We start from the raw sequence: 72,089 nt of genomic DNA on the forward strand, positions 1-72,089 counted from the left end.
TAAGGAGATAAGATTTCAATACAGTGGTATCTGGGGGGAGGCAGTATGTATTTGCATGAGAAATCAGTCAAATATTAAGTACTTATATCTTACCTGAAATGATTCCTTGAAAAACAATTTATGCTTTTGAAGGCCAATACCATTATGTATTATTTTAATCTTAATGCTAAAGGAAAACAGAAAGAGCATATTTACAATGTCAACAGTTAAGAGAATTTTGTATTGCTATCCAGTTATGCTGTCTGCACAGCATTTAGACCTATATAAAAAAAGCCCAATATGAATCACATACACCTGTCAGCTAAGTTAGTGTAAGAAGAGTTACAGGGACAGAGCTTAACACATCAGACTGTGAACACAGTACATACCACACAGCAGTATCATGATGTGTTCATGCTTGCAGTGAATAACCTTAAGGCACTTGGCAAATGTTCTTACCGCCTACACTATGAGTAAGAGTTGCTCCAAACTTGAAGGGCTCAGCAGGCACGGTTGTCAACCACTCTACACTGAGAGGTAGGGTATCTTGTGTTCTCCTCCTCTGGGACATACAACAAGGTGGACGTGCAAGAGGGCAGGCCCTAAGGGCCACCTCTGAGGTCACAGGCCAGAAGACAGACAGCACCTTTCCCTCCCCAGTAAATTTCAGTCCCATGTGTCTGGGCCATCTGGCATTGGCTTGAATTTGAGAGGAGAACATGTCTAGACCCCACATCACTACAGTTCACTTGTGGAGAGCTTTCCGTACCTGCAACCCTCAAATTATTCAGTACTACAACAACGTCTAATCAAACCATTTAATATCTAATTTATCAAAGTAAGAAAGTAACTTGTTTTCTTTTTCACTGAACCATGGTGAAAAAAGGTCATTGTTTTATTCAGCATCATAGTTACATAACAGTTGTCTGTTTCTATTACTAGAAAGAATTTATTAAAATAGTCCTGAAAGACATCTTTTCTTTTTCCAATGATTTCAAAACTAAGCCTTTTAATGCCAATTCCACACAGTCACGGGTTTGATCGGTAGTAGCCAGTTATAGCAATTGTCAAGGCACAAGCTCAGCTCTGCACACCCGCTGCAGCTTGTATTGGAAAAGAGATATGCCAGTTCCATCTGCACTTACAAATGCAGAATTCCTTCATCATATATTGCAACAGGAGAAATTAACATTAAACACAGACTAAGAAAGGTAAAGGATTTATTTCTGATATGATTTGTAGAGTTAAATTAAAAACCTACTGAATACTTTATGTAGTAGATGAACATAACCTTAGTACTTACTTTCTAACAGTTTATTTAATGGTTGGAAGTGTACAACATGAAGTAGGCCTCACGTTTAATATTGTTCAATTTTGCTTATTGTTAGACGAGATTAAAATACAGTAGCCATCCCTTTAGACTATGGTGCAACACTGATCATGTGCCTTGATAGGTAGGAAAAATGATTCATTAAATAAATGATGACATAACATGTAGGGAAGACTTTGGATTGTCTATTTTAAATGTCAACATAATAGGCAATTAAGAATAGAACTTCATTTTAAGTGCACTTCCACATGCTTTGTTTATAATATAGCAAAAACTTCCTATCTTTTTTTCCAGACACTTCACTCCCTACTCTAAAGCTGTTCAGTTGAAAATGCACTTTCCCCAGTAAACTTCTTTTTTAAAAAAGTAACTAAAATTTCTACCCTTTCATATGCTAAGAAATGTTTCCTAATTAAAAACACAGTTTATTACAAGACATGTGAAGACAACATATAGTGAAATGAATTTTAATTGTTGTGCTGTGACTAAAGTAAAGTTCTCAAGGCTGCAATTTAACATTCCAAGTTCTCCCTTCCATCTTTATTGATTCTTAAGATTTTGCACAGAAACTCTTTGGGGGCTAGAACAGCAGTAATTGCATCACACTGTTTTTCAAGACTTCAAGTTTCAAAAGCAAACTCTTCAAAAAGTACAGTTCTTGATTTGATTAGATACAGGGACAAAAATATAGCACATACTTGAAGGTTACATGGTCTACAAATGATGGCAATATTTTCCTTGGGAGAGTACAGTTTGTTTTCTTGTAAATACTCAAAAAGGCTCAACTTCAAGCAGTAATAAACACAAGCAAAAGTGATTTAACCCTTAAAATAAATATTCAGGAAAACCTCTCTGTACATACAAGTGAAAGAATATGTAACACTTTCACGCTAAAAGAAAAAATAAAGATTTTGTTCATATAAGCAGCTGAAATCTGCTGTTCCAGCCCAATGTCCCCAGTAAAGAAGGGAGGCACAAACACAGGTGACTACTGTAGCTCACTATCTTATGGCCTTTTTGGACAGGGACATCATCACCATCATTTTTAAATCCCTTTTGTTATACTTATTACAGCATGCCAAATCCTTTGGCATATGTGATGGCCTTCAGTAATCTTTCTTTAAGCTTCTCTTTGCTTGAGTACTCCGGAAGCAAAAGTACATTAAAGCATGTGTGAGATGTAGGTAACCTGTGGGACAAAAAATACAAGAATTCAGATCTTGGAACATGCAAAAGAAATACATCTCTATTTTACAAGTCAAAAAATAATGAATTTGAAGAAAATAAACTTTTCTTATAGATTCAACTTTCAGATTTAACTAGGTTAATAATTTAAAAACACATAATTCACTTCAATTTATAAAAAAAAACAAGCAAAAATGAAGATTTTTTTTTTTTTACCTCTCTGTATCTGGGCCATTTTTGGCTATGATCATCTTTAACTTTCCAAGTCCTCCCACAGGGGCTCTGTCTGTGCCTGTTGTAAACTGTAAGAATAGTCTTTTCTGTTCATCTGTAAATGAATGGACTATTTCCCAGAATTCCCTATCAAAGAAGAAATGAAAAAGTAAATAAACGGTAAACTTTCTTTGGTATAAATAAGAATTTCAAAAGTAATTGAGCTTTGAAGGTGTAATAATTCTAATCAGTCTTAACATCAAGTTTACAAGTTGCATTCATAAACCAAAACTCTCAGAATGTATTTACCAATAAATGAGATTCAGAAATAGAAATCAAGAAATATTACTAAACACTGCAGTTTAACTGTCTTTAAACATTAATTTGGCTGTGTCCTGCAGCCATTTTATTATTCCTATTTCCTAAGGAATTATACTGATTCAACAATGCTTGTACCATCTCCTCTTCTGCAATGTCAATGCTTGAGAAAAGTGAAATTACACATAAAACTTTTGCATCTCCTGTGCTACAAAAATACTAAATCTTACAGTACTAAAATCATTATGAAGAAACAAGCAGATGAAGTGCTTTTTATCTTTACAAAATTAGAAAAAATTACCTAATAATAAGAGAGTCTCTTGTATAGCCACCATCATATTCTGTAGTTTCTTCTAGTGCTTGAAAATCTAAATTCTGTAAGAAGATGATATTTTTAACGATGACTACTAATTATATACTCAGTATCAAGAAAAGCTGCACTCTTCTAGTGTATATTCAAAATTCTTACCCTACTTCCACAAATAAGTAATTCAATTTCCTCTGGTCTAAATAAATATTTCAAAGGAGATTCATTGGTCACCATGTGGAATCCTCTCCGAAAGGCCTTGAACTGCTTTTCTACTGATTTATTGAGTATATAGTCAGCATACAGATTGACAAATTCCTGCAAGGAAATAAACCCCAAAAACCCTTAGTGTTTCAACACATGCCACTTGAAAATACAAGACCCCCAAATACATATAATTCTGTAATTCTATGCAAATTATCTGAGCTCAGTTTTTCTTGAGCAACACAGAACAAGTCTCAAATACTGCTCAAACAGGTCAAACATCCCACCCAGAAGCTATTTATCCATGTATCAATGCTTTCTTTGATAGAAGCCTTTTCTGTTCACAACCACACTGTGCTATGGCAATTTTAAAAGCCTTTTAAACTTGAAAACTATACATGAAACCAAACCTTTGTAGGGTTCTACACAGTTCTACATACAGTATATCAAAGAAATCCAGATTCTGTTTAAAAAGCTGAATGTACCTTTCTGTTTTCATTTGTAATAGGAATTTTATCACCATTTTCCTTTAAATCATGCATCATTGGATTGCCAAAGAGATCCGTGTGAGATATTTGAAACGTTATCATCATATCATCTTCCACACTTCCTTCATACTCCAGTAAGTCTCTCAAACTCTGATACAGAACCTAACAGAATAAGACATACATGTCTGTCAAAAATAAGCTTTGATAGATTCCACTGAGAAATACAAGAAGACATGAAACCACCCGCCTCAAAAAAGGGTTGTTATATTTTATGACACAAGTCACCTAAAAATCTCCCATAGCAGTCCAAACAATTATTTATTAAGCTCAGTATCTGTAAAGAGAAACAATAGATGATATTAAGGTAAAAAAGAAACATGATAATCAGTGATGACTCCCTTAAAAGAGCCTTTTGGTACCTACCAATCTTCCAAAATGGAATGGTCAAACCTGAAGTTCAAGAGCCTTTAATACTCTCTCAAGTCTTTTGAATCTGTTTTTACTTTAGGCATCCAGAATATGTTACACAAGTAAGGAGAACATTTATGAGTGAAAAATCAAAGAAACCCCATAATTTTATATCAGATAAAATTCAGACAGCAGGCTTTCATCTTCCACTTTTTATTTAATACTGAAACCAACTAGGAAGTAATCCCAAAACAACACAGATGGGACAGTTTTAACATAAGACGACATTTATGAACCAAAAATAAAAAATCACAAGTTTGATCAGAATTTACCAAGTGGAATCTGAAATTACCTGTTAGACTTTGCTCTATGCAAAGGAGCAACCAGCTTTCCATCCTGCTATACCTTAGAAAAAGCCCAAGACTCTCTTGGAAACCAAAGCCTATGCAGCAAAGGAATAATTATTTGGCTGCAATAGAGGCATAGAGGCTAAAGAATACAAAGCGAAGGTGGATGTGACAACTGTGTGAAACTGTATTTTTAAAGTGATGTAGAAAAAATTAATTTCCCCTCAATGTTTTAACTGAAACATGAAAGCTAATATGTAAGCCTCAACCTCTCACTGTGTGTTTTTGATTCTTTCACAGGACCTTCAAAAAGGACCTTCCACTGAAAAATCACTGGACTTGGAACCATTGGTGGTGAGGGTTGGTGAACATCCTATTCTCCATGCTCTACAGCATTAGAAAAAGCATTGGAAGGCTTGACTACTGTGAACTTCATTTTGGGTTTCAGAAGCTCTAAAATTTAAGTCATATGAGAATACAAAGAGTTAAAAAAGGATTATTTTAAAAGAAATCACCATAGGTGTTAGAGGAGAAACCTAAGAGCAGGGGAGGAAAATTAGGAAATGCCCTGACTGTCCTGTTCCATAGACATACATTCACCTTTTTTTGGTCACAAAAAGTTCTGAGTATGTAATAAAAGTTAGAGGAAACTCAGGGCACTATTTCTCAACATTATACAGAGAAACTGGTCAAAACTGGCATGCTGTTGTATGCAGCCATCCAAAGCAGACCAGGTAACATATTTTTTTGATTAAACATGCTTATTTTCAAACATGAAAGTCAAGTTCTTTTTAGATAGTATCATTTTACTAATCTTTTTTGAAAAGATGAAGATTTTCTATAACTGCTTATAAAAGGGAAATGTCCCATTGTTTGAAACCAAATGAAGCTCGCTAACAACTCCTACCAGCAACTTAAGGGGAAGCCACTGGTGATCTCTGATTGCAGGTGGAGCAGGGCCAAGACATCCTGCACCCACACTTGTGTGCTCTATCTAATAAAGCACATGTACAGCTCAGTGCTTGTGTACAGCCACTGGCTGGGAATGGGTCTGTGAAGATGGACATTGATCACTGCTCTGATATGATATTCATTAACTGTAGGGATATTCATAAACTGTCTCATCTGTCTCTTTAGACAAAAAACAGTAAGATCATCACACCTTTGCATATTTATTCTTACTTGCACTTTTTTTGGTAGAAATTTACTATGTACACAAATAGCTATAAACAGCCCAATTTTACAAGTCTCTTTGGGAAGAGACATGCTTGTTTATGCTTAACAATTTTTAGTAACATTTAGGAGTTTATGTAGCAAAAAAATAAAGCTTTATTGATACTGAGCCCTATTCATTGATGTTACAATTTTGCCTCCTCCAAACCAAACATAGCAAGTTTTCTTACTAATGAATTTATTTTAACAAATACAGACTTGTAACACAAGTCACTGGTTATTTCACTTTCACTTCTGCAGTGATCTTGGGTTTAACTGAAATATAGATTAAAATATTGCATGGAAAATGCACTATTTAACTCAATGAACATAAGAAACTTACAGGATGAGAGTCTGCCAGATCACGGAAAGTTCCTTTTTTGCCCATTAGCTTCCTGTAGACAACCATGGGGAAATGTACATCCAGTATACAGTTGTTGTAAATAGCCAGGCCCAGTACTATGCCAATCAGGGTAAACTGACCCTCAGTTTCAAAAGAGGACGGATTAAACCAAAACAGTTTTGTAGACTCATCATATGTGAACATCCCTGTTAAAAAAAAACAAAACCAACAATTATGGTTACAATTTATTAAAAACGGCACACAAAACATAGCATTATAAACCCATTTGCGCTAGGCTTTAAGCAATCTTTAACGTAACGCTATAGTGAATTGAATGGCAAAGATAAACTACTTGTGGTAATTGGAGCTGCTCAAAACACTGTTACATCACCACTAAAAGCGTGTAAGAGACCTGTGATAAAATATCCTGCAACACTCACTGAAGCTGCATGTACACAAGCTTTCCTTCCCTCCTCTACTGAGGAACCAGCAGCACACTGATAACAGAGATTCTGACTTTGATAAATACAGCAGTACAAGAAAAGAACACAGTCAAAAACATGTGGATGAAACAATCCCGAAGGACTCTTAATTATTAAGAAGTGACAGCCTTTCCTCAAAGGCCAGTTCCAGCAAAGGAACAGGACTAGATGCAGCCCTACTACTTAATTAGAAGCTATGATGATGGAGCAGGGATTGACCATCGCCCATGATTTTAGAGTTAGATGCCCGACAGATTTGTTTGCTTGTTTCAAGGACCATTGTTACTGCAGCTATTAAACACATCTTGAGGGGAAAATGAACCATGATCTCACAGAAAGGGTTGCAATTTTAACAGCTTGTCACTGTCTAAAGAGAGTGGTTTTGTGTCTCTCATTCAGTTCAGTATTTCAGGAGACCAATTTCCTGCCCAGCTCATGAGCTGAGCACTGAAGCCTTCAACAAACAGTTGAACTGGCACATGCCAGAAGCTGCAGGGAGAAAATGTGAGGACAAGACAGCCAGAGTTCCTTACACTTTTGGCTGTAGCAAGACATGAGATAGCTCTTTGGAGTGCACAGGCTATAAATTATTTATATAAATATTATTTATATATAAATAACATCCACAATAAAATCCATTGCTTACCTGACTAGATACTGAAACAAAATAAATGCAAACCCTATAGACTTAAGGTGAGAGAGAGACCACCCTGGACAGGCACAGTCCAAATCACCTGTTGCTTGTACAGCTGTCACGATTTTCCAGCAGAGCCTAAGAAAAACTGCCCCAGGGTCCTTATTCTCAACACAGCCTGTCAGATCCACGTGAAGAATATCAACTACATTTGCCACAAGGATTTATCCTGTCAGCTCTCAAAAGATACTCTTGTTTACAACCTATGCAGATGTACAAATTGATTACAAAGCCACACGAACACAAAATTACTCTGAAAACTGAAAATATTATCTTCAGCCAAGAGATAAAGACTCTTTCCTCATTCCATGTAAGGCAATAAACTGCAAGCTCATTCAAAGACTCTGGCTATTCCACAGAATGGATTACATATCTCAGTAAGTGATACGGGCTGGGTCAGTCATTAGGGGAGCACACAAATAACAGACTAACCCATGAGATAAGGCAACTGGAAATCAGAAACAGATGACCAACTCAGGCACATATAGGCCAAACATTATCTAGAATCCTCTATGCCATTTTCTGAACTGACTGAAGTAACTTCTGGATTACTGGTACGTAAAGCAATGACTTGAACTTTTTGGAATATGATGGAAAAGTTAAACTGTTAAAACCAACAACTCCAGCAAATGTCTAATAATGAAGCATCCAACAGTTAACTCAGATCCACATCTGGAAACACTTTAAGGTGTAATACAGTATTTTACTCCATTACCAAAATTAAGACTACAGTACATTAAAATCATAATAAAACACCAGAAGAAACTGGAATCTGCAAGAAGGCAAAAACAATTGTCCTTTAAGTTATATGAAGTTATCACTTATTCCTTTACCATGGAATATCTTTACCAGTACTTTTCTGAGTTATTGCCTCCTTTGAGTAAAATTTAAGGTAGTTTAATACCAAAATACTCAAAAAGTCAAAGAAACTATAATAACAATACACATCTCTCCAAATACACCTATTGAAGACAGACATTTTAAATTCCACTTAAAGGATCTCCTCTGTTTTCTCAGGTAAAGAAGGCATTTATAAATCAACAAAAGTCACACATGGTATATCTGGTGCATGCATGAACTGCTATGCTGCAATGCATATATATACATATATATATATACACACACACAGTGAATGCAAGCTACATTTTCTGCTTTTACACTTTTATGCCAAAAGCCACTAAAAAGCTTTTCCCCCCCAGAATTACTATGAATACAAAATATGTGCATACTTTTTTACATTTTTAATACAGAAGTCACACTTAACACATGCATACATTTTTAATATATTACCTACCTTTAAATGCCCACTGCTCGGATCTTAGCTTAAGCACACTTTAGCACTACTAAATAAAGAGTATTTCAATACACCCACACAACTTCTGTTTAGATAAACTCAGGTTGAAAATGTATTTATTCTGCGTTGAAAATAAAATTTTATCAAAGTACTAAAAGTTCTTTATTTTGCCATACTTCAAAGTAAGCTAATTCAGATTACAAATCTCTTTAAATTAATAGCGTTTTTCAGAGTAAGTAAGATTTGTCTATGATTCTGTACCACTTGCTATAAGAGCTGGCTTGCATATGGTGAAGAGCAAGTGCCAGGGTTCAGATTTCTGCTACTGATTCAGTACTTGATACTGATACCTCCTTTCTGACCCAGGCAAAATAGATTTCTGTGTATTTTAATCAATTCTCTAAACTACAAAACCAAGAACAGCAGCTTTATCTTTTAAAATAGTCCAGTGAAACCAAATTACCAGCCATGAGCTGTTAGGCTTCTTTAATGGAACCCATTACAAGAAGTACAATGTAACATCATGTTTTACATAAAATGCAAAATTAGTATAGGAACCTGATAGGTCTCATTTCTATTTTAACATGAAGTATTATAATTTTATAACATTTTCATCTTTTCAGTGTAGCAGACAAGTTGCACACTAAAAGAAGCATGTCCTTGCATAAATAATTGGTGCAGGGAGCAAGGGAAAAAAGAATATGATGGAAGTTTGACTACCAAAACACAAACGTAAAATTTTGGCTCTAGTATATCAAATTACTCTTGCTTCTTTAACTACAATCAAATTTGACACTGCTGTGACACTTTGGATCTGCAAAACTGAGACTATCAGATCTATTAAGCTGGAGGAAGTGGAAGAAGTAACTCAAAAACTCCCATAGTCCAACTCTTGCTTTATTGCAGAAGCTCTTCCTCTTTGGTTTGATGACTAATTCTAGAAGCTAATTACAAAGCAAAGTGAAAGAACAAACAAAAGAACCCAGCAAAGAAACCCTGTACTACTGATTTGTATTCAAACAAGTGATGATGGTTCTCATTAACTATACACAGTTACTCCTTCCATAATTTCTCCTTTAGGAGAATGACTGCTGACATCACAGTGAGCCTCAATGTCTGGCATATACTCTACTGACCATCAATGAACCTGGAGAGCTTCAGAGAGAAGCAGCAGTGGATATAAAAAGCATAAACACAGAACAATCCAGTCTGGAAGATCATCCAGGCCAACTTTTTGTGAGAAAAATCTGTTAAATCAGAAAATTATTAGAACACATACCGATATCTGGATTGAAGATTTCTTCCACAACAAGTTGAAAAAATTCTTTGGAAACACCTCCTTCATCTACCCCTTGCTCTCCTTCAAATTCAACATACAATTGCTTCTTCAAGTCTGCAGGATTTTCCATGGCAATCATCTCTAGCTATTGAGTGAAGAGATAGAAATGTTTCATTAGCAAATCTGTTTAATGGAATAGTTTAGTAACAAATAATGAAACCTAAAGTACTCTCCAAATTTAAGAAGAAAGCGAGCACAAATCACAACAGTAAAATAAGAGAAATCAATAGTAACCCTAATAAGAGAAATCAATAGTAACCCTACTCCAAACATGTTTTACAATCTGGGCATAAACAGCAAGAAACTTGCCACAGAACTGATCTGTCAGCCCATTAAAGCTCACTGGCTGTTAGCATTCTCTACTTCTATTCTTTTAAGCACTTATTTAAAACAAGCTAACATTGTGCTGCTCACAATTCACAGAAGAAGGAAGAAAACAAGATGTATTACTGGGATAATTAAATTCAACTGACAATGAAGGTTCTGCAATATGATCTACATGTTTGACAATAAACAGTTTTGTGAAGGGATTACACAGATATGTTTTCAGAGGGGGATACAGAAAACAAGGCTTTGATGAGTACTTGCATCTCTCAAACAAAGAGCTGGGGAAAAACCCTAAGAACAAAAAAGACACTAGTATTACAGTCAAATCAACTCCCTCTTCTTGATCCTAATGAAGTCTCACAACTCTCTTGCTCTTATTTCTTCAGTGCCTTTAAACAGATCGACTGCACTGCTGCTGTGAAAGTGAAAATTCAGTTAAGACCAAATAGAAAGTCTGACATTTTTCAAGGGTTTCAAGTCTATTTAAAGGCCATTAGAGGCCACAGAATCACAAAATAGTTTGGGTTGGAAGGGACCTGGAAAGATCATCTAGTTCCAACCCTTCTGCCATGGGCTGGGAAACATTCCAGTAAACCAGCTTGCTCAAAGCCCCATCTAGCATGGCCTTAAATAGTTCCAGGGATGGGATATTGCCAACTTTCCTGGGCAACCTGCTGCGGTGCCTCACCACCTTCACAGCAAATAATTTCTTCTGAATATCTAATCTAAACCTCTCCTCTATCATATGAGGTTATTTGCCATTGTCCCATCACTACATGCCTTTGTAAAAAAACTTCCTTTCCAGTTCTCAGCAGCCCCCTTTAGGTGCTGAAAGTTTCTATATGCTCTCCCAGAGGAGCCTTCTCTTCAGCTGAGCAACCCCAACTCTCCCAGCTCGTCTTAATAGGAGAGGTGCTCTAGCCATCTGATCATTTTTGCATCCCTCCTCTGGACTCAACCCAACAGGTCCACATCCTTCTTATGCTGGGAACCCAGAGCTGGATGCAGCACTCCAGGCGGGAGTCTCACAAGGGTAGAGTAGAAGGGAACAGTCACCTCTCTTGACCTGCTGGCCATGCTGCTTTTGATGCAGCCCAGGGTATGATTGATTTCTGGGCTGTGAGTGTGCATTGCCAGGTCCTTCACTTGCTTACACCAAAAATGTATCCTTTCAGTAAATCAGAAGTTAAGCAGGAATATTTTGCAGCTGATAAGAAATATGCTACTTAAAAGCATAACCACACTGGTTACACGTATGAAGCACAATTAGCCTAAACATACCTATGTGGCAAAGAAAACTCAACAGCAGTAAATTAAGGCACAGATGGACCTGTATACTCCTCTACCAAGACCGTATTACTTGTGAGATTTGCCTCTGATGCGGGCTACTACAAATTGTACCTACTAGAAGGTGTCCTTAACATGCTAAACCTTACTTTTTATTTCACTCCCCTACCTTATCCACATATGTCAAAGCTCTTTCCAGCCCAGAATTTTACTACAGAAGTGTAAAGTAAAAAAGGAACAGAACAGAGAAGGTAAAGGTAGCAGCAATGACACAAAAATCACACCAGCAGCAAGACCCATTTTCTCCTCCTAACTGCCAGGTCGGCCAGACATGATCCAAGCAGCGCAGCAGGGCAGGATGCTACAGAGTTAGGGGGGTTATCATAATGGGCTTGAAGACTTTGAAGCACCCCATGCAAAAGGAGTATGTGGAGAAAAAATTCCATTACCTTGTACTGACAACTAAATTTGGAAAGAGAGGGAGTGTAACTTCATAGCATATAAGTCTCAGTTAAAAAAACCACAAAGGCAAACTATGAAGACCCCAATAATGACAGCAAGTGAGATTAATCTGCATTTCAAACAGCGAACTACAACATTTTCAGAAAAACTCAGTTATGTACCACTTGTATAAAATATTCTTTTCCTAGGACAACAACGGCGCTTAATCCATGTTCCAAGTAAGACCTGCAACTGTTGAAAAACAGAGAACTAGCATTTATTTTAAAACTATAAATACAGGTTAAATGTTCAAGCTGGACAGACAGAAATTCTCATATTTGTATCCCTTCCACTTACAACCAACAGCAATAAAGCTGTGATTTTTTCCTCTCCAGTCATGACTGTTGGCTTTGTAGTCTTTACCACCAGTAATTTAATATATTACATGATTTATGAATTTTCATGAGTTCTGAGAAAGCATTTGCTGTCTCTGCATTTCTTCTGGGACAGCAACCCTATGTCATAGTGTGAAGACTCTATTGTGTCATGGAAATGCACTAAGGAAGGTTCAAATTTATATAAATTCATATTTATACATACAGAGCAGTTAAAGAAATTTCAAAATTATTTTTTGGCTGACAAAAACAGCCTGAAAAAAGAGGAAGGAAACAGTCTTAGTTGAGCAATGCTGGCTAGGCAGATTAGAACAGTGCACTGGATGTCTGCAAGGGAGTCAGATAAAGGATTATCAAAAATCCAGTATTTTGAGCAAAGCCTGATGCTCCTTGAAGTAGATTCTATAAGCAGGAAAATGCTGCTAAAGCTGCTCAACTCAAAGTTGTGGGTTTAGCTGCTCCTTTGAGTATCTGTGTCAACACTGATGCTTCACAATAAAAATTGAATGCAGTGGGTAACAGCAGCAAACACAGCTGAAAGGAGGCACTGAATTTAAGCAGAACTGCAGGAGTGTTTCTATAGGAGGGAAGTATGAACTTCAGTTATTGCTGTCTGATTCTTAGGTTTTTTGGGGCTTGCCTTAGTTTGTTCTTAATAATCACAGCTATCTCAACCTTGTCAATATAGATGCTGCTAGGGAAACACAATCCATCTGTGTGAATTACTGAAGTTTTAGAAGATGATGGTTTGATTGGCCACGTCATTGTAATAATCATTACATTTTCCAGGGACTTCCTAAAAAGCAGGGACTGCCTAAAATTCCTAAAAATGTCAAAAGCAGCAAAAGAAGATATGAACTGAAAAGCTGAAAGCTGAGGGATGACATCATAAAGAGTATCTGTATTTTGTTTGCTGAAATACAACAATGTTCCACAACTTAAGACGTTGGGTAATTTTACTTTGTTTACAGAATAACACTGCTTTCCTGAAAGACAGGAATGTTCACTGAATGACTGAAATATGACAACATCTAAAATCTTACTGTAACAGCAGTGTTTGGCAACCTGCTTAAAAATGACAGCAAGTGAACTAATTTCTATTCAGTTAAAAATGATCACAAACCACATTAAGTTCTGTCATAACATAAGGGTTCTCTTTAAGGCAGAGACAGGAATGCTTTCCACACTAGACAGAAAAAGGACAGAACACAGCTAATTTAAGTTGAAAGCACCAGCAGCACATCATGACCTAAGTCGATCAACACAGTTTTCTAAAAACCGGCATGGAAAGTAATAGTTACAGTGACAAAGCAGCCTTTGCTCCAGCTGGGTTTTTTTTACAGTTCATGCATTTGGAGGCTGCACACATCAACACTCACATGCTCTGCACTCAACCAATGCATACCAGGGCTGACATTTTCACCTGAACACACAAACTTCAACGTGGTCTGAAACAATGTCAAATCTCCTGAAGTACTTTGCTGCTAATACAGGAGAGAATCTGCCTACTGGGCTCAGGTATCACAGAAGAGTTTTGGTCATCAATACACTCAGCAGAGATATTTACAAGCAGGAGAGGGTTGCTGCCCACTAGCTGTCTGAGTGGAATTTTTCAAAGTGAGTTTCTAATTTGCAAGCCAAGTACAAGCCTGATTCTGCTGAAGGAATCCACCACGTTTTCACTTGCAGAAGTTGTGTGTCATAACTCACACCCTTGAAATTACTGCTACCTGAGAAGAATGCCACATTTAACCTGGGCCATGGGGGTGGGGGAGAAGTAAACTCCAAAGAAGGGGATGAAAGAAATAGTTCTTGGGGAATGAAAAGGCAGAAGAGAGGATTTAAGGAGGTATTTCCTTTCATTACTACCACACTCACACAACGTGACTCAGCAGCGCAGCTTTCCTATTCAATCTGCTAGACAGGAAAAAGCATGCTACCTTCAGGAACTGCAAACTGAGCTACCAAGCCCCAAATACCAGACGTCCTTAAAAAAAGTGGGGACTAAAGTGTTACAAATTCTAACATCCCACCCTTGTCCCCAGGTGACTTTTCAGACTTACATATATTCAAGTAAGTATACAATAAGTATATACTACAAAGAAAGATGTTTCATTAAATAATTTCCAATAAAAAAGGAAAAATAAGTTTCTGAGGCAAGTTTCATATATGCAAAGAAATTGAACAAGGAATTGGTAAATAAAATATTTCCTTAGATGTATGTGTTTTAGGGAACTAAGATTCTCTCAATAAGCAACTTTAAACAAGATAATGCTTTCAAGGTATTTAAAAAGTATTGCTTCAAATTCTTAGTAGAAGGAAAAAAGTCCTACATTGTTAACAGTAACTAAAAAAAAAATCACTTAGCAGTGTTCATATTTGCCTTACTTAAGTCCAAGAAGTGAAAATATATACATACTGAATTATAAAAACTAAAATATTAAATACAGAGAGGAGAAAAATCTGTAAATATTCAAACCTCTGAAGTTCAAACATATGAAATTTAAGGGTAAATATGTTGGTACTCATAATTAATTATCTGTATATTAAGCATGTTCAGAAACATTTTGTCACTGAACAGACATAAGAACATACTTTCACTAATGAATATTATTATCTTTGAAAGGTCTTTCTGGTATTTTTCAGTGCGACTCTTCCTTAGTTCAATACTGTACACCCAAAACAGCAGCCATCTCTGATGCAAAGTAATCCAGTGCAGCTTTCATTTAGATTTAATGCTGTCAGTACTGCTACAGAAGCTCATGATACCCCTCTTAGATTCCCAGCAGAGAGAGAGCAAACTGTTTTAAGGCTTAGGACATAAGACTGAAGAGACTCCTCCGGAGCTATTTCAGACCAATTACGAAATAATTGTGAAAATTACTAAAATCACTTCTGAACCAATTACAAAGACTCCCAGTAACAACAGCATGCAATTCTTCAACAGATAGGCACTTTCTGACAAAAGACAAGAGTGTGGAGCAGTATCTCCCCTGGAATAACTTCCCAGCTACCAGCACAATTGCAGCTTAGAGATTTCCTGAGGTTTTTGTGCAGCTCACACAAAATGCCTGTAACGTCCATTAGCTTTTGATGGATCTTTCTTTCATGAAGAGTTACAGGTCCTGGGCAAAGACACCCACCCTCCTGAGGTACACAGTGTGGAAAACAAAATGCCATTTTGCATATGTTAAGCCTGATTCCCGATAATAAAACTAGGGGCTACCAGATGTAAAAAACAGTATTTCTCATTCAACTTCTCCATTCATCTTTTATGTTCTCTCCATCATTGTTTTTACCTTTAAGGGGACTTTAGAGTTTCTTTGAAGAGACTCTGAGCTTTCCAAATATATTTCTACTGCATCTTTTCTGATATTAAAATGAGAAGAAACAAATGAAAGAGAATAGGCACACTGTGGCCAACAGTGACATTAGAGCATTCCATTGGCTAACACCTCCTGGGGAATATTTAAAATATATTCACTGAGCAATGATACTTTGAATCATCAGTTAAAACATATCAGTAGTTAAAAGCTGGATTCTGTACCCACTTCATACAATACAATAAAATTTTCCCTACTTCCACATCCTCCCACAACAGCTGCCTTGTAACGTCTCTTTGAAACAGCACATAGTCCCTCCACTTTGGATGGCACCTCTGCGTTCATCTCCATTTTACGGAATATAATCTATTTTCCACTTCAGAGAAATACCTGGGCCGCACTTGGTCTTTTTGGCTATCACTACAGTTTAGTTCAGACTACCTGAATTTAGAACAATTTTATCTTTTCCCTTTATTTTTTGTCCCCAAATAAACATTTTAAAATTCCTTACTTTCCTCGTGGCTCTGACAGTCAGGTCACCATAATTTAGCATGCTCTGACAGCTTAAATTAACAGCCACAGGAGGATCCATGGCAACTGCCCAGGCATGTAACTCAGGCTGCTAGGCTGAGCAAGGGCTGCTGCAAGTGCATCATAATTTAGATTAGTATGTTTGAGCTTAATCTAATTTAAATTTCCTAAACTTCCTACAGGCCAAGAATGTGCACAGTGGGGACTGCTGTGGCCCTGCTGCAACTTGATGTTGCCCACAAGCTTTTTAACCTAAACATAATTTTTTTGTCCTCCAAGATTTCAACTTCTACAACAAGCAGTATGCAAAAGAATGCCTTTTCTCATATTTATGGATTTTCCTTCTTATGATTGGATAAAGAGTAAGGTTTGTTTTTGCTCTGCTGAAATTGACATTGAAAAGAACATCCTAAAACTAGCTTTTATCCTCTTTTACCTCTTCATTTCCTAAAGAGAAAGAATTATCCCTCCCTTTTTTCCAGTACTTACGTGTCCAAAGCTGAACGTTCAAGGAATAAACTCCATTACAGTAATATGACAAAATGTAACTGGACACAACTGTAAGTCTGATAGGCAGACAAATTATAAAGAGTATTCTTAAATAAAAAAAGCTGGTACACAGTATTTTTATACTTATTTGCCTAATATAAAGTCGAGTTTACAGACAGAACCCACTTCTGCACTGCAATTTCATTTTTTCTTTTGGTACTGAAGACAAACCTTTTCCCTGACAAATCATAATATCAGCAATTCCCATGAAGCAGCTAACTCAGCTGGAAATTCCCAGGCACACAGAAAAATCAAGGTAGGAGGTCATTTAGGGATCTCACAATTTACTTCCACTGGCAGTTAGAGTCATCCAATTTGAGTACAAATAACAGCTGGGTTGAGAGGCAGAATGAGGTAATTTCCCCAAACCCTCCCTAAACACCTCTCTAGGTCTTCAGTAACAAGTTTTAAAGCCATCGGTAAATTTAAAAAATTGCAAACCTTATGCTTTAATAAAAGAAAGCAGGAAAATGAGTTTTTGAAAATTACCAGCTTTAACCAAAAAAAAAAAACCAAACAGGAAAGGTCCTAAAATAAAGAACTTATTAAGGCTCCTATACTGACTTTTTACTGTAAAATAGTTTGTGTCCTGTATGATTCCCCTCTTCCAAAAATGTGTGAACAAATGGCATTAAGTTTTAATTAAAGAAGTCAGCAGATTCAGAAAAAGGTTGCTCTCACACTGCTTTGGTATTAACAGGCCTGTCTTCTCAGTTGTATCAGTGTTTGCACCAAATTAAAATAATGCTTTATTTCTAGAAATTTTAAGTCCACAAGAAGAGTACAAAACTAAAATGTTTTAATTCTAACTTCCACCTGAAAATCCTCTACCATCAGAAGACCATTCAGGACAGTGCAGAGGACAAAAAAACCCAGAAGTTGGTTACCCTCACCATCAAGATCTGTGTGGGATCTGATAGTGGGGAATAAGAGCTATTTGATACTTTATAACATCTAAATCTGCAGAATTAGTTCTGCTGAGCAGAAGTAGTTCTGCTGAACATAGGAATCTTCAGCATCATGCTTAGAATTCAAACAATAAAGCTATCTGAGATTCTTCTAGAGGAAATCTAGTATATGTGCACTCAGAGTCCGTCCTTTCCAGTGACTCCAAGCCCATGTAGTTTGCTCGAGTCAGAGCCAACAAACCCACGGGCATGTCGCTGTGGGACTTACCCGGACAAGCGCGTCATCGATGATGTGATCACGCCTCACTTTCAGCCGCAAGTATGGGTTGAGCTGCTGCCCTTGAACTAAGCTGTAGAGCACAGTTATGCGTCTTTCACTGTACATCCGGATCCTATTGTCGTAATACAATCCCAGGTTCTTGGTAACAGCATTCAATATGAAGGGACAGGTCATAAACGAGAATTTATTCTCTGTTTCTACTTTGAAGAAAGTGTAGTCTTTGTCCATTTCTAGAACATCATTCAGTGGTTCATTAATAAATTCTTCAAAAGGGATAAGTGGTTTTCTGCAATCTATAGTTTTAACACCAAGTTCAGTTTCCAGTGGGTCTACTCGAGGACCTTTTTTATTTCTTCTTTCCTCACCCAACAGCTCTTGAAGAGTTAGTTCACTTGATTCTGGGATGGGTTCTTCATCTTCCTCTTCGTTATGATCTGTATCCACATCCCCTCCTACTACATTTGCATAGTAAACCATTTTCAAGCACTTCGAAGCAGCAACAACAGCATCATCATCATTCACTAGGTTACGACTATTGAACTCGTTGCTTATGACTTTGTAAGTAATAAGCTGCTGAAATGTTTCCATCATTCTCCGAATTTGATCTGCTCTGTACTTAGACCACAATCTGACCAGTTTTGCTTGAGCTGCAAGGGGCAGTTTGCTCATTGCTTTGCAAAACAATGGTAGAGCCATTTCCAGATATTCTGGGCTATGAAGATTGCCATTCTCCATAACGATAATAAACAAATTCAGATAGTTAGGATCCCGAGAGTATACATTATGGTAAGTCAAGTCACATTCCACATTAGGTGACAAGTACACAAGTGCATTTAAAAAGGCAGTTTCTATTTTTTCATTAGAAAGTAACCTATCATAGACCCGTCTGACTGCTTCAATATCTACAGACACTTCATCTGGGCCTAGTTTTTGGAGGTTGTTATCTCCTTGTGTGCTATCACCTATTCTTGATGATGAAGATGATGATGCACCAGAATCCTCTTCCATAGCAGCAGCCGAACAGGCAGCTTTTTCCTTTTCATCTTCATCTTTGTCTTCATCCTTTCCTTGAAGAGACTTGAGCTCCTCCTTGGTGTGTTGCTTGGTTTTTCGGAAACTCTGTACCAGTGCTTCAGCACTAGAAAACACTCTCCCAATCACCCGGATTAAAGGGGAATAATCCTCTTTTTCTCGACATAGTTCAAGAATTTCATATATCTTGTCTTCTGTTAGGAAGGTCACATCTATAAAAAGATAAAGATATTAGCTTTACTAATATAAAAATTTTAAAAGATAATATACTTCTGGTTTGCCCTACCTGAAAAACCTCTGTGTCATATCATCACTAAAACTGCAAAAACAGTGTCAGTGCTGAATAAATTCAAGACAGATACTTTATGATTTCATTAGCATGAAAAATCATTACTTCATTCACTGACTTAGTAAAATATTTTATTCATGGATGTCAATCAGAGAATGTGCACAACTGTGAAACTGTTTTGCAGCCAATTAGCTACATTAGGTATTGTCTAAACAAGTGCAATCAGTAAGAGGTTTAAACTTTAAAAGTGTTAATGAATAAGGCTGCGACAATACAGTCTTCTGGTAAATCTGCATGGTTAATGTGTAAGTCATTAAACTAAACAAACTAGACTGTATCAACCTCTTTTTTTCAAAGCAGACCTTGGAGAAAAGACTCAATCACTTGTTTTGTTGTATGTTAATGGGAATATAAGATTTCTTATTTCTCTTTTTAAGCTTTCTGCAACAGTTTTTAGACTAAATTGATGCCTGAAAACCCTCACAAACCCCTCAATATATGCTCTGAAATTTATGCTGCCTTCTAAATTACATATACAGCATGGCATGTAGATTATGTCTTTGTACATTAGCCCTCATTAAGATAAGCAACTTGGGTATACTAATCAACATGTTATTCACAGGAACAAGATGGTTTACACACATCATCTGCTCCAAATACCTGTCTGTTCTCCCTCTCCCCAAACTCCTGATACAAAATAAGTCATTCGAAAAGTCCATTTGTTATTTGAAATCTTCCTTTCTCTTCACAAAAAAGAAAGAAAACATTATTTATAGCTTTCTATGTTACTTCTTGAACAGAACCCACAGATGCTTTCACATCAGGATATGATTTACAGTAGAATTACTGTAAACATGATCAGACCCTGAAAAGATATTCTAGTTTAAGCAGATTCTTCTGAACTGACACATAATTTAGAACTAAAACAGAATCAGTTTAATAGCATCTTTAGAGAAAATATCTCAAAATTGTATTCACCAACCATGCTAGAACACCTACCTCTGCAGAAAGAAGTGTATCATTTTAATAAAAATGTTTAATAAAGGTGTTGTATCACCTACTGATACGCATTCCAAGAAGTCATTAAATTAAAAATACAAACTAGATGATGCAAAGACAGACAACCTATTGACTTTCACAGAACCCCAAGCCACTCAGAGCACATGTAACGCAGGAAAGGTTAGGCTTATGTCTTAAGCTTAGATTGACTTCCAGTCTGAAGACACTGACAAATCGCAAAACTAACATCTGTCCTGTTAGAAAACCAGCTCTACTGAAAACATTTTGAAAGGATTCAAGCTTAGCACAACATCTATTTTTATCTGCTGCAGTGCATGCTCAGGAAGCAAAACTTGTCTTACAAGAAGTCTTAGTTTTGTGTTAAGACATATTTACCTGCTGATACAGATGATATTCCATGACATGGCTCCTCAAAATGAGGACCAGAGTCTCAAGTTCATTGACTCTGGACCACAGACATTATTCATAGCATAAAAATTATCAGCACACATTGACAATTCAACAATATTATAAATTTCAGATTTCCATACTTTAACAGGAATATCCTCATTCACTCTTCTAAAGGTTTTAGTATTTCATGAACTCCAGAAAAGTAATTTAATTATTTCTGAAGCATATTTCTTTCAATTTATTCAGAACTTTTAATCCTATGTCAAGCATAAAAGCAAGCTACACATCCTTTTCCTCAGCTTTGCTGATTTTCCAGTAACTGTTGTAGCAGATCTTAAAAAAATTCAGAGTGCTAGATTCCTTAGACATTACCCAATTCCAAAGGTAACCAAGCCTCAGATGAGCTTTAAGAATGCATTGAAAGCCCTCTGTCTATACAGCTACAAAGAAAGGCCAATACTTGTGATGCTCCAAGAGAGGAAGTCTGAGTCACTGCTGTAGCCAACAGACTGTCTCTGGAGTAGATTCAGAAGAGTCTTAGGTACCTGCCTTGGGGAAAGGGGATGGTTAGACAGAATAAGGAAAATTCTGTATCTGAAAAGCTCCATTAATAGTACAAAAAAAAAATCAAGAGAAAAAAATACAAAACAGACTTAATGTGCCTCTTGCTCATCTAATGCTACATTTCCTTCCCTTTCCCCTTTCTCGTGTTTGCCTTTCTGCTTATTCAGATCATAAGTAATTTGGGTGTAAATTTATCCTTGCATCAGATAAAGAAGAAACTGGTGCTGGAATATCTTGGGTTGCTTATAACACAGTACTATGTTTTATTGCTAATTCTGAAGGGTTTTTAAAATCTTTGCTGTAAACAATTTCACCTTCTTTAGCTAAAATAAATGAATCTGGACTTGTGTTTATACCACTTTTTCCACAATACTTACAGGTGGTCTGCTCAAAGGTTAACGGCTTTAAAAACCATTTGGCCTGGTTTCTGAACATGTTTGCATCACAGGTCAGAGTGACAACTAACAGTATTCTATTAGCATGTATTTACTATTACAGGTTGTTTGAAAACTTAACAGAAGTCAGAAAACATATGCACAGAATGGTATTTCATTTTACACTGGCCTAAAAATAACTGTGCTCACATGTTTTTTAGCCTGGTGAATATATTGCATATCACTTACTGTATCATTCATTTAATCTGTTAAGTTTCTCAACACAGAATTTGAAATTAGTTACAGCATAACTTTTATAATAAATTAACTGCAGAATAACTATGAAACTAGCAAAACTAAAGAGTCATACAACAGCACTTAAAACTTTTCCATATTTGCAAAAATCACTCTTCTTGTAAGACAATAAATGCATGTTTATTTTAACAGCGATGTGGTCAAGATCCAGATTTGGAATCAGTGTTCATCATTAATCCATCCATTTTTCTGAGTCTATAGTAAAATACTCAATTGTCTAATACTCTATTTTACTAAAGTAAGCAGAATACCACCAGAGTGAATTCTGTTGGCTTGTACTCGTGCATATGAAATGTGTTTTATTTTATGAAAATTGTAAACATCTTACCTTTAAAGTCATCTCTCGGGCCTTGCATTTCCTTCTTGTTCATTTTTCTGTCAGTGCAGGAATTGTTATGGGCACCTTTGGAATTGTTTTCTAGGTAAGCTGAGCTCGTTCCTTTCTTGGAGGGATGAGGATCACAGAGTTTTGCATTAATCTTATAAAGCTCGAGGGCCTTAATGGCTGCTGCATTGTTATCCATACGGAGAAAAGTTGGACAGGAAGCACAAAATTCATTCGTGCAGGCTTCATTTCCACAGCCCTCGGTTAACTGGTGGTAGTAGCGCTCTATTAGATGCTTTGCAGCTGCTCGCTTCCTGTAGCAAACATTCAAACAGTAAGTACAAGGATTAGTGGAGCTTTCACATACAAAGCTCATTCAATAGCATCAGCAAGGCAGAGATTAGTCAGGCACTGAAACACAAGATTTCTGTCAGAGAGAACACATCAGAAGATTTTTTTAAATGCAGGATTCTCATTTTGACAAATGCAAATATATTTAACACACAATTTAATTTTTGGGTTCTATGTAAGTAAAAGATAAATCCTGTTTATGCAGTTTTCAGCTTTACATGGCAGTGCTACAGTGGAGACAATCTTGTACAGTTCTGAACAATCTCAACTGTCACTACAAAGAGAGCAATTTGGATGCAAAACAATGCTGCAATGGAAACAAAACTGGATGTTGTACAGGTGTTGAATCTAACATATAGTACTGAGGCATGGCTGCATTGACAGATGAAAGAGGCATGAAACACAATTCAGACATTTATTTAGCAATACTATCAATACTATACCATTTTACCCATTTTAACAAGATTCCAGATGACTAAATTATCATATTTAGTCTATTTAAATCTATACAAAAAATATTCCTTGATTAATTAAACTGATGCTAAAAACACAATTACAGATGAGCTCAAGGCTGGATATATTTCTCCTCAGCCTAAATAAATTATATGGTTGCCTAAATAAAATAAAAAAACACCCCAAAAAGTGCTATCTCCAAAATCCTTCTGCTTCTCCTGCTATCATAGGCGCCAAGTATGTATTCTGAAAAATCACAGCTGTATCGCCGTACAAGTCCAGTGCTCAGTACTATATATATATATATACACATGTAACTGCCTTATTAATAAGGTCACAGACTTCTACAAAAACATGCAAATAGTAAAGAAATCACTGGAAAGCTGCAGGTAACCAGGACAGAAGGACAGAAGCAGCTGCATGCAGCACCAAGAGCACCATATTTGACCACATTTCAGAAAGAAACCCCCAAATCTTGACTGCATTTAAGATAATGAGTTATTAATGAAAACTACCAACTATGAAAGATTTCAAACATTCTGACTACGTTTAACATACAGGCTTTTTATGGAACTTCAGTGACACAGTACTACTAAAATTAGAGCATCAGAAATTGTGACAGTAACTTTAAATTGCCTTTCCTGATGTCCATGTATGCACAGATTCTGCATAGAACAAGTACTTCAGAACTGAACTGCTAGACCCACTGGCACTACTCAGCACTTGCTGCACCTTTCTGTTAATAATGGCTGGTTAAATAGCAGTTTCAATGCAGTCACTTCAAAAGGGAAAATGTTCTGAGAGTGACTACTGATTACTCAGCAATAAGACCTCGGCTTCTTTTTTTTCGCCCTGCAAGATCTCATAAATCCCAGAGAAGAAAATACATCTTACAAGGAAAACAATTACTTTAATGCCTGCCTAAGCTTTCAAATGTCACAGTACATTCCAAGGAAAAGAAAACAAACAAAAAACCAACTGAGGAGAAAGGTTTCTGTGGCACTTTGAGATGGATGTGGAAAGAAAAAGCAGCATGAGCAATATCATTAAAACCATTACTGTGTAACAGGGAATAGCTATACTCTAATCTAAGGGAAGTGTTCTGGTCTCTCACATTTTTGTATGTAGACTTACGAAAATCTGCCCCTCTCCATGTACATGTAAAAAGAAGTGGGTTTTTTTAATCTTGTCTTTCATACTTCAGCCATTAGTATAGAGACTTTAAGAAAAACCACCCAAATCCCCTCAAAGCAACAGTGTTTTAGTACAACTTGGAACAGTAAGTAATTTCACAGACAACTATATCTGAATGCAAAATTTCATGCTTTGATCATTCCTGACCTTCAATCATTCCAGACCTCCAGATCTAGAGTGTGCAATATTGTAATTTGCAAGCAGGTTAAGTATTCATAAATGAAAAATTGAATTTTTACACCTGAGCTGTGGCCACCAACATGCACACTCTTCCAGCTCACACATCATCACGTCCAAACACTGATACATTAACAACATATTTTATCATGTTAAACAACACTTCACTTTAACCAGGTCATGTCTGAGATGCCAGTAAATAAAGCTAAGCTTAGACTTGTCTCTAACAGCTAAATTCTGAAGGACTCAATATTTTTTTTTTCTTTTAGTTTTCAGCTACTGATTACTTCTCAAACTGTCATGCTTACAATAAGTCTGTTTGTACAAACACTTTTAACTTGTGGCTGGCGACTCACTGACTCAAGTTCTCTGAAACTCTATCAGAGACAGAAGGTCTGACTGAAGGTTGCATTTTTAATTTTTCTTTTTTAAATCAAGTATGGAAGCAAACAATATGGTGTACAACAGTAGTAGAATACAGCAGTATTAGAATTTCATAGAATATCCTTAGTTGGAAGAGACCCACAAGGATCTAAAAGTTCAACTTCTGGCCCTGCACAGAACCATCACCAAGAATCACACCATGTGCCTAAAAAACACTTCTTGAACTTAGGCCTGGTGCTGTGACCACGTCCTTGGGGAGCCTGTTCCAGTGCCCTACCACCCTCTGAGTGAAGAACTTTTTCCTAATATCCAATCTAAACCTTCCCTGACACAGTTTCATGCCATTCCCTCCGATCCTGCCACCACAGAGAAGAGATCAGTGTCTGCCCCCTGCTTCCCCTCATCAGGAAGCTGTAGACCATGATGAGGTCTCCCCTCAGTGTCCCTCTCCAGGCTGAACAGCCCAAGTGGACTCAGCAACTCCTCATATGGCTTCTCCTCAAGATGCTTCATCTCTGTAGCTTTCCTTCAGATGCTCTCTAACTGCTCTGTATCTTTCTCACATTGCAATATCCAAAACCACACACAATATTCAAGGTGAGGCTGCCCCAGTGCAGAGCAGAGCAGAGCAGGACAATCCCCTCCCTTGCCCAGCTGGCTATGCTGTGCCTGACGCCCCCAGGGCATGGCTGGCCATCCTGGCCACTTGCCACTGACCAGGGCCCCCAGGGGGCCTTTCTGTGATGCAGGTCCCAGGAGCACTTGTATTTGTTGAACTTCATGTGGCTGGTGATTGCCCAACCCTCTAATTTGATGAGGTCTCTCTGCACAACCTGGCTGCCTTCCAGGGAGTCCCAATTTAGTATCACTGGCAAACCTACTCTGTATACCTTTGAGACCTGCGTCCACTTCATTTATGAAGATGTTGAGGGGGGCAAGGATGGAGCCTTGTAGAGCTCCACCAGTGACAGGTCACCAGTCTGATGTCAGCCCATTTACTGAAACCCTGTGTGCCTGACCTGTGAGGCAGCTGCTCACCTCTTACATGATATATTTATCCAGCTGTGTTCTGGATATTTTATCCAGAAGAGTACTGTAAAAGACAGTATTGAAAGTTTTATGGAAATCCAAAAAGATGAATCAACTGGCTTCCCTTGCTCAACTAGATGGGTTACTTTGTCATAAAAAGAAATTTGGTTTAACATGAACCAACACTGGCTATGACGATGTCTGTGTTGTCCTTTAGGTGTTTTTCAGTAACTTCCAGAATAATCTTCCCCATAATTTTACCAGGCACTGATGTCAGACTGACAGTCCTGTAGTTTGGAGGGTCATTCTTCCTGCCCTTCTTGAATATTGGGCCAACATTGGCTAGTGTCCAGTTGACTGAGATGTCTCCAGATTACCAAGATCATTGAAAAACCCTTGAGAGAGGCCTTGCGATAACATCAGCCATCTCTTTGAGTATTCTTGTAAGAATTCCATAAGTCCCCATAAACTTAAAGGGATCCAGGTGGTTCCTACCCCCTCTCCCTGGCAGCTACTCCACAGACTTTTCATATTACCTGAGACAAATGATTTAGGTAAATAAATAAAATAAATTTCAGTGAGAACACAGATCTCAGAAGGTAGAAGAGAATTTACCAATCCTTCCGCAAGAGCTACCCTTACTGACGTTCATCAATAAAACGACTTACATAAAATGCAGCTCTGAGTAAGTCAGTGTGAGATTTTAAGACATTCCATACCACATTCCCACTGGTGTACTTCAGGTATTAGTATCACCGTCCATTGCCAAAATCCCACATTTCCTATTTCTACATTATTCAGCAAAAGAACTTGTGTAGCATACTCTCTCTATTGCCCACAAGTGAAAACTTGATCTCTTTCTACATTCCCCTGCTCATTTAGTATGCTGAAAACTAAAGTTCTTGGCCTGAGGCATTAAAATGGGTTCATCAAGCAAAGTAACATAAAACCACTCTCTATTCTTAGCTCATGCTACGCCCATGAAGAGCTCAGTTCTCTTTAAGTTCCTATAAAGGGATCTGGTCAGGAGCAACTGGTCCCTTAGAAAACTCAAGGCCTAGTTCACTACCCATGAGCACACACAGTTACTACTGTAGCTCAGGCTGTAGTGACTGACTTGCATACACGTTTCCAAATACTCATCCAACTATGAAACTATGTGCACATCCAACTATGAAACTGCACCGGTGTGGCTGAAGTTGTAAACATTTCACAGACATATTCTTATGACTGAAAGATAACTTCCCACTCAGTGGGCCTTGTCTAACCTCCTCAAGCAATGCTTCAGTGAGGAGAGGCACTCAAAATAGACACCCGACTTCCTTCCTTAAAGTCCAACAATTTCACAAGCACACTTTTATGTTTTAAAATTAAATTAGCATTCATTAGTTTGTAGTAGTTACAGAAAAAAAAAATTGCTTTTAGGCTTTCCATATGTTCTTTAGCTAATAAAAAGCCAGGTATAAGTACTTAGCATTTGTAATTTAAATGGTGCCAAAATTGCGGAGTATCATGAGAAACATGAACGACCAAGACAAAGGTGAACTGGACTGCATTTTCTGTAGTAATTTTTGAATGTCTAAAACCTGTAAAAAACAGGGATTGAGCATCCTGGTTAAAAGTTCCTATGAAACAGACTGTAACTTGCATTTCTCAAATACCTTAAACTAAATACAAGAGAAATACCATGTAAAGGAATCTCTTCCCACAGAGAAAATCAGAAGTTTAAACTTTAAAGGAATTTTTAAAAGATTTGACGCATGTAATAATTTAAAATTCACCTACAAAGCATTTACATTCAAGTTTACATTAACATCCAAAATGTGCCTGAAGTTTAAAACATCTGCATAACTGCATCATTTTTGCTTTTTTATTTGCCTTTTCATTTTTGCATCACATTTGTTAGATTTTAGAAATACACATGGATGTTTCATACTTGTCTGGAAATAGCAGCACAAAATAACATGCTTCTGAATGGTTTTGCTTAGGATACAATAACTATGATATTATTTTTACAAATAAATCTCACATTGGACAGGAGTGCTGACCTGCTGGAGGGCAGGAAGGGGTCTGGACAGGATGGATTGATAGGGCCAAGGCCAGTAGCATGAAGTTTAACAGGGTGAAGTGTCAGGTCCTGCCCTTGGGCTACAACAACCCTGCGCAGTGCTACAGGCTGGAGCAGAGGGGCTGGGAAGCTGCCCAGTGGAAAAGTACCTGGGGGTGCTGGTCCACAGCAGCTGAAAATGAGCCAGTGTGTGCCCAGGCAGCCAAGAAGGCCAATGGTGACCTGGCCTGGATCAGCAATAGTGTGGCCAGCAGGATGAGGCTGTGATCTCCCTGTTCTTAGACCTTGAATCCCATCTCCAGTTTTGAGCCACTCACTACAAGGAAGTCATTAAGGTGCTGGAGTGTGTCCAGAACAGGGCAATGGAGCTAATGAAGAGTCTGGAGCATAAGTCCTAGGAACACCAGCTGAGGGAGCTAGGGGTGTTTAGCCTGGACAAAAGGAGGGTGAAAAGTGACCTAATCACTCTCTACAACCCCCTGAAAGGAGGCTGTAGCCAGGGGAGGGTTAGTCTCTTTTCCCAGGCAGCCAGTGACAGGACAAGAGGAAAATGGCATCAAGCTGTACCAAGGGAAGTTCAGGCTGGACATCAGAAAAAATTTCTTCACTGCAAGGGCTGTCAAGCTTTGGAATGAGCAGCCCATAGAGGTAGTGGAGTTACCATCCCTTCCTGGAATTGTTCAAGAAACGACTGGACATGGAATGTACTGTGATGGTCTAGTTGATAAGGTGGTGACTGGTAAAGGGTTGGACTCTGTGATCTTGAAGTTCTTTTTCAGTCTTGATGATTCTATGATTGCTCCAAGATGGCTAATTTTATTAAATGGAAATCTACAACAGCTTGTTTTACAATGGCTGTTAGGAACTTAGAAGTGCCAAAATGTTCATAAGCAATTTTCTTAATAGAAAAAAAAAAAAATAAAGCATTAATATGCATAGAAACTCAGGAAACAGTTTTTTTAGTACTAACAGCAAAACAACTTTCAATAGATGTGTTCGCAGAGGCATAAAGAGACACATCTGCAGCAGTTACACTACACTTTGGAAAGAAGATGATCAGCATACCAAAACCTGTTAAAGAAGGTGTTGAAAATGGTCATCTTCATGAAGTTAAATATTGCTTTGTGCAAGCTTCAGCTTCAAACCTTGCATGCTGATTCTCCTGGTTCTGTTTAGTTAGAGTAAGAAGAGCAGAGCTAGAAAAGACAGGCTTCCAGTAATAGCACTGCCCACACAGAGCCTTTTGAAGAGCCCTGCACACCAAACTGCCAAAAAGTCCACCCACAGCTGGAGCCCAGCCCTTTGTTCCAGCAGTGCTGTAACACCTTTTCCCTGCCTCAGCCTCTGGCATCACAGCAAATGTGGATCTGGTAAATGTGCATGTGCATGGAGCTCACATTTTCCAAACCCCATTCCTTCCAGTGTGGTGGGCCCCAATAGCAGGGGTGGATTCTGAGCCCTGCTTGGACCTACTGGCTTAACCCAAGGGACTTCCCTTCCCATGTGTATTCTAGATCCAGTGTGCCTCTGGGAATATAATGTGCTGACAAAAGCATGGCATTTCCTGAGAAAGGGCAACTCTGAGAACAGAAGGTCTGTTCTGGCTATATGGAGCAATGCAGGAAGACAGAGAAAGGGAGCAAAGAACACAGTCAGCATCTATCTCGCAACCTTGTCTTGGAAAAATTGCCTCATATTAAAAAACAGAGAAGGCTTTCAAAATTGCAAAGAATCCCATCCTCAAAAGCAGAGAGAAGGAAAGATGAATGCACAGAAAGCCATATGAAGACAGTCATACCTTAGCCTTGATAAAAAAAGGTAAAAAAACCAGAGTGAAAACACATGAACATAGAAGAAGTTATTGTTAAACAATCAAATTATGAGATTTAGTGCTAAAGAGGTTTTAAGAAAGTTACACTAATCAAAGGGGAAAGTCAATGGAGATGTGTGACAGGAGCAGTCAGAAAATGCTGACCTTAACAATTCTAAGATAAAAGACTTGTAAATTTGAGCTAGCACCAAGATTTTCATCACATGGAGATCCAGAATTTGAAAAGCCTGGGATAAACAAGACTTACATATGGAAGATTTTGCTGTGTAAGAATCTGAATATTTTCTTTAAATTTCTTTTCATGCAAACATGTGAAACATGTATGACTATGCTCTTGGTATGAAGCTTTGCAATTCAAAACATGGAAATAAATAAAGCAATTATATCAGTCAACCAGAGCAAAACCAACCATTCATTGTGCAAACAAAAACCTACTTGCTTTAGTCCCTGCATTTACTAATGAATTTTAGGCATGTAAATAACACAGTAACTATTTTAGCAACACAGCAGGCTTGCAGGTCACAACTCTACCACTCAACGTGCCATTCCACCTTATGTGGCAAGAGCAGCTATGCAGGAGGATTGCAAACCTTCTCTGTAACAGGTATAGTACACATCACATTGTGATACAGTTCAAAAAACATTTAGTTTAGCAAAGGTACTCTATAATTACTTGTCAAATATGTGAATTCCTACAGCTTGACTGGCTAATATTTATTTTAGACAGATAGCTAAAATTTATGAAGTCAGGGCCACTCTGATAACTGGTGTACATCAAAAAGAAAAAGTATTCAGCTATAACACAGAAAAGCTTACCACTGTAATTTTCTTTTTTTATGCTCGATTTTAAGGAAGATAATTCACACACACACAAGAACTGTCAAACTTCTAAAATGAAAAAAGCGTTACTGCCTTTTCCTTCTGATTTATGCTAGGTTGTTAAAGTCTTTGTTTCACACCAGTCTAGGTGAGTGCTGCTGATACATCTTTGCTTAAAATGCATAAAAACCAGTAATCCAACTGGTAACATCCAGAGTGGACCATAGCCAGCCTGCAGCCTTACTTCCTCTGTTTGGGTAGGCCAGGGAAACTAAAGGACACAACTCAACTCACTGCAGGAACAATAAACCGCAATGCAGCATGGGCCACTACTGGAGCAGGAATAAGAGACCATGGCAGGACTTTTGCCCTGTGACCTCTAACGCAGCAAGACACAGAGTCCACACACCAACAGGCAGAGTCCCCTTTCAGGTCAGGGTCCCTGCAACCTTCACTGCATTCCTAAGAAAGCAGCTGGACAACACTTCTGTAGCAGATGGTATGAGTCAGGGAAAAGAAATCTGTCACACCAGAATTGCTTCTTCTAGTGCAAGAAAAGGCTTCACTGCAGTGAAGTGCTAATAACACATCAGAAAAGCCCTCACTGTTTCCTCCTCCTCATTTTTTAGGTACGCAGTCCAATGGACTAACTGCAGTTTTGCTCCTCCTTAAGTCGGGTAGCTACAGCAGAGTAGTCCTTGAGCAATTCACACTATGTCACTAGGCTGCAAAACATCCTGAAAATGGCATCCAGCTCACAGCATGTACAACGCTAGACTGCTTGGGGGGAAGGTGTGAAGGAGACAGTTTAAGGTCAGAGAAGAAGTTCGTGGCAGAAGAGAAATGAACCCAGATTCTTTGAAGCCTCAGACAGCACATCAACTACTAGGCTACATTCCCTCTATTATTTTGGAACTTGAGCTGGTTTCCAGAAGAGCAGTTTGTGGTTTCCCTGTTTGAGTTCTATGACAGGACAGTTTGAATAACTAGAAAATAATTTTGTTTGCTAACCCAGAGAAGAATAAAGTCTCAAAAAACTTTTTCTGTTTTTAAATAGTTCTCTAAATTCCTGCAACTCCTTTGAATTTTGAATTGAAATGAACATTTCAGTCCACCACAATCTTGATTTTAGTTCATCCTGGCTTCTAACCCAATGAAGACAGAAAAAAGGTTCAGACCTCTCAGCAAGATGTTCTGTGAATACTGTTTAGTGAAAGAGAGCTAGGTTTTCTGTTTCTAGAAGTAACTGGCATATAAATTCAACAAATTAAGTCACAATTTCTTTTTCTTAGTTCAACAATCCGTCTGCCACAAGAGATACAAGCAGGTATTGTGCCTTAGTACTGAAGTGTCTTCAAACCCATGCAAGATGTTAGTGAATGGCAGGTAGAAATTACATCCCTTCTGTGAAGTCTGAATATAGGCTGTAAGATTTCTGACACTGTATTATGCTACCATCTACTGGTTCACGTTAAATTAAACCTCTGAACTTTCCTTCCAACTCCTTCACCCTCCAAACAAAACCAAAACAAATCAGTTTCTACAGAGGCTAAAAATTTGCAAAATATTAATTTGAAATTTTCTAAGGTAATTTCACAGTTCTACTCAGCTTTTGTCTTCTTTTTATTAAGCAGATGCAAGAGTGACTGTTATATATATTCAGAACATTTTTATCAAGGTAAACCAAACTCATCCACTCATTTACTTACATTCGGCTAGTTTCAATGTTCTCAGAGTGTGGTTCTCCTGGTGATCTGCAAAACCAGAATAGAAAACCTTAAGCACTGCTTGTTCTTTTAAGTCATTACAATATGACGGTATGAAAGATGGAATGTGATGAGTGTATTATTGCCACTAAAAGCATCAACTTTTTGAGACTTGCAGATTTATCACATAAACATGATAGTATAATTAAGCTAAATTTCCCTAAGAAGGTGAGCACTTTTTCCTCATGCTTATGCAACAGGAGCCATTAGGGGAGAGATCTGCTGGCAGTACTTCCGCATTCAGGCTGCACAGCGCTCCAGCTCTGGGCTAATTCTTCATAACCACTTCTGAAACCAAATGTGTACTCAAAGATTATCAGTGATCAACTGCAACCAACAAATCCTCTACAGAGCTGGACTCTAAGAAGTAGCAGCTCAGAAACAGAGTCCAAAAGGATATCAAAACAAATCTCACATCCCTCTCCACCTGAATTCACAGAGGTAATCTCACAGACAGATTTCTGTTTTCTTCAATCCAGCCAAGAGACCAGCCAGTAATATTCAGAATTAAGTGTTATTGCCTAGCACAAGCAGCACCTGTGTTTAGCCTGGCAACCCCAGTGACTTAATTTACAGACTAATTCAAAGGGTATAGCTCCATACTAACTTAAAGTAGACTAAATTATAGTTATTTAGCTTCTCATTCCCATCTTCCTTAAGACAGCACTGATTCAACTGTTAATTTTTTTCAGACATTATTTTTTTCTCTCTTTGAGGCAGAACTTCCCCCTAGCCAGTGAGTTTGTAGTGAGACAAGCCAGAAGACAAGGCAGTACAAATACAGCAGTTTTGATTCCCATCATCTTAGGATGCCTTGAAATCAGACCTATGGAACCTTTGCTTGGGAACAGCCTTTGGTACAGTTGACCAGAACTGCCATGCTGGAAATACTGTGCAAGGAGTGGAAACAAAGCACAGCCATTACAGTAAAACTCTGCAGCTTAGATGAACAAAAATGTCTTTCATGACAGCTCTCTAAAAACAGAAGTGAGGTAAAATCTGCAAACAGAACTAACTTTTTAAGTTTCATCAGAGTCTGCTGGGAAACTTCAGTTAGGACAGCTAAGCAGACTTTCCCACAGCTTTACAGGGAAAAAAATTTGATATTTATAGGAATGCAATTTCTAAATGTCTCTATTTATTATATAGCTATCTATAATATTCTAAATGCTATTGGAAATCTCCACATGTAGCCTGATACTTTACTTTTTTCCTGTTTCATTGTGTTATTTTACTGATGGTCTCTCCTATTAAAAACGCTCTACTAAAATTTTAGTTCCTTTTCTGAAATACCAGATCTTAACAACTTTTTGGATTCTACTAAACAGACCCAGTGCCTAGAAGGCATTTCTGGCAGACAGCTTATAATTGCCAGGTTAGTTGGATACTGGGTAGTGACAGATGATGCAGAAGACAGGAAATTTGTTTGTATTTCACTAACTTATAAAATTTATCGGATCCAACTAACATTATACTCATGCTTAAAATGTAAATACCCTTTAACTGGAAAATAACATAAAAACTGCCCAATCTCAAAATTTGTCCACTATTTATTTATCTCCAAATTATGTTTCCCTCACTCATTAAATTCAGGACTGACAAGGCAGTTGCTGACAAAAGTACTGCTCAGCTGCAAAACAAATAAGAATTTCCCTTTAACTCTGGTGACCAAAGCAAGTCTCTAAATGCTTAGTGAAAAGAATCTCAATTTTTTTTTTTCCCCACTCCTTCACCTGAGCATTTAAGTGTTAGAAGCTGGAATAGTGACACATGTTTATATTTATAGTGGTTAGCTCCTCTATTTACTTCTAGGACTTAAGAAAATGGTAGCAAAATGTCTGGACATTTAAGGCTTGCTTTCTTAATTCTAGTATTGGGACATACAACACATTGAGGCTTTGGGAAAGAGTAGTGCTTTTAGTTGCTATGAAAATATAAAGGAAATAGTGGTGTTAAAAGAAAAATATCAAGAATACTTAAAGCCTTTCAGCCTTTAAAATAAACAGCAGCATGAAGAATTACAGAAAAAGAGCAGACTGGCATCTAAACTCTGCATATAAAAAAAGCAGCCTGGTGATCTGCAGTACAGACATATAAACAGCTAGCAGTATATCCAAATTCTTTTCCTATCCTCACTATTTGTGAGAATATTATTAGGGCTGTAAAGAGACAATACAGTTTGGTATATGTTACTAAAAAAAAAAAAAGGTTGTGTCTATAAGACAAACAATATAAGAAAAAAATACCATCTAGCTGGATCAAAAAATGTTTAGTCCTCTAAAGTAAGTGGTTCTGCAGAACACAGGGTGAAAATTCCTTCAGGTTATTGTTTTCTAAAACATGAACAGGCCTACTATAACTATGATTTGCAGAACTATGAGTGGACATATTAACTCAATTTTAAAAGGTTTCAAATGACAACATAAGCACCTATTAAAATGAGCTTTCAATACTCAGTAAAATGAAGTGGAAGATCAATCAAATTACAGGAATTGTACTTGTTTGCTGAGAAGCTATTTATTTTGCAATACCCAATTGTTTACAAACAAGATACCTTGTTATTTCCTGTGAGCAGGCAACAGTATTGAAAAACAACTATATAGTACGGCAAGGCGTCCTTTCATCATGCTTAAAATCTGAAACAAGAGTTCTGTTCAGAGAAAATCTCAGAGCAAATGCTCTTAAAAATTTCAGCTTTCAATTAGATTGTAGATACTGATCACAAGACAACAACTAATCTGAATACTGCAGTATGAGCTCGCAAATTCAAATGGTGGCTCATTTCCACTAATACAGGGAGAAGCTTCTCCATTCTACAAGCCACTCCTTTTACTTTCAGTGTACCTCTCTAGATGAGAAAAGTAATGGTATGCAAGCTTACACACACTTTAACATCATCAAGCATCTGGATAAATATATCAAAAAAACTGAACACATGCTTGGATAAGTATGCTAAACAGTTTATACAGAAATTCAATATGACAGCAAAAACTATCAGGGACTTTTAAGTGATAGTATTGTTCTTAAGAGGGATATAATGGAGCACCACAGCATTTGCTTGTATTTTAAAAGCAGGCAAGGGCAAACTAAGCAAGCTTTGAAATCACTGTCAGCAGGAGTGTAAGTCAACTTTGCCAGCTGACTTATCTAAAAGCAAACAATGTAACTTAATATTATTTATAAAACTAACTTCAGGCCGTACAAATTAAATACCTTAAAATAAACATTATAGTAGAAAAACTCCTGAGAAACAACCTGATATGCTTCATGCTTACCTTTTACAAGCTGTGGCCATTCGGTGACATCAGGGTGATCACAATTTTGAGTCACTGATCAAAACCGAGTTGTCGCACCAGTCCTGTATCACGCTGGGCTAAGCATAAGCTTAACAATTCTAAATAGGTAAAAATAATGTAGTTAAAAGTTCTTAAAAATTATTTTCTATCAATTCTCTAAAAAAAAAAAAATAATAAAAAGAATAAAAATATTGATGTTAAACATTGTTTTATCAGCAAGATTAAGACTTACTTACATTCACTTTTTGCATGGCATTTTAACTTCTAGAGTAACTCACTACAGTACAATCAACTGGTAAACTTGAAAATCCAGCAACTTATTTTTAGTCTAAAAAACCAAAAGCCATACCCATCTCTTAGACCAGTGCAAAACACCCAATGTCAAGACAACAAGAATTCAAGGATCTGGAAGTGTGTGCATAAATATGAACTTTAATTTCTAACAACAATAAAATTCTGGTAGATGTGTTGCTGCTACAACTTGGTTAACATTGTTTCTTAGCAAGCAAGGCTCTGTTCCCAGGGGAGCAACAAAGTAACCTGAACTTTGTTGTGTGCCTCTCCCCAAAAAGAAGTAAGCTATAGATACGTAAAAGTTTCAGAGGAGCAACCTTTGCTATCTATGGCAAATCTTTTAGCTTCTTTGCTCCATTTTTATTATGTGTCCTCACTCCTCTCCCTTAAATTTTCAAAAGTATATTTTACCTGTCGCTTGTTTCCCGTGATCTGGCTCCACTGGTATAAATGGAAGGGTTGGTCCTTTACTTTGTCACGCAGGTGGCAGCCAATGATCACTCAGCAATACTCGTGCCCAGAGCGCCCTGGGACCACCCCAGCTGATTACTTCCATGGCTGAAAAGGAACCAGTTAGTCTCTTACCTACTGCTATTATCTACTCTAAACTAAAGTTAACGGATAAAATATTTCCAAACATAATCCTCAACACTCAATTCATCCCATCCTCTCTCCCCCCAAAGCTCCTAAGTGCACTGGAGAAAGCCAGAAAAGAAAAAAGGTCTCTGAAGGAGAATCAGATGACAAACAGCATTCGCTTTCTGCTAATATAAAGTTTTGATAAAAATTGCAATGTTAATATTTTATTTAGTAAATAAAAAGTCATCTTACTTTCTCTTTAAAGCAGTGGCTATGAAGACAGACCTCTGTATAGTATCCTGAGTTTATTCCTGTGGTAACCCAGATGAAACCCCACATTTGCAGGTTGCCATGCAGCAAAAGCCTCACATAGAATGAAGGTGCACAAAGCTATTGATGGCACAACCGCAGCTCTCTGCAACACCTGCAGACATGACAATCTGGTGCAAATACTAAGAGAGCACATCAGACAGCTTGAAATATTTATTAAGAAACATTTATTACTTTACTGCACCGTCTTTTGTGCCTCAGTCCAATGTATTACAAGAGTATTACAATAAGATCTTAGCAAGGCTCATGATATTCTAAAATTTGTCAGAAAAGCTGCCCAGTTTTGCCAATCTACTACAATTTGCCATTCTGCCACAAACTCTGCCCAGAACAAAATTTGTCTTAGTTTCAGAATGATGCTTATTAGTTTTATCATTCATTGAGACAGGTAAAGTGCCATCTGTTGATTTTGACATCAGCAATATTTAAGTGTTCTTACTGTAACACAAGTGCAGTTGACACAAGTAAAAAAGAAATAGGCTACCAAAAATCTCCAAAACAAAATAGAGGTTCTCCAGTACTTATGTTCCATGGGTGTAAATTGGCGAAGTTTAACTGAGTCAATTCCAGGAACACAGAACAATGATTAAAAGTCAGTTGGAAAGGTTCCTCATCTGTCAACATTACAGAACAGGGTAAAGACTTTCCATTTAAAGTTTGCGACCATCAGCTGTACAGAAAGGCAACAACACAAGATGCTGATGCAAAACTAAGAAGCTGTAAAACACTACTCTGCTTATGACATTCTGATTAAGACCTGAAAACTTCCTCTTTCAGGCAAGCCTTAGTTTTGAGGAAACAGACACCTATTCTAACACTGCTTCCAGCACTTTGCCCAAGTAACTCTTAGTACACTGGTCAGAGGACAGTGGTATAATCTCTAAAGCCTTATTGTTTGGAAAACCTGCACACTGACTACTTGAAGTGTCAGCTCACGTTCTGGAGTGTGCCTGATCAATGACTCCCTACCTAGACTTAGTCGTATACCACCCAGACTATTGACAAAAATGTACTACAGTAGCCTCCCATTCAACTGGAAGCATGCTGGAACACCAGGCTGCCATCAACCTTATTAAAACAAAATCTTCCTGGGGCTGTTTCATATGGGAGCAGTCATGAATGTGACTGACAACAGTGAAGGAGCATATGAAGCGCTGGTGCTGGATTCAAACACCACTAGATTTTGGAATGCTAAAAAATATACTTTAAGTTGGCAGCTCCACATAGTCAAGACAAGCTTATGCCAAGGCCTGATCCAGATCCAACTCTGTTAGTCTCATTTACCACACCACCAAACATAGTATCTAACAGCAGCTCTGTGATGGGAGGTAGGGTCTGAACTGCTGCAAATCTCACTGAGCTGAAGTTAACTCATCTAAGTTTTGTTGTGAAACTTGGACCTACAAACAGAATTTGTCATGGATCAGCTTTGAGTCAGGTAGTTTCAGCACTTCTGATTTGCTGCACTATACCTTAAACCTAGACATACTGGACTGTGGTCTAAAATTCTCATGCTCCTCTTCAGCAGTCTAGATGCAAAAAACCTTAACGAATCATTTTTCTCTTTTGTCTCCTTCTCATCCTACCTTTCCCACCTATCCTTGCTGTCACTCCTTGGGACAGAATATGATTGGCAAGGATTCCCTAGCACAGATGAAAGAATTAATTTTTCTAAAACCTTACTCATTCATGCATCAGCAGAGTAGTGTCTGCTGGCAAAGAGACCAGCACAGTGAAACACAAAGTGGGTAGTGAAGGAGACTGCCATCAAAGATTTATTCTGGATATATTTCAAAGGACATTTTGACTGCTTGATACAAACAAGGCACAAAAACCTCCAACCTGGTTAAGAGAGTCAAAAGATACTACTTGATTAGGAAAAGAAAACCACACTGATGAATACACTAAGATCCTGGAAAATGGTATTATGAATTGTGAACTGGTCTAAAGCAACAGCTTTTCTGTCACAGGAATTTCTCTACAAAAAACCTCCTCTGTTTGCAACTTACCCTATAGAAGATAGAAACAACAGCCCCAGAGCAGATATTTATTTATATTACTCAAATGAATTTCTCTGGTCCTAACTGCTATGATCAGCATGGCTTACAGCTCAGGCTTTTACAGACACATTGAGCAGCTGAAGATATGAAAGGAAGTTTGTGCCTATGGAGTATGCCCAAAAAACCCAAGATGACTGCCAGGCACCAGGCACATCTGTGTCTGCCTAGTGACTATTTAATAGAAGTAGAATCAACTAGGGCTGCAGCTACACCTATTACAGTTAGCAAGACATGAAGATATGTCTTCAAACCATGTATCTGATGAACTTTGTGACTTAGACTAGCCCTCATCAAAAAGAAACGGGATAAATAATATTTACGCAGCAATTTGGAGCAACATCTATTTCTCTAAGATGGCACAGGTGCGTATTCTCTTAAAAGAATGTCTCTATCAACTCAAGGAGTTAAACAATGAGTAAAAAAAAAGATGTCAGAAAGCAAGTTCAGAAGCATTAAAAGGGGCTAAAAGTAACTTTGTTGCATAGTTTGATGAAAGGTCTCAGCACATTTCCTTAAACCTTGAAAGTCTACAAGCATGAGGCAAGAAGATGTCCCCAACTTCGACATACAGAACCTAAAGCTACACCCTGGAGATTTTAAGTACTTATTTTCCAGCAACCAGAAAAAAAGGCAAATAACTTCCCGGTTGAAATCACTTATTTGAACATTGTTACCTACATGGTTTCCCTAAATCTGCTACTATCCTACTATTTGATGGTCACCTTCTGTGAGAGCAATGCAATCTGGCAGTTAACAGACAGTATCTGAGGCCTAGGAAGATCCCCTAGAGGATGAATACTTTTCTTATTTAAACTATAACTTCTGATTGACTTATTGAAAGAATGGCACTTGTAAGAATTTAAGTTTCCTTTACAAAGGAATTTTAACTATCTACCCAAGTCATCTTTGATCCAAATTTAATATTCTCTTTTTGATCTATGATGAAAATAGGGGTAATCCACCGTGCAATGAAGTACCATGATCTACCTTACCTTTCAGTACCAGAATTTTAGTTGCTTAATTAAATATAACCATCTCTCTCAAGAATATAGCACTGAAGACAGCTTTTGAAGGTCTTCTGAAGAGTCCCTATGACTACTCCAGGAATGAATCATATATTTTCAGAATGACTTTGAGTACCACAACAAAACAATCATCTATAGAGTAAGAAATTGACACCTAATAGGAGAGTGGGCCTTTTATAACTTTAGATTGAGTCAAATGACCTGGAGAATATTCATCAAACCCCTCAATTCAATCTTAACTGTCATATGCAGAAAAAAAAAAGGGTAATGTAATAGGCATTACCTATTTAAACCTATTTTTTGAACCTATATTTCTTTTGAGCCTATATTTCTTCATAAAGTTGGAAGTACAAATTACTTTTCTTGCCTGTATGCTGCTTCCAATGAACAAAACATAAAAAGATAAGTTTTCTTCTTCTAATTAGTAGGCAAAATTATTACTGATTCTACAGTAAAATAAAACAGCCACTAATACAACCTGATCATATAAATCCTAATGGGACCAAAAAAAAGTTCCAACCAAACACTAATAAGGCCTCTATATGATTTTTTCCCCCCACTGCCTGGTAAACCATGCAATTCAACTATTAACAACAAATACAAAATCACATGAGTTTGAAAACCAAAAGAATTGGGTTGTATCCTGGAAAATGCCAACCTAAAGTGACTAAAGCAGTCACAACTGATGTACAAATGTACACATGCTCCCATGCCTTACAAAAAGAATGACAGATATGGCTCATGAAGGGTGCCTGGCACAAAGCACTTCACACATCTTCCAAACTTAAACCCAGTTCTCCAATTATTCAATATTCTTCAAAAGTGTCCCAGAAGTAGTAGAAAAGAGCCACAAAGACATCATGAAGATAGAAGAAAATGCCTTGTGATTAGACAATGAAAAGAGCTCAAAGTTAATCAAGCCTATCAATATAGATACTGGAAGAAACTCATAGCACAAAAAGAATACATAAGGATCTTCGAACTGAAAGAATAAATATAAAATCCTCATTAATAGAAACTGAAGGCCCACAAATTCAATTAGAGCAGGAACAAAAGCATGAGAACAATTAACACTTGAATAAATTATTTGGGATGGGATCTGAATTTGTTGCTATCTTCAAATTAAAGTTAGTGCTACTCTGGAATTTACATTTCAGTAAAATCACAAGTTACTGAGTTTCATAAAGGTAGAATTTTGTGTATCTCAATAGATAGATCTCAAAGAGAGATCTAACATAAAAGCTCCATCCTATAATATCTGTATACTTACTTTGCCTTGATGTCAATACTCCCCACTGTACTGGTTTTGGCTGGAATAGAGTTAATTTTCTTCATAGTAGCTAGTGTGGGGCTGTGTTTTGGATTTGTGTCAACACAGGGATGTTTTTGTTATTGCTGTTTGTGTTACAGCTTTCATAGAGGCAAGGCCTTTTCTGCTGCTCACCCCACCAGGGAGGAGGCTGGGGGTGCACAGGGAGTGAGGAGGGTTCACAGCTGGGACAGCCGACCCCAGCTGACCATAGAGATATTCCATATTATAAAACATCATGCTCAGTGTAAAAAGCTGGGGGAAGAAGGAAAAAGGGGGAATGTTCGGAGTTATGGCATTGGTCTTCCCAAGTCACTGTTACATATGATGGAGCCCTGCTTTTCTGGAGAGGACAGAACATGTGTCTGTCCAAGCAAAGTGGTGAATGAATTCCTTATTTCGCTTTGCTTCATGCACAGCTTTTGCTTTACCTATTAAATTATCTTTATCTCAACCCATGAGTTTTCTCACTTTTACTCCTCCAATTCTCTTCCACATCCCACTGTGTGGGTAGGTGAGACAGTAGCTGTTTGGTGTTTAGTTGCCAGCTGGGGTTAAACTATGATATCTATAAATTACAGAGTAACAGAAAAATATCTAATGTTTGCTCCATTCCCTCCCCTCAGGCCAAAAGCTAGAGGCTTGCATGTTACTCCCATTTTCTACAGCTGCTCCTGCAACTTTGGACTCTAGATTTTGCCTTCAATATCTGGTTTTGGCTTAATATTTCAGTGAGATCATATATATGTTTTGGACACCTTTGTAAAAGCAGGAAAGATCCAAAATTATCCTTAGCTTCTGTGTTTTACACTTAGACCACAGCTGATTTTTTTTTCTTCCACTACACACCTCTGATTTTTTTTTTTTTTTTTGCAGCAGAACCATTTGTTTCAATTTCAGTTACATTATACCTGTTACTTCAGGCTCCCTCCAAAATGATACACAGCCATGAACAAAAAGCCCTTTCTACACCAGCAGGTGAAACCCAACCACCTATTTAAATGTCTTTCACTAACTCTTTTATTGACTACTCATCATGTTAACTTATTTTGCAGACAGGTAAGTTTTACAGCTTCACTTCAGCTTTACTACTTAAACCTTTATTCTGTCTGTCCTTTTGCTTATTCTCTATTTTGATGTCTTTTGCCACCCATCTTTCATGCTGCCTTCCATGTAAAGCATCTTCTGTTCACCAAGTTCTTCAGCACTTGTTTAAATGATGCAAGTTCTTCAGTTTGTTTAAATACAATTGATATTAAAACCAAGCAACTACGCAATTCTGTAGTACGACATTCAGCTTTTCTGATGTTCCATTAGTATTTATTACGCACAATTTGTGGGGGATTAGAGGGGAATTCTTCATCAATTTATGAAGCACATACCACTACAAAGACTCTATGCATACATACAGTGGCAAGCAGTTAAACATCCAGAAGAAAAGCAGCCAGCAGGCATAATGGCAATAAAGAAATAATGGCTTAGGTTTGAAGAAGAGCCATCATACACAGAACTGGTATTGACACTGGAGAGCAAGAAGCAGGTGGGTGGTCCCAGTGGTGCTGTGGGTGCAAAAATGAATATACACTACCTGCCAGATGCCTGCTAGAGTAAAGGACCAATCTATACAATTCTCTCAGGAACATCTGGATTGTGACAATGTAACATTGTAGCTTTTTGAGAGACTTAAAATTTTTAATTAGTACATACTACAGCTAAAGTTAGAATTAACAGTTTTATTAGAGCCTGTCTAGAGCTTCCTACAAAACAGAACTTAAAAAGACATCAAACAACTGTTCTACAAATTTGATATTTCTAAACTTTAAGTATATTTCTAAGTTAATTATCTTGAAAAGAAAAATCCAGACATAAACCCACGGCACAGAAAACTCAGACCAGCTTCCCTGCAATTTAAGTGGTTAAAAGAGAAAGTACACACATGGCTTAGGAACTGTTATTGAAATAACTACATACAATCTTGTATATGCATTAACAGACCTATTTAATATGGCAGAAAAATTAACTTAATTGTCGTTTTTCTCAATGTAGCGGTGCTAAAACTTTAAAAAATTTTCAATCTACCAAGTTGCAGAACTACAGAACTTAAAAAGACAAAGTAGTGCAGTAATACCAGGTATTACTAGAGAACTACACCAAAATTAAGTTAGGAAATGGCAATTAAAATAACTACAAGTTCAAGTTCCAGTCCTGCCACAATACACGTACATACTTTTAAGCTGGCGGGACATTTAAGAGCCTAGACAAAAAAGAGATATGATGTACCATGGGTTTATGTTAACACTGCTAAAAAAGATTGTATTTCTGTATTTCCCAGCATTCCTATTTGTAAACTTGACTTACACTGATGATTACAAAAATTTTCTGCAAGTTCTAAACTTATTTTTCAAGTCATACCCTCACTATAAATATGTTCAGTAGCAAATTAAAAAAAAACCATACAGCTTTCAGAAACACACCAGTTCTTATCCAATCCATGGAGAAATAAATGGATGGCATCAGCATGATGATGAGCTTGTTAAATCAAAAGGGAATTCACCAATGTTATATCATCAGTATTTATTTTCCCCAAGAAAAATCAAATAAGTCAGTTTTCTAGAGAATTATGATTAAGTAATAAATATCATAGTTAAAAATGGAAAATTTAATGTGTGCTTCTTCCTGAATTGTCAATCTTTTTTTAAATCTCAGTGAAGAAAAGTATAATTATTTGCTATAACAATTATTAGCATACAAACATTGTAAGTGGAAACATAAACATACCATATCTTTCCAGAGGTGCAGAATCTTGTTCTTTCAAATTCTAAAATGGACTTCAACAGTTCTTGTACCTATAATGCAAAACATTGCAATTCAGTTCTTGCACTATGCTTCATACTCTTCTGAAGCTCTACAGAACTTCAAGACAATACATTCAAAACTGCCTATTTGACTGGTCACAAATCTGCAACTAAAGGAAACACAGAATCATAGAATATGTCTAGTCAGAAGGAACCTACAAGGATCACCATACCAAATTCCCCACTCCTCACAGGACTACCTAAAACTAAACCATATAAAACTAAATCACACCTCTCATAGAAAAGCACAACAGAAAATAATTGTTATTTTAGATAAGCTACAAAAGCATGAAGTTCATACACACAGTGTTCCCTATTCTTTCCCCTGTAGTGATGCAATAGAGTTTTACAATTCCATTCATCCAGTTCATTACAAATATCAATTTCCTTTCTCTTTCCCACCCCTTATTTTGTCCTTTTTGTTTTTCTTTTCTTTAAGAACTGGCATTTATAATAAGAAAAAAAAAAAACCAAAGCACTCAGGAGAAGTCACAGATAGAACCAAATCTTTGTCCTGGGTGCATAAGACTGCTGGAGTTCAGTGCTTTTCTACATATTCATTTTCAGAGAAGTCATTTTAACAAGGGACTGAAACATACTTGAAATATTTTCAACAAACACCTAAAAGCACAACCAGCCTCGAGGGAAAAGATGACAAAAACAGACCCATATGCATATAACTAAAGAAAGATAGGGGTTGTGGATTCCCCCTCACTGAAGGTGTTAAAAACCAAGCTGGATGGGGCTCTCAGTGAACTGGTCTAGTGAAAGGTGTCCCTGCCCATGGATGAGGCTTGTTGTTAGATTTTTTCCTTTAAGGTTCCCTACCAACCCAAACCATTCCCTGATTCTATGAAATCTATTAATTACTTTCAAAAAAAGTTAGTAATTCGGCACAGAATATCACATTTTCAGTATTTAATACATAATTTCTTGGCTTAAACCTCTATCAAGAACAAACAAATCCAATGCAGCTGATTTAGGCTGATCTCCAATATAGATCAGAGCTCCCACATAGGAAACCTCAGTGTGGTTACCTTAATTACATTCAGTTTTATTTTAGAAGATGTCAAACCAGCGAGAAATCATTTGGTGTCAGGGGCCAAATTCTTTATCAGGGAACTGTAGTGGGGTGATCCTGGATCAGTTTTGCCACTAAAGCTCCAAGCACTAACAATGTGAGCACACTCTTCTATATTTAAAAAAAAATAGTTATATACGGCAGCCTACAAGTTTTGTGGAAAAGGACTATTGCTATTTCAACAAGCAATTCTACTAATTATGTAGCTTTCTGTACAGTTAGGATTACTGTGTTAATGATATGCAACTGTGTCAATAAAACTTTGCTACCATTCAGAAAAAAACAGAAGACAAATTCATCTAAACAATATGAGACAGTAACTGATGATTTTCCTATTTGCAAGAAGCACTTCTGCTCCATATCCACAGCAGAAATCCAAAATACCTTATATTCTACCAAAGAATAATTCTTCTTTCACTGTGGTACCATTAGACAAACTCAGAAGTATTCTAACAAATGCAACCAATATTTTCACACCTTGGGTTGCAGGACTTCCAGATTCAATGTATACATTTATTCCTCTACAGACATAGAGAGTGTCATCTGTATAAAATTCTCTCATTCTCCTCTAAGATACAGAAGCACAAATTTTCAGTATGCAAAGAGTAGGAGGAGAGCACCAAGTACAGCTTGAAAAAGTATTGCAAATACGTCTACCAGGGTTCTTAAGATTATTGCCCGGCAACAGAGACAAAAAAAAAAGAAAATGGTTCCCAAAAGAACTGAAGCTATGGAGTAGGGTAGGACCACACAACTGATAGAGGAAACAAGACCACAATGGAGATGTAGACAGCTTATTTGCATAATAATACACAGCAACAGAAGAGCAAATCCAACAACACAAAACTGAAGTTCTGAAGTTCCTGGACTTCCAGTTCTTCTCTTTCAGTTTCTCCCCAACAGCTACCACTAAGGCAGACCAGAGTTCAGCAGTCTACTAAGTCTAAAGTCTACATTCACTCAAAGGCTACATGACAACACAAAAGGAAATAAAGCTCTGTAATGCTTGTCTAAAAGGAATGAAAATTATTGCATGAAGTCAGATGTACTTCAACATTCACCTTCAGTATACTTAATTAGCACTAAGCCACATCTGCCTAAAAAAATGCAAATGACAATATGACTTAAAGTTGGCCAACCTTATTGCTTCCACTCCACATAAAAAAAAAAAACCTCAATCAATCATGTGACCAGAGCCAAAAAAGCTGCTTATTCACAACTATGTCATACATTTTCAATTAGTAGACTTCAAGGCACACTGAATTACATTAACACAGACAATAAAGCACCGACTTAACCATACTGTCGCATACGGAATTACAAAATATTTAAGAAATTAATTATAAAATACAAAAAATATTTTGCAACTCTCATGTCTGGCCCGATAAAAAATATCATGAAATCATCTCTATCAGGCGCTTAGATTATGTTTTATGTTTACATCCTTCTTTCAATCAGATATTCAGATTACGGGAATCATGCAAATGGAGTATTTTTCACAACCTTACTATGGAAAGGGCTCAATCTTTGCAAGCAAGAAATACCAGTGTTTCACAGAAGTGTTACGCTCTCTCAGGAGCTCCCTTGTCCTTGAAATCTGATGGGATTTGCAGGCTGCGTGGATTCTTAAGTATGTATTTCTATTGGCTACAATAAGCAATTTTTGCTACACCAGCTGAAACACGAGGTGTTGCTACTCAGTTTGTGTACACTAGTATACCTTGGACTTTCTAAAAATAAACCTGGGTGCACGCACATAGTAAAACACAATATTCATCACCAAGACTTTGGACATGAGATTTCACTATGAAAAAATAAGCAATCATTATCTGAGTATAGCCATACGAATAAGAAAAATGAAAGATTGTATTGGAAACAGAAATTCGGAGGTAGTGACAGACCTCTTCAGTATTATCTAGCTTTGTAGAAGTTTTTGATTCCTTTTAAGCAAAAGGCAAATACCACATTTTAAAATAAAAATATTTAAAGTATTAGTTAGCTCAAACATACAACTAACCATAAAGCAAAAGCAAAACTCTTCTACAACTATGATAGCCATTCTTGAAGTACGTTGACCTACGCCCCATTTGAGAAGTTGAGTTCCTTTAAGAGCCACTCCACCACCCGCTAACAGCCCAAGCCTGCTGAACTGCAGCTGCTCCAGCCTGGGTCCCAGGGAGCATACCAGAGCAGGAGTACACAAGCAGTGCCAGAGCCTGGCTGCCTGGACAAGCCTGGCATCTCTCAGTGCCGAGCAAGCTTGGCAACACAAGAAAGATCACTCTTGTGGCCTCCCCTGCACAAAGCTCCTAAGGGTAAGGGAGAGGGTGTCTGTCATCCAGATCTCCTCATTTTATCGATTTCTTAGGTGTAATGATTATCAAGGAAGTATTAAAAAGTCCTAAAAGCAGTCTGTCAAAGGAAGCAAAGAGCATGGTGTTCTCTATGGAGAGACGAACTAGCTTCACACCTAGAACGCTAGCTCAGTCAGAAGTACTGTCACAGTCCTCAAACACCAGAATGAAATGCAAACAATGTGGACTAATCATTGCTAGACCATTATGCAACAGCCACCAAACCCAAACAGAGGTTCTGTAATTTTCTGCTTGTGATCCTACGGATCCATAGGCCACCAAGATCAAATTTCCTTTTGGTTTCAAACCACCCTTTAGTTTTTGATACTCAAATTTTGTATTTAGTTGTTTAGGTCACAACTTTGACATTCTGTCACACAAGGAAGGAACATGAAGGCACATAGAGGACAGGGAGATTTGAGACAGCCAGCACGGCTTCACGAAGGGCAAATCTGGCTGGACCAACCTAATGGACTCCTACGACAGAGTGACTGCATCAATGGACAAGGGAACAGCTACTGATGTCATCTGTTTGGACTTCTGAGGCCTTTGATACAGTCCCCCACAACACCCTTCATCCAAAGTAGGAGAGATAATAGATGGACTCTTTGGGGGATGAGGAATTGGTTGGATGGTTGCATACAGAGGGAAATGGTCAATGGCTTAATGTTTAGATGGACATCAATGACAAGAGGCGTCTCTCAGGGGTCCATACTGAGACCAGTTCATCAATGACAGACAGTGGGACCTAATGTACCCTCAGGAAACCTGCAAACAGTACTAAACTGTGTGGTGTGGCTGATATGCCTGAGGAATGGAATGCCATCCAGAGGGACCTGGACAACACTGAAAAGCAGGCTTCACCCAAAGAGTCCAAGTGCAAAGTCCTGAACCTGGGCTGGCAACACCTGATATCAATACAGGCTGGGGATAAGGGAATTGGCAGCAGAAGTAATTACAGAAGAACTTGGAGATCCTGGCTGTTGGAAGGCCAGCCTTGTCCCAACAATGTGTCCAGAATGTATCCTTGCTGTCCAGAATGTATCCTTGGCTGCATCAAGAGCAGCATGGCCAGCAGGCCAAGGGAGACCAGTCTGCTTTCTACTCCTCTGAGACCCCACCTGCAGTGCTGCATCCAGGTTTGGAGTCCTCAATACATGACAGGCATGTACCCACTGGAGGAGGGCCACAAAAATGATCAGAGGGCTGGAGCAGCTCTCCTATGAAGAAAGGCTGAAAGAGTTAGCATTGTTCAGCCTGGAGAAGAGAAGGATTTGGAGAGACCCATTTGCTTTTGTTTAGTACTGAAGAAGAGCTTACACAACAGAGGAGGACAAACTTTTTACAAGGGCCTGCTATGAGAGGATAAGAGGTAATGGCTTTTAACCAAAAGAGAGTAGATTAAGATGATATGAGAAAGTAATTTTTTACAATGAGGGTGGAACAGATTGCCCAGGGACAGGAGATGCCCCATCCCTGGAAATATACACAGTTAAGCCGGACAGGGCTCTGAGCAACCTGATCTATTTGAAAATGTCCCTGCTTATTGCAGAGGAATTTGGACTAGATGACATTTAAAGGTCCCTTCCAACCCAAACTATTCCAAGTATCTGGAGAAAAAAAAAGTAATGCACTCCATATCAAGCAGTCAATGGTACATGAGTTAAAGTTGTCCTATACCCACCACCACTGTAATCCACCTCTGAGTGACAGTCCCACTTCCGTCATACTACATAAGATAAACGTGACTCTCAGAAGCAAGTAATGCTAGTACACAGAGTATGTGTTTAAAGTTATTTGAATGGATGCAAACAGCAATGCTTTTCAATGAAAAGTACTGGAACAGCTACATACTGTGAATGCCCTTTTCAAGCCACCAGATCAAAAAAAAAAAAAAAGAATTCAAAGCTCTGCTTTGCTAACTAGAAGTTTCTCTAAAAAATCCCATATACACTTCTGTCCTAAGGAAATGCAAGTAGCTTCAAAAGAAGCAGATCACCCCTCTTACCTAAGACAGTGAAGTGAGGGTCCAGAAGGAAGCCACCCATTTAGCTCCACTCAGCAGAACAACTGCAGCTTCTCCTAATTCTTCACCACTCTGTAAAACATGGGTAAAGAACCATGCAGGACGGTAACGGAAAGAGTATCGGTAAAGACTGACTTCCACCCCCTTCCTCCATTCAGCAGTTTGCATAATACAGGGAAGCAGGCTCAACCTAGTAAAGTAAGTAAGAAGTAGTTAATACTTCCTTTAAGAGATTCATTCATAAGAGTATTTGTTAGACAGAACTATGATAATATTTAATTAATAATGTAATTTTGCACCCAGCAAGTTATTTTGTCAATAAGATCTATCCCTCCTAACCACAGGAAGGTGCAGCTATTCAAAAATAGCAATTTAAAATGCTATTTAGTCAGATGTTACATTGCCAAACCTGAATCCTGAATCTCAACATTATTTGATTTTCATATTCTTCCTATGAGGTTATTTTCCTGAAGAAATGTGTCACCAGCTGCTGTAGTTACTGAAGTGTTGCTTCGTTGCAAAATGTTACCTTTAGACTGTATTTGCTGACTTTCTGCTAACCAACCAGATTTGTTACACACATTACTATTCCTATGAACCAGCTTTTTTTCAAACTTTAATTCATGGGCAACACAACTTTATGAGGCCATCAGGCACTGCCTCCTAATACAAGAAGTTACAGCAGTAAATGTTAAGGTCAAAATATTTAAGGTGACAAAATTCACTTCAAACATGAGATTTGCTCACTGCTGTTGTCTCTGGGAACCAGCTATTTGTCACAGCTTACAGAACTTCTGGGAGGGGGTACTTTTTATTTTTGAAAGTAAACAACATACTTTAGATTTTTTTCATTACAGACCCTGATGGCAAATGTATTACTCCCCTCCTTCCAGGTACAAATCAGAATTTGATTAGTGACAGAAAACCTTTTAACACTGCTTCTCTAAAAAATGTGCAGGAACCTTAAATACACTGGATATTTCAGAAACTTGTAAAACACACCTCCTTTGTTTAAAAATCAATATAAATTAATTAATTAGAGTGAAGACTTGGCCGACACTACCAGAAAGGAATATTGATGCTGGAAATGAGATCTACGCCTAGATACTTTATGAATTATATTCCTTTTTACCTCAATGGCATGTTCTATTTTTAAGAATCAGTGGCTTTCATCTTTAGGTGTATGAGTACACTGGTGTGGGGAAGGAGAAAGGCATTCCCTGCATTTAAAAGAAGATGAATTCTCTCTGGACATTCACTAAGTAAACTAAAACTAAAAGCAATAGGGGGGGAATTCATTCCTGTGCAGCAAAAATTAGGATGATGCATATTTACAAAAACATAAAAACTGAATTAATTCCATGGTAAGTTTCATATCATGTACTATGCTAATTACTGTTTATAGAAAATGTTCTATGTTTGAACATGTTTACAATTAAACATGTTTATAACTTAAAACTCAACTCTGGTTAAGCAGAACCTGTGAATTCTGAGAACTAGTGAAGAATATATCAATAAAGTACATAATCATAGTGAAACAAACATGATTATATACTGTGCTCCTGGGTCCTGGTGGTACACATGACATTTTATACTTTCAAAAGAGAAGTTACATTATATGAAAAAGAACCAGGTTTATTTTCTCAAGTTGATTAAAACAACTGGGGCAATTTCCAGATGCTCTAATAGGGACTCCAACAGGCTGAGAACATCCCTAGATGTTTTTAACATATACACACAGTTTTCAATTCCATTCACAAAAGAATCATCGTTCCCATGTTTCTAAACAGCAGCAGCAATTAAAAAAAAAGGAAAAGACCAGAAGTCTTGTTTGTTATTTAAAAAAAAGGATCAAATCCCCACAACTTAAAACTCTGAAGAGGACTTGGACTGAGAAATTTAGGCTTTATAGCACACTGCTGTTCAAGCCTGACTTTTTTTACCGAGTCACAGAATCATATGTTGAAATAAACCCAAACATATCAAATACTCATTTTGGTATCTAGCTCGGTGCTTTTGTTTCTATATTCTTGGAGATGCTCAGGACACTCCAATGAGGAGAAATAACAAATACCTCTGATAAAAAAAAAACCAAAACAAAACAAAACTCCTTAATTCCAGCAGGAAAGATGCTACATTAAATAGCAAACAGAGTGGAATGGAAGGTATTTGTAAAAGAGAGATGAAGCATCTGTAACACTGTACAGTAATAATTTCAATTAAAAGTATCAGCTCTGTAAATGTAACTAGTGGACTAGGCTTTCTTTCACTACTTTACTGAATTGACAGAATGATACTGCACTAGAAACTGCATCTGTTTTAAAAGATAAACACGTGTGATAGTTTTCTCCACACATCCACATCAATTTAGTGATACACATTTCATACTTTCTATTCAACACACTCAAATTGAGTTTTGTCATATTTTCAAATTTCTAAAAGGTACCTTCAACTGTTTTCACAATGAAAGGGCACAGCTATTCAGAGCCTACATCCAAACTAAGCAGTTTGTGAGAACTTTAAGCCCATTTTCCAACAATTTTCATTCTTATCAAGTAGTACACCTCTCTCTATCTCCAACATTTCCCTCTCCCCCCATCGTAAGTGTCTAACAACACAGTACAACTCAGAGCATGGCTTCTTCCTTAGCAGGTAATCTCTCTAACTGGATGCTATTTGCATGAATTAGGAACTTAATCTTATCTTTTAGACCTCTCCCTTTCAAACCAGTCAGCTAGTCAAAAAAAAAAAGAAGAAAAAGAGAAAGAAGATAAATTGACAATACAATCACGCAGGTCCTACTTTGTTAAGAAATCAAAGCTAAAATCGGGTACAATTTTCCACTGAGAAACTTTCTGCTAGACATGCAAGAAGCATGGCAAAACCACTCTGAGAAGCCGATTTCTCACAGGGCTTCAGGTTTGCAGATTCTTACTGAAGCAGGTAACTTTTCACACAGACAGAGGGACCATCCCTGAAGTGATATGTAAAACACATGCTTAGTCCCAGAATTAGACCAACACATTACAGAGAAGTGAACATAAACAGGTATTTCCATTAACCGCAGAAAAAAGGAAAGGAAAAACTACAAGTCTATAAATTACAGGTTCTTGTCAGTTAAAGGAGAATTGTGAAACATGTTTTGTTTCTTAAGCAGTAGTAACTGCTGAATGACCACAACACATCGGCTTAGACATCTGATCTACAAGTCAGCAGTAAAGTGTAACATCCCTTAACAGAAATACTGTAGGTATGCTTAAAAACTGAAGCCCGTAAAGTCCTGCAGTCAGGACCGACAGATCACATGCACCAACACGGCAGCCTGCTCACAGGTTCAGATCCAACTCTTCAGACTGGACAGAAGGTAACAGGAGCAAAGTGATCAGACCCACTTTGTCAAGCAGGCCTTGGCCACTAGTTAAGAGACCCTTGCAGTACTTCCCATTCTAGCCGGCCGCGCCGACAGCACCGAGCCGTCCCATGCCCACAGCAGCCCCGAAGAGTAGTCACCGAACCGGGAAACTGAGGCAGGGGCAGGCTGGGTTCACCCAAGGTCGCCCAGCGAGCCAGGTCTCCGGTGGGGGCGGGAGAAGCCCGGAGCCACCCGCCCGGCCGGCCTTCCCGGGGCGGCCCCGCACCCATGCGTCTCACGGCGCGGAAGGAGAGGACTCCCGGGGCTGCCGCCTTCCCCTCCCCGGCGCGGGGGAGCTGGCAAGGCCGCCTCCCTCGCCTTCAGGGCCAGCGTGAGCCGGGCGCCATCCCCGCTCCCGGCCCTGCGCAGCGCTCACACCGACCTGGCCACCTCGGCTGCTGCTCCCGGGCGCTCCCGCCGCCACTGCCGCCCGGGCTCATGCGGGGGCCGCGCCGCACTCGGGGCCGGGCCGCGGGCGAGAAGGAGGCGCCGCCGCTCTGCTGCTGCCGGTGCGGCCGGAGCCGCGGCCTGGCGGGGCGGGGAAGGCGAGGCGGGCTGACGGGCCGGGCCGGGCGGGCGCGTCTCCTCCTCCTGCTCCTGTATCGGCCGGGCCGCGCTCAGCGCGAGCCCCGCACCTCCATCTTGGGACAACGCGGATGTCGGCGCGGCGCAGGCTCGGGGCGCGCGGGGGGGCGCGCGGGAAGGAGGGAGGGAGAGAAGGAGGGAGGACCGGCCGCGTCCCGGCGTGCAGCGCGGGCGGGGGCGAGGCGAGGCGGCGGCGGCGGCGCGCTACCCGCCGCGGGCAACCATAGAGAGCTGCCGGGCCGCGCCTTCCGGCCGTGTGCACTCGCGGCGGCGCCCGGCGGAAGAGCGGAGCCGCGGCGGCGCCTGCGCGCCCGGGCGCGCGAGGCGGCGGCCGCCATGTTGGAAGAGGGCAGCGCGGGGCCGCGGGGTGGGGGCGCCGGCCAGGCGGGCGCGCGGGGCGGGGCTCGGGGCTGCGCGTGCGCTCGCGCTGGGTGCGGTGGGGCGGTGTGAGGGAAGAGGACCCTGCGTGTGGGGTGCGGCTGTACACGCACACGTACAGACACGTACACACACGCGTACATATCCGCGTACACAAGCATCTGCAAATATATAGACGCGGGTGCACACGCACTGACCCACGCACAGACACACACACGTGCCCAGGGAGGCTGGCGGGCAGTGCAGGGGCTGGTGGCACAGCAAGGTGCCATCGCTGCCGTGGGCAAGGAGAGTAGCCGCCACCAGCTCTCGAGTCCCTCGGCAGGTCCCCACCGAGCTCCACCGGAGTCCAGCCTGTCCGGCAGGCTCCATGGCAGCCCGCCCAGGGTTTATCGGGTTTAATCTGGGCAGGGAGCCGTGGCCGGCTGGCAGAAGGGAGCAGTGGAAGGGGAGCGGCCGGTGGGTGACCTCTGGAGGGGAGCCCATGCTGGAGCCATGAGTCAGCCAAGGCCTGAGAGGACAGGCAGTGCCCGGCCTGGCCAGCCCTGCCGTGACTGGCCCCTCCCAGGCAGGGGAGCAGAAGACGGGGAGACCGGGAGCTGGGTGAACCATAGGTGGCAATGCGTGGGGACAGCTTTGCTGTCCCTGCCTGCCGCGCCGGGCAGAGAGCCAGCACGGTGTAAATTTAGGTCATCAAATGCCTGGTGTTATTCAAACCTAACACCCTGGGGGGCACAGAGGGCAGAGCTGGCTGGTGGGACTGGAAGGGTCAGGGATGCAGCCCGAAGGATGGGCAACACACCCTCTGGTCCCGTGCAGCCCTGCCTGACACCTGGCTCGCCCCTCTGCTCCGTGCATAAGTTTTCTCTGTCCTCTTCAGTCGTTCTGTTCCTTCCCCTACTTAGACCCAGGCCTATGCATCGCAATTACACTTTTCGTGTGATGTTAAAAGCAGGAGTAAAAGTTGTGTTTTGGTAGGTGAATGCTTAAAAGCAGTTTGATTAAATAATTTTAAAACTCGGCAATGCATGCAAAATTTTACTTTTTTTGGACATTGACTTTTTTAAGATTTAAATATGTGGTGCTACAAGCATAGAAGGGGGGAAGGAGCAAGTAAGAAAAAAAAAAGGAAAATAGATCAGACTCTTTTCTACATTATCCCTTAATAAAGTCAATTAAATAGAGGTGCTTCTATCCTGGTAGAGATTATGCTGTTTTGTTTTGTTTTGTTTTGTTTTGTTTTGTTTTGAAAAGCATAGACTAGAAATATGAGTAGTTCTTAAATGTTAGAATAAGCTGTTAAAACCATAAATACAAATTCTCAAAAATATGATACTAAAACCAGGTTCTAGGAAATAGGTGTTTAGGAGAACATGTCTTCTTGGGCACAATTTTGCAAGACCTATTGTGTTTGTTGCGGGGTAATAGCTGGTAAGACCAGTGGACTCAAATGGCATTATTACAAACCAGTGCAGAGAGTCCTGTTGCTTGCAGAGGGCATGGCGGGTGGGTGTGTCATTGAAATATTAAGACTGAATGAAGTATTCTTATACTTCAGTGTGGTCTGAAAGCAGGGTAGATTGCTGTGTTCAGATGGGTATTGGTAATCATCTAAAAATAATCACTGGCATGAACACAGCCTTCTGCATCTGGAGGCTCTCTCCCACATAGTAGCAAAACCTGCCAAGTTTAATGTATTCAAATTTCAAATTCAGGCCAAAGTTTATTGTGCCATGATCTTTCCTGTTACCTTAGAAGCAGTAATATTGAAAAAACTGCATCTGAAAAATGCACTGTCTTGCTACTTTTCCCTCGCTCTGTTACAGAGCCCTTACCTCCTGCTTAACTGTAAGGATGCTGTGGGGCAGCATGTCACAAGCTGAGTCCAAGTAAACTTCTGCTTTCTTCTTACCTACAGAACCTTCTCTTCTCAGCTCAGGCTTGTCAGGCATTATTTGCTTTTGGTATATCCATGCTGGCTGTTCCCAGTCTGGAAGTTCTTGATCTTACTGCGTGTGGAAATAATCTCCCAGACTTTCAGGTGAAGCTGCTCAGCTGTATCCTCCTTGATCTTTGTGCGTCAGATCTCCTTCCCTGCAGCCCTTGGGGACCTCTCACAGACACTGTGATTATTGAAAGATGGCAGGAGGTGGTCTCACAGTGACATTGGCCAGCTCTGTTTGTGTCATCACTTGCTGTCTGATCCCATGTCCAATTTACCTAAGCAGTCTCTAACTACACGCTCCTCATCCAAGAACATCATCTTTCTCCCTCAAGCTTTGCTGCTTTCCATAAGATTCTGGGAGGTCCAAGACTACACCATGCCAGCAGTGATGGCACTGATGTACTCTTTTCTGTATACCTTGCCACTGGTGCTTTGTCCCATTTAGGAGCCGTGCCACAATTTCCTTAGTCCTCTTTTTGCTGCTGATGTATCTACAGATGCTCTTATATGTCCTTTAAATCCCTCACCTGTTTTGACTCCAGTTTAACTCTGGCCTTCATAATTTTATTCCTGCATACTGAGGTGATAGTCTTAATGACCTTCCTGGAATTTATGGCAATTGATCATTGCATGGGAGCTGTCTCCATAACTTTTATCAGGATCTTGGGTCATTTTCTTTTCTCCTTATCGCAGAAAAGACCAATGTCCAAGAGAGGACACAACTGATTTATACAATGATGGTGTTCTTAAACCCTCAGTGCTTCCAAATAGTAGCTGACACTTGTTTGGGTTCTTTGGCCATTGGAGACCATCAATTGTATTTTTTTCCATGGATTGCAATCCTGAGATCTTGTCCCATGTTAGAAATGAGCAGTTCATAACCCATCTCTGCTCTGAGGTAATATAGTGTAGATGTGTCACATGTTTTCTTCTGAAGAAACCAATACAATTATGAGGAAGGGGCAGATGATAACGGATGGAGGAAATGTGCAGGATGGAGCAAGCTGCTGTGGATGCTGGTGGTTATTTATTGCACTGGCTAGATGCAGAGGTAGGGGAAGGAGACTTCTGAAAAGGATGCAGGGGTGGAAAGACTCACCTTCTGTTTTGAGATGTGTGAAATATCACACTGTCAGTGAACAGGCGAAGAGTGATAAATTAAGGAATATACCCCAAACTAATTGCAGTATAGCAGTGTTGCACAGATGACCAAGCTGCATGATGAATTTCATTTTGATTCTGCTGAGGACAAGTTGCCATTTTGGGGGAAATGCTAGATCACTTTTAGGTTTTGTAGCATGTGATGGGGCTTCTTTTTTTACTTTGAGATAGTGCGACTAGCAGTAGACTAATTGTGACCATTGATGTACCTATGTTGCTTGTGTTACAATGGGGATGATTTTACTTTCCTGCCTCATTTAAGTGTGTTACATATTCTGAAGTTATGAGATACTAGGGTACAGGAATGCTTTTGCTGCCAGAGTGCTTTCAGCTACTTTACATTGATATAGCCAGCTGCTGGAAAGCAACTGGATCTGCCCAGCTGAACAGGCTCTGAATTTGTAGAAATGTGACTGGAACTCCCAGTGGAAAGGCCACCACTCCCTCCCTGCTTCCTTGCTTATCCCTGCAACTCTAGGGCCTGGGTATGGACTGCAGCTGAAGAGGAAAAAGGGTTTGACTGCCTTTTGCAGTGATCCGTTCACAGAGCAGGCTCTGGTGAGATGCTTCAAATTACATTCTTGAAGTAATTACATTATTAATAATTACATTATTAAAGCTTGGTAAAAAAGTAAAAGTAAAAATCAACTATTATGGCTAATAACTTGGTCATAAAGCTCAAGTCTTGCAGAAAATCTAGTTTTAACCTCTGAATATTTGGAAACAAAAAGATTTTTTTAACTGCTGAAGGGAACAAATACAACTTGTCTCATAGACAAGTTGTATGGAATAGGCAGTGGTTCCCAGCAGGAGGAAAAAGGCTTTAAAAATAGAATCCCAAACCTCATCCACAATTTACTTCTGATGCTGGAGAAATGCCATTGTGAACCAAGTCTGCTGCATATTAATTTCAGTAATGTTGATATCTCACTTCAGAACTTCGTAGCAAATAGTTTCCCATCTTTGTAAATACACACAGAGTGCTGTGTGTGCTCTGTTCTCATTTAATTTGAAACCCCGAGTATAAATGGTTTGATAATACTTTTTTTGGCATTCATTTCAAATAGTTATGAGTGAAAATTAGATAGTGAAGCTCTGTAAGTGTAACCCCTTAGGAGACAGGGGTGCACTGAAGCGTACAGAGACCTTGTGAGTCAAGCCAAATGCTTCAGCATCCCTTTGCAGATAAAAAGATAAGGGATGGGAAAAGGTCATCAGTGATGGAATAAAATACTGAAGTTTTGAGTTAGGGCTTAGTCTGGGCAACTGGAAGATTCAAGAAATCCCCTTTATGCAGGCATTTCTGAAGGTCTATGCATACTTCTGAGTCCTGAAAAGCATACTTGTTCTCTCTTTTCTCCACACAAATGGATGATTTGGTTAAGCTGTGTTGTGAAGGTTCATGTCATCTTGAAGTGGCTCCGTTTCTGAAGACTTGTCTCAATTGAGTGAGGTTGTTTCAGTTCCTCTCTGTAAGATGAGGAAGGTTTCACAATTCATTTGCTGAAATAAGCTTGTCAGGGAGAGTCTTGTTTCCCTGAATGCTTTGCCCAGCCCAGTGGCCTCTGGAAGGAAATAGGGTGAAAGGAGAAGCAGCTCACATGCACCTTTTTTTCTCCAAGTCCAATGTATCGTCTTTCTGCAAGCCTAGCACTTTGGTTCTCCAGTCTTCTTGTAGATGGAGCAGAATACAGGCAATTTCAGTTCTTTCTCAGGAGGTGAGAACTTTGTGATTTGCTGCAGGTTTTCATCGAATTTCCATTGGTCATCTGCACACATGAACTGGAAATGCTCCTTTTTTGACCATTCTGGGTTTTTTTGCCTTTTAACTTGCTGCTTTGCTGTATTACATATTTTTCTGCATTTGCAGTCTGGCCCTGGTTCCTGACATATCTGTTTTCAGAAAGAAGTCTTGAGAAGTTGTAGCTGTGAAAGATGCTTAGGAGCAGTGCTTTTATTTACTCAGAGAGTTTGTGGGGACACCTTGGTGTGTTTTGCAGCACTCAACACAGCTGAAGCTGCCTTACATTACATAGCTGTGCAGGTTTGGGCTAGCCATTGTTTTGGTTGTAGAAGAGGAGCCTGACTGACAGCTGTTTTTCTGACCACATGCCTACTTTTTTTTCCAAGATATATATAGAAGTCTGATTTGCTGAGCAGAGCAAAATGGCTTTGTGCAATTAATGTGACGTGCTTAATAATGCTTGGAAGGATGCAGGCAACTACATTTATAAACCTGCCATGGCTAAAAAAAAAATACAAAAAGTTGACCAGCAATCCCAGCGCAAATACATGTTTTTCTAAAAAAGGGACCACGGAGTGCCTAGTTGTAATGTTGCTTTTGAGAGAAAGCACTCTCTTTTCCCAAGAGAACTTGTGTCATGCCAGAAACTTACTTTATCCTTGAATTATCCTACACAGTGACAAATTCAATTTTTGACTTTTTTTTCTTCTTTGGAATTTTAATGTCATTATTACTTTCCTATTTAAACAACTCATTCCTTGAATACTGAGTATGGTTTGGTTATTAGTACTGCAGCGGCACCTTGGTGAAATCAGGTTCAACCAGCTCACCATATTTTTTCCAGTCTTTAAATGATTTTTAATAGGTCATCATGACATAATTGAAAAGCTGAAGGCTCAGGTAATTAGCATGAATATTCAGCTTTCTCCACCCAGTATATTATAAGCTGCTTTACTATTACTGTTGTCTGGGGAGGTTTTAATTTGAAAAGGGCATTCACAAGGGGTGTCTGCATGAAGATGAAACCTTATTTAGCTTGAGAAGAATCAGCCACAGCTCCAACCATCTCTTGTCTTTGGTGCAAGAGGATGTTAGAAGACAAGACTTTCTCCTCTCCTTTCTTCATCAGTAGTACTCATTTTACTGTAGATGTTACCACTGCAGATCACACCAGCTACAGCTACACACCAAGTTCAACCTCCTATAGCTATAAGGACCTACCCTGCAGTATGACCTTGCTCTAAATGTAGAATGTACAACTCACAGCATTTCTTCAGCCATGTATAAACATCAGATGCTTGGCTGGCTACCCCTTTCAGGAAAAAAAGATTGATGGGGAAGAAGATGGAGAGCTGAAGCTGCTTCATGTGGCTTGTCACCGTGGGTTTAGTATCAGGTGGAAGTTTAATTTCTGTACTTTGTGTCTTGCTGCCTGTCTTACTTCCAAGGAACATCAGAGGAGGAGGAAGAAGAACAAGGATCTAGGAGGCATTGATCATTGAAGAGTGTACCTGGAGAGAAGAGGATGAAAATGTTAATTTGTTATCAAAGAGGGTATGAACTGTGTTTGAACCCAGAGGTTAAAAGTAGTATCGTTTGTGTCCTGAGGCAACCACTATCCCCAGTGCTGAGCTCTCCACAGAAATGTAGGATTGAGAGACATCATACAGATAAAGTTGTATGCTTGGGGCCCCACTAGAGTGTGTTGGAGGCTGAATCTGACCCATGTGATCTTGGCATGTGGCCCTGTCACACCTCTTAACCCCAGAACTGGAACTTATTCTAGACTGGTAATATCCATATTGCAGAAGAGATCACCCAGGTTATTTTATATCCAGCAAAAGCGTTCAATAAGTGTTTGATCTGGCAGAACACTGAACTTCTATACCATTCATATTGATCCAGCTACTGCCAAAACATAGATCTATGGTAATGGGTCTTGCTCCCACTGCTTTTCTCTTTCAAAAATGATGACTGGAGCTGTCTGATGTGGGACTCATTTGAACTAAAAATAAATATCTTTTAAAACAGGATCCTCATTCTCTGGTCTCTCAGAAAGGTATGTTACAGTTTTTGGCGCTAATTTTTTAGGCTGGTTTTTAATCTGTGTAAACTGTGAAATGCTGATTTTATTTTATTTACATGGAAAAGACCAAACTTGTGAGTAAATTATTGTGTTGCTAAAGATCTGATAAACTTTTTAGTACTAGTTCTTTCCTAACCTTCTGTAGTCATTTATTGCAGGTACTTAAAAATAAAACTAGCTACTTCACTTTGTTTGGAGACATTGAAGAAGAAATATAGAGCTTTTTGTGCACAAGGGAATCAGATTCAAACAGATACAACGATGTTAATTGTGACTTCTTGTCGTGTTTTCCTTTGTAAGCCTAAAAGTTCCTTGACAGCCTTGCAATTGTGGAAAGAAATATTTTTAAAAGCCACAGAGCAGATGTGATTCTGTGCCCTGAAAGGCTGAACTGACACCACTTTGCAGAAGGGAACAATGGGGGAGTGCTTCTATGATTCTTCACAAGTAACATCCGATTTTAGAAGTATCCCTCACCATTCCAGAGAGAATACTGAAAACTAATATAATCTCATTTTTCTAAATTGATCAAAATTGATGTCATTGCAGACTTAGAGGCATAGTAAAGCTGGATGAGTACTCACAAGGCAAGGTAGGGTAAAACCCTTAAATAAGGTATATTCTGTAATAGTGGACATCACAGCATGGTCTGCTGGTTACAGCTCCTTTCATTTGCTGCATGAACAAGACTGGAAGTTTGTCTATTATTTATGGCTTCTTACCTGTACTGACCAGAAAGGAGGTGAAATTGAAAAGTTAATTTTCACCTGGTTTCCTGTTGGACCCAAAGTACTTAGAATTTCATCTTTGAAGCTCAGTCACAAACCCCTGTGTTGGAATGAAAATTTTTCCTTCAAAGCACAGATTACCCTCTCCAGCTTGGAATGAACTGCTGAAAATTGCTGAAGAATCTGTCCCTTGGAATAAATGGAAATGTGGCAAGATGCATTGTGTAGGATGGGAAGGTTTCCTTTTATTAAAATACCCACACTGGACTGATGTTACTAAGACTTGCATGTTACATTCCAGAAGGAATATCCTTCAGTTTCCAATTTTGGTTAATTCCATGCTTACAAATACTGTTGAGTTCTTCACTCTTAAACTAAATTAATGAGCCCCTAAATGTAGTAAGTAGCCCCCCACTACAATTTTTTCCCTTATCCATAAAAATACTCCTAGTGAACTCAAAAGCAAGATTTGCATGAGAAAATCTTTCCCTAAGAGTGGATACTGCAGCTTGATTTCCCTGTCAAAGCTGCAGATTTTTGAAAAGCTTGTTTGTAGGGTCCTCAGCTAAGAGTTATATTTATGAATAATTTATGAACTGGAATTAAAGTTGTAGAGTTTATTTCTGATAAAGTAGAGTTTATTTCTAATACTATAATGCTTGTAATGCTGGAAATAGTATTTTCATCCAGCATGTCATATGCTTCATAACTAATTAAGGTATAACTAGTTATCATGTCTAAGTAATCTTTCTCTTTTTTTCCTTTTTTATTTTTATTGTCTTTCAGAAAAATTATGCCAAATCTGCGAACAAAAAATAGATGAAAATAATATCAAAATTAGTGTAAAACCACTCAGGGTTAGACATGATCTCTGAAGAACCACACTAAGTGAAGTTCTGATCCACAGTTTTATTGTGATCAAATGGGATACATTATAATACAATATAACACATGGGATAGATAAAATATGAGATACATAAGGAACAATGGCTTTCTGCTTTATGTTGAACTTTCCTTATATACTGGTTTTATCTGGGGTATAGTTAATTTTCTTCACAGTGGCTGATATGGAGCTATGTTTTCAATTTTTGCTAAACACAGAGTTATTAACATAGAGATGTTTTTGTTATTGGTGAGCAGAGCTTACACAGAGCCAAGGTCTTTTCTGCTTTTTCTACTGCCAGGCTGGTGTGAAGACTGTGAGTCCATGGAAAATTTAGGAAAGACACAGCTGTGACAGATGACCCAAACTGACCAAAGGCATATTCCACACCATACAACATCCTTCCCTGTATGTAAAGTGAGGGAAGAAGGAGGAACAGAAAGACATTTGGATTGATGGCGTATGCCTTCCCAAGTCACCATTGTGTATGAAGGACCCCTGCTGTCCTGGAGATGGCTGAACACCTGCCTGCCTGTGGGAAGCAGTGAACTAATTTCTCCTTTTGTTTTGCTTTCATGCATGGCTTTTGCTTTCCCTATTAAACTGTCTTTATCTCAGCCTGTGAGGTTTCTGGCTTTTACACTTCTGATTCTCTCCCCAGTCCTGCTGGTGAGGGAGTGAGAAGTAGCTGTGTAGAGTTTGGCTGCTGGCTGGGGTTAAACCATGACACCTTAGAAGAAGAAAAGACCTGTCGTGCTGTCCCACAGAGGACATCATGAGATGTCATCAGAGACACAGAGGGCATGTGTGCCTTATCTTCCTTGCACAAACACACGTTTATGGTGAGTGAGAACTGGAGAGGCCACCTCCCAGACTGACACCCATTAACAATTCCTTTGTGCTCATATTTCAGTTTCCACTCCCTTAAATTATAAATAAATAAATATAAATCTAGCGCAAGAGAAGACCTCTTCTCATGGTGTTTATATTACAGACTGCATGTAAGTCATATGAATGATGAAGTATTTGAACTGCAGGGTCTTTTATATTACATTTACATTAAACAAAGTCTTTCCTGCCTTACTTGAGCAAATAATTCTCTTGTGTTCAGAGATCATGACTTGTCTCATATTCAAATGTCTTTTGGTTGGCAGTGGTTGGTCTAGAAAGTATTTTGTTTTCCCTAGCTTTCCTGTTTGTATTTATGTATCGGGGGGGGGGGGGGGGGGGGGGCGCGGAATGGACGGAGACACTGATACAGGAAAAAAGAAGGAAAATGTATGATAAAGGCTAACATTTCAAAAGGTTGCTTTGGAGTATTAGAACATACCTGTATTGGGATATCATACATCTATGGGAAAGAAAATATTTCTTTTTATCCTAATGCTTATTTTAAATTGTCTTTTTAAACAAAGGGTCTGAATGAATCCATATACTGTTAAAGTGAAATGGGGATAACTGGAATAAATTGCTAGTTGTTTATATAGAGACATTGTCAATCTAAATTAGTATTCATAAGGAATCACCTGACTGATAATACTCTTATATCATTAGATTCTACATCAGTGGTTATCACTATCTAGTCTGCTGTTTTACAATTTCTTTTTTTTTTCCCCACCATTTGGGGTTGACTCAGTGTTTGAAAGGATGTGTGATATTGTTAGCTTTGTGGTTGTGTAAATGTTTTCAGTCAAGGCAGCATAGATAAAAGGGCAGCAGGGAAAGCATCAGGGAGGGATGTCTTTGCTCTGTGGGTGCTGACAGAAGTTGATTATTGAAAGAGAGTTGTTCCCTGGACATTTGTGCCAGGTTCTGGTAACTGAAAATAGTGGTGATTGCTGTAGGGCTGTCTATGAAGAACTAAATTTTATCTGCAGATAAAGCAATTATAAAGGTACTGTATGTACTGCTATCACAATACTATTTTTTAACCACTTGGGAAAATAATGTGAGAGGTTTGGACAGCCTCTGTTGATCTGTAAGCATCAGGGTCCTCAAACTGACGAATTACTAGGCTGAAAATGCCTTGTACTGGATTTGGACTAGAGAACTGGATTTGGAAGCCAGTGGAGTTTATGCAGCATTGGAGTCGTGTGGTCCCGGGGGACAAACCTGGGTGTGCAGCTGCCCAAGATCTCAGTGAAGTACAGAGTAGCAGCATTTGGGGAATTGTAGCAATGTCCACAACTCCAAGAGGGGCTTCTAATACCTCAGCCAACTGGACTGGAAGAAACATCCCTGACTACTGCTGCTAGCAATTGTATTGCAACAATATGGGATCCAAGCAGGAGATTTTACATTTGGGGTTCAGATTCCTGAGGGAGTGCAAAATGGCCCCCTCACATTTTCTGTACTGGGTAACAGATGAGTCACCCTCTCTGCAGGGTTTTGCACTGACTAGGGATGGAATTTTTTGGTAGTGACCTAATAACTTTTTCATTGGTATTATGCAGAACAGAAGTGGGCCAAAGCTAACCTTTTAGTGCAGCTATTTAAGTAAATGGTGCAAGTAACACCTCATGTGTGAAACTTGCAGGAAGTCCCGGGGTGTCTAGGTGGATGTCTGAGACACACTGAGGGGGTGTCACAGAAAAGGAGTTTCCTTCTCAGCTCTCTTGGCTTTTGTTCTCAAAGATTTATAACAGGTTTTGTCAGGATAAACTAAGTGGCTTTTCCCAACTGCATCCTGTAGGTCTGTGGTGCCCAAACTGAATGGCCCTTAACATTAGTCTTTAAATCTTTTAATGTAGTGATTAAACATGACAGGGATTAAGTCCCTGCCCAATAGAAGCTCACCTGGGTACGCTGTTGGTTTGATGCAAAGCACAAAGCCAAATGCTCTTAAGCACACAAGCATAAGACGGTTTGGAAACGTAGCAAGACCCATCATGTCTTGTGATTAGGAAGCATTTCTTCTTTATTGAAGATAGAGTGGAACCAAAAAAAAGTGGCAAAAAGAAAGCATTTCAGAGCAAAAGAAATAGATTGTGAACAAAGGCTGGAACAAAAATTGAAAGGCTTTATACTAAGTGTTTTTAAAATATATGTATATGGTGCAGTTTAGATATATCTATGAGGTTACCTGCTGTAATGGAAAAAGAATTTAAATTTCATAATTTCCTCAAGTATCCAGGCAAGAGACGAAATTACTCATTTAAAGCAAATTAAATAGAATTTGACACACAAACCATTAACTAATAAAAACATTCTTCTGGTTGCCAAGTCACTTAAAAATCTCTCAGGAAATGTCAGAAAGGAGGTGTATGTGTGAGCCATAGAGCCTTTAATTATGCCGATGCATGTTATATTTATTCTTGCAGGCTTTTTGCCTCAGTATTTTTTATTTTCTCCTCATTGTTTTATGTGGATTTTATGGTTAACACACAGTTCATGTGTGATTTAAACCCTGTTCTAGAGACAAAGTCCTTTGTTTCCTTATTGGCCTTTTCCTATGATGCTAATTACTACAGCAACTGAGTGCTTCCCATGGCTTTATTTTCATAGCATCTCAAAATGTTGAGGGGGTAGCATTACTGTACTTTACAGATTAACAACAGAAAGTTTGAGGTAAAAAAATGAAGTAAGTTTATTCATTTATTGAGGAAAAATGCCATTTCAAGAAAATGAAATGGTCCATTGATGAGTTTTGTTTTTAGCTAGAAACTACTCTGGGAAGTGTGATGATTATTTTTTTCCTCCAGAAGAATAAAATCAAAATATTTTCCTTCCATGTGCTTGAATTTCACAGGAACACATTTGTGTTGCACTGGCTCCAAATATTTCATTTGAAATCTCTACTCCTAAAACAAAGTGAAGTCAGACAGTGGAGCAGAGTCCTTGGCAGATTATGTCTCCTTATGCAGAGTCTCTGTACAGGGGTTACATGATGCTATGTGCTGCAGCAGATGGAAACACAATTGTAAGCCTGGGTATCTAAAAAGCAAAGAAAACATGTGTATTGATCATACTATTGATTTGTGTGGACATGCTAACAGTCAGGACAAAAATGTCAATTTCCCTGTGGAACAATTTCCCTGTGGTAGGTATGCAATGAGGAAGGTGGTAGAGAGCAGCTGCCAGCTGCCCTTTGTGGGCTGCCTGGGGGCTTTTGGGAGATCTGGGATGCTTTGTCAGAAACCTTCATAGGCATTTCTGGACAGAAAATTAAAAAAAGGACACCCTCAATGCCTCTCAGTTCCCAAAGCTTTTCCTTTAATCTTTCTACTTTTTCTTTACTTTGGACCCCTTGCTCTCTTCTGATTCCACATGCTCACCTTTCTCTGTATCCCTGGTTCTGCCCAACCTTCTGTTCTTCTTGTACCATGTTTTATTTATGCATCACTCTTCCTACTAACATCAGCCCATGCTTTGCCCTTTCATGCTTTCACTACTCAGCCAGTCCCAGTTTTCCAGTTCCACTCCTCTGAATGTTATTTTCCTCATTATCTTGACAGTGTCCAAACCTGTGCTCCCTATTTTGTCCTCTCGATCATCTTTGCTTTTTCCTGCCCAGCTGCTGGTCCTCATCTGCCCCCTGCCTCCCCCAAACTCTGCAGACTGATGATCCCCATCCACTCCAGGTCTGAATTCAGGTGTCTTTTACATGGTGCTTGGATGGAATATCGCTATTCAGTTTCAGCCATGCTCAGTCTGAAGCGTTCTGGAGTTGTGGAAGCGCAGCTCCAGGCTCAAGGGAGCAGATCAAGCATGTCACAACACTATCGGTCACCTTGAGGAGCCTTTTCTGAGGCCAGAGGAGCTGTGGACATCAGAAAGGCTGCTCATGGACAAGCAAGATGTGTAAAACAGGATCCTTTGGCAGGTCTGGGGAGGATGTGGGGGCAGAGGGTGGTGGGGAGGGGGCATGGGTGACAGGCAGGGGCCCGAGGTGGAGACTGCCCCATTCCTCCAAGGTGGCCTTTTGGACAGCCTTGTTACTGCCAGCTTCTCTCAGGGTTTGCTTTTCCCGTGCCCTGCGAGGCAGCAAGAGTGAATATAAAGGGAGGCAGCTGGACATGGCTGAAGCCCTTGGCAGGCCTGCCTGATCCATCCCTGCCTCCTTCTCTCTGTCTGACCAGCACCTTCCACACACAGGGCTGCCTCCTCTCTCAGCCTGGAGGACAGCATGAGGCGGGTGCTCTTTTGACCCTGCGTTTTTTTTTGATGCACAGTGGCATGATCAGGCTGGGATTTTGTGAGGAAGAGCAAAGGATACTCTGACCCTTCACAAAATCCCGTTGCATGAATGGCTGCTAGAGGGAATCTGCCCCCACAATGGGGAGAGATTTTTCAGCAGAGGATGATATTTGCAGCAAGGTGTGCAGGGATGGTCAGAGCAGTTTTCCAGTTTAGCTGCTGCCTAACCCAAATTTTGAGATGGTTGAAGGAGGAGAAATGGGGAAATAATAGTGCATAAACTGAGGACAGAGAATACTGAAACTGAAAAACGACACAACGCAAGACACCATCCACATGGCAGAGAATCCACAGATTCCACAGAATCCACAGTGGTCTGTACTTACTGCTGGACTTATCTGTATCTTACTTCTGAAAACTGTTCATCTGTATGGGCAGCACAGCTAAGTTTGAGGAAACAAAAACTTTGCCCAAAGGTATTCTCTGTCCCAGCAAATGAACTGAAAATATAAAACATATGAGGCAATCTGATTTTTAACAATGCTTTAAAAAAAAAAAGGAAAACACTTTCACTGTGTATTTTAGAATTTCAAGGACAGCAAAAAATCACTGGCATGATTAAGCTGTATCTGGAGAGCTGATGCAATCCTTATCAGTAGGGAGTTATTTAACAAATCTGGGCCAGGTTCCTGCTGGTGGCAGACATCTTTGCAGTGTAATAGGTGCTATGTGTATGTTTTAGGGTCCCTGCTCTAGGTTCCTCTGTTAGAGCCTGTCAGTTCTGCTTGCTGACAGACTTTGGAGCTAGGCTGTCCTATCAATCACAGACATTTGATCCAATGTGCCTTGGACCCCCAGAAAGTACAGGTAGAAATGATAGAGGCCTTTCTGATAGCTTAAATTGGGGTATTTTGCTATCATTTGTATTTCTTTTGAGCTGAGAGGCTCACGAAAGAGGATTTAGGTACCCCTGCATTGAGCTTCACAGGCAAAATACTCACGAGCATTGTCAATAAAAGTTCCTGTGTTTTACCCTTTGTGGAGAGAAGCAGGAGGTGAAGACAGCAGGTGCCTTGAACATTGCCACAATGATGGTCACTCTGGTAAGCAGAGGTCCCAGGAAGCTGTTTAGCTGTTTCAGCTAAAATAAACCACTGCGGCTTCCCTCTCACCGCAGACCAGAGATTTGGGCATTTTACACTCAGTTTAGGATCCTCCCAAAGCTCTTGCAGCCTCTTGTGAACTCCTGCACACGCATAATCCCTAGCTCCTGCTAAGTGTCCAGGCAGCCCAAAAATACTTTATATCTCTATGCTTTCAAACATCATTGTTGCTAAGGGGAAATCCCTGCTGTTTCCTCCTCATCTGTCCCTTTGCTTCTCTCCCCCTTGCCAGTGAGGATTAGCCTTGACAGCAGCTGACTTTGCTGTCTCATTTCCTGCAGTGGGGTGCCAAGCATTCCACAGTGATACAGCAGTTTTTCCTCTGTTCCCTCTATCTCCCCTGGCTGCCCCACTCATTCAAAGCCACAGGGCTGATGATTTTGTCTGGTTCAGGGATGTCATAAGGCTCTGAACTTTTGCTGGGGGCTGGCTTGCTACAGTGGGTCTGAAAAGTGCAGCAAGGCGAAGGCGCAAGTGAGGGCCCACAGGATTTTCATGATTTTCACTTTACCAAGAATGAACCAATTCAGAGCTTACTAATATTTTGCATTGGTAAAACAACACAACCTCTTTTTATTTATTTGGTTTTTGTTTTTGTTTTTTTTTTTTGTGGGAGGAAGGAAACCATTATGAAAAACTTGTCAGTTGTATATCCATGCATGAATGTGTGCACACATGCTTGTTTGGATTCAGAAGGGGAATTGATAGCAACTAACATTTAAAATAAAAGCAAGAACATTTTTTAAATTTATGTCAGACTTTTTCACGACACAGGACTTGACTGGTTGCTGATTTTCAAAAATTCACTGAATCTCACTGTGATCTCTGATATTTCTATGAGTTTTAATAAGTACAAGTAATTAAGACAGTGAATAAAACCTAAAAGACCTAGTTTTTCTCTTGATTTTGAAATATTATTGATGTCATTCTTGCTGCCAGTCTGGGGTGTAGAGGCTAAATTTCAATATCTTTGAAGACACTCCTGGAAGACAAATGAGAAAAAATTCTGCATTAGCATGGATGGCTCACATTCTGTTTTACTTGGTAATTATAATTTTCTCTCTTCTTATTTTCCTTCTGATTGTCAAAAGTAGTTTTTAATTTCTCCAAATTGCTCTGTAAATTTACATTCTGGTTTAGCTGGCCTATTTTTCTATTTTAGAAAAGTCAGATTGAGTTGGCTTGGCAAAGTAAATTACTTTTCTTCAGATGAGAGGGGTTTCCCTCAAGTGTTGGTTCACAAGGTGCACAGTTCCCCAACTGCTGAGCTGCAGTAATTGACACAGATGCAAAGTTGTCCAGATGAAGTTATTGCTACTTGTAAAGGCTTGAGTAGGAAGGAAAGTTGTTCCCTTTCCCCCCCACCACCCCCACTCCCTGCACTATGTGATCTGTACATCCAAGGCCAGGTCCAAGTCTTTGGGTGCAGTGCCTGCAGGGCAAGCCTGAGGATGAGCAGCAGCAGAAGGGATCTTTCCTCTGCTTTTTGTTTCAGGCTTCATACACGTGCTCATTCTCTGCCACAATCACTTTGGTCTTCACTGGGTGAAGTTTTTAGCTCAAGCTGCCCATCTCAACTGGACTTCAGTAAACCTAGGAAAGCACATTATCAGTTTGCAGGGAGAGGGATGCAGAACCAGGTGATATGAGAGCACCTGATGCCAGTGAAGAGGCTGAAGATATCAGACTCACAAGGTTTTTTGGTTTTCTATTTATACTTTACCCTACTGTTGTCTTCAGAGGAGTTTGAGCTGTAGATGATTGTGTAGACAAGGTTGTCTTTTCTGTCTCACTGATGTTCATCTTCTGTTCACAAAGTTTTATACATTCTAAGCTGCCTAAAGTCTTTTGGCTTTACTTTTTTTTCCCCCCACTGAAATCCTTGTACCTATCTCTGACTCGAGAAGTCTTATGCAGACTGAGAACCTGATTGTGAAAGGTCTGTGAATAAGTATTTCTACTGGTTAATATTCTGGCCTGATGCTGGAGAGCAAAATATTTCTGTCTGTATTAAAATACTAACCATTCTAAGTACAGGTTCAAAGCTTATATTGGTTATGGCAAAACCTCATCATCTTTCTGATCATTATCTGTGTAGTTGAACAGTCCCTCTATACAAAAGTTAAAAATCAAAGAGCAGATCAGATGGATGGTGTTCCCAGTCATATTTCTTTCTGTCAGTGTGTGTCTAGAGACTGAGGGAAAGGGTTGTCTGAATTTTCCCAGGATGCTCTTGTCTTGTTTTCCCTGCCTGGCTCTGAGGGTGGAGGATGAACTCTTGTGCAGAAATGGGGAAAATCTCAGAGCAAATGCATGACCCTCAAAAAAATCAGCCTGTCCTTTATAGAAGAAAGAATTTCTAGCAAGTAATGTTCTTTTCCCTTCTTTAAGGGAAAGGAATACTACTTGCAAATAACTGATTTTATATGTCATGGAATTTCAAGTCACTAAGCAAAAAGAAACACATATAACGCATGAATAGAGTTGTCAAGGGAATCTTTTCATCTGGACTTTTGGAAAATGCTACACATTAGTTGTGTAAAAGCTTATGTTATGTTCACCTCTTCAAGCAGGATGGCTGCATAATTCACCATGCTACCTGGGGAGGATGCTGCATTAGATCACATGAGAGAAGTGAAGTAAAAATAGCACAACAATAAAAACCATGGAGTGGAACTGATGCTTGAAACAGCCATCCACATACACAAAGCAGTAGCAGTTGCATTCCAGAACCTCTGCTGCTTGTGAAGAGACAGAACATCTCTGAAAACATGCTGAAACAAGGAAGAGGGTGGTCATTTCTGAAATATTGAGTATTGTGTATGTGTTACACCATCTCTTTCTGCTCACAAATCTTTGTTCATAGGCTGGGTGTTTGGTCCACCCTGAGTTCCTGAACAGGCAGCAGAGAGAGAGGGACTTCTGGCTGGAATCTCCAAAAGTGGTGAAACATCCCTGTTTGTTCATGAAATACCTGAGCACAGTGGGCCTTACTGAAAATTTTAACGCAGAGCTGAAAAAGTGAAATACGGCAGCTATGCCAAAATTGGTTCTATTTCTCTATTTCATATCTTTAAAAAAACCCAAAAACCAT

The 72,089-nt window shown here is 39.2% G+C and overlaps 1 protein-coding gene across 7 annotated transcripts; it reads right to left on the reverse strand.

The window, feature by feature from the left end:
- Window positions 1–555: 555 nt before the first annotated feature.
- On the reverse strand, window positions 556–53,993 carry UBE3A (ubiquitin protein ligase E3A). 7 transcript variants are annotated; one of them, XM_084200932.1, is made up of 16 exons: window positions 53,569–53,993; window positions 49,757–49,846; window positions 44,237–44,304; window positions 43,047–43,101; window positions 36,567–36,713; window positions 35,841–35,959; window positions 32,509–32,553; window positions 22,497–22,807; window positions 18,173–19,428; window positions 10,084–10,228; window positions 6,335–6,540; window positions 4,022–4,186; window positions 3,495–3,650; window positions 3,327–3,400; window positions 2,711–2,854; window positions 556–2,498 (listed from the first exon to the last, which is right to left on the reverse strand). In XM_084200932.1, exons 6-16 carry the CDS (start codon window positions 35,858–35,860, stop codon window positions 2,378–2,380), a joined length of 2,643 nt encoding a protein of 880 aa, XP_084057058.1. In that variant the 5' UTR covers window positions 35,861–35,959; window positions 36,567–36,713; window positions 43,047–43,101; window positions 44,237–44,304; window positions 49,757–49,846; window positions 53,569–53,993; the 3' UTR covers window positions 556–2,377. The 7 variants fall into 7 exon arrangements, with proteins under 7 accessions (XP_084057058.1, XP_084057059.1, XP_084057056.1 ...); XM_084200933.1 differs by lacking the exon at window positions 49,757–49,846; XM_084200930.1 differs by lacking the exon at window positions 43,047–43,101.
- Window positions 53,994–72,089: the final 18,096 nt, after the last annotated feature.

Source organism: Fringilla coelebs (assembly GCF_963513975.1).
Source record: "Fringilla coelebs genome assembly, chromosome: 2".
In the NCBI taxonomy this organism is placed as follows: Eukaryota; Metazoa; Chordata; class Aves; order Passeriformes; family Fringillidae; genus Fringilla; species Fringilla coelebs.

What these genes read in the sequence shown, in the direction of transcription:
- UBE3A (XM_084200934.1), bottom strand. Translation starts at nt 35,860, where the DNA reads ATGGCCACAGCTTGTAAAAG. An exon ending in AATCTTCAATCCAGATATCG is followed by an intron (nt 6,541 to 10,083) that starts GTATGTGTTCTA and finishes TTTTTTTAACAG; the next exon opens with GGATGTTCACATATGATGAG. An exon ending in ATCTGGCAGACTCTCATCCT is followed by an intron (nt 4,187 to 6,334) that starts GTAAGTTTCTTA and finishes TTATTCTGTTAG; the next exon opens with GTTCTGTATCAGAGTTTGAG.